Genomic DNA, 72,089 nt, shown 5'->3' on the forward strand with positions numbered 1-72,089 from the left:
ATTCGAAAATATAGACCTTTAGACCTTTATCTTAAAGATCCAGTATAATAGGATTAATATTCAATCATCTTGAAGATCGTTTCATCATTGACTGTAACCGAATGTGACGTGCTGTTTGAATGCTGAATGGAGAATGACTGACAGGCGCAGAGAGGGAAAAGTTTGTGTTCTTGAATTTAATTACTTAAATATTAATTTCTATATCACATAATAGCTTCAGAACACTAATAATACAGTACACAAAAAACTTTATGGTACTTTAGAAAGTTTTTGTGCCTTTGTGCCTAACATAGAATAGTATATGCACAATATAGAATTTGAATCAGCCTCGTCAAAGATGGCAGTGTCAGAGCCGATACCGATCCTGAGTATCTAATCAGCGCACTTCTTTTCAACAGTCAAATTGAAATTGAAATTGCTTGAAACTCAACAGATACATCACATTTATTAGCCAGTAGACATGTGCAGAGTTTCAGAAACGGGCATGGTGCAAGGACTAAATAGCACCACCTTTTGACAAAAGTGGGGTTGTTAGTTTTATCTACAGTTACAAAAATCGTTATATAAATTGTACTCCTCAAGCCGGACAACTTTCTATTACATAGTCATTAGCTCGGACCAAGAGGAAGTCAGATATTTTGGTTTGAATATGGTGAGCCTCTCTCTGAGCCTACGTCCCTGTATGGCAAGCCCTTTAAACATTTAAAAGCAAGGTTTGCCTATCCGGAATTAACATTGTAGATATCAACAACGTCTTTCTGTCTATTCGTAATTACATGTTGGATAGTTTGTATTATCATCTAAGATATCTGTCACATAATTGTAACTAGTCGAAATGACAGAGTATGGCAAGCCGTTTTAACATTTAATCATAAAAGGGCCAAAGCCTTCGGCACCGCCACCCGGGTGCCTTTAGGTAACTAAAGGAACCGGGGTTGCGGTGCCACCGGCTTGGGCCCGCCATCGCTGCTCGCAGCTATATTTATTATTTTGTAACCTTTTGGGCATTTTTGGGGCCCTTAACGTGCTCGAAAACTCTTGAAACTTTGCACATGGGTCAGAACCCGCGGCCATCAGAGCCGGGCTGAAGCTGGTACCCGGGCGTGGCAGGGCGGCTCGTCAGCGCCCCCTGGAACGGGGTCCGAACACTTGGTCCATAACTCAAACACGTTTTTATATAATAATATGAAACTCGGTGCACATGTTGATCTCATAGTTTCATCTATACCTCGCGCTTTTACTTTTTACCCCAGCCCAACAGGAAGTCGGCTATTGAGGTTTGTTTGTAAAACGCTCGCAATGGAATGTTAAATACTCCTCCTAGAGCTTTGATCCAAATTCGACAAAACTCGGTCAGCATGAAGTCAAGACATTGAGGATGAAAGTTTGCCAGGGGATTTTTGATATCTCGAATGGTTTGGCCGTGGCGAGGAAACGAAATCATGACGAGAAACGTGAACCAGGAAGTGTGTTATAACTTCAGCATACATTAACTGATCTTGATGAAACTTCAGCAGTGTGTTCGCTGTAAGAGGACGATCACATGGATGTGACTATTGTGAGTCAAAGTTATAGCGCCACCAACTGGCAGCAGGAAGTGTGTCACTTTCAAAATGCTTTGATATCACCCTTTTATTTTTACCCGATTTGCTTCAAACGTCATCTGTATAATGTAAACATACGGCAGATGTAGACCTGTGAATGGATTCTTGATATCTTTGAAACTGTTGCCGTGGCGACGCATCAAACGCTACCATTCTTTTAGGATGCTTTTGAGACCCTTAGCATGCTTGAAATTGCATGAAACTCGACAGACACATCACATTTATTAGCCAGTAGACACGTGCAAAGTTTCAGAAACGGGCGTGGTGAGGGCTCAGTAGCGCCACCTTTTGACAAAAGTGGGGTTGTTAGTTTTATCTACAGTTACAAAAATCGGTATGTATATTGTACTCCTCGAGCCGGACAACTTTCTAATTGACACTCATTAGCTAGGACCCACAGAAAGTCAGATATGTTTGTTTGAATGTGGTCTTGCTCAATCTGAGCCTACATCTGTCTTTGCCTGTCTGTGTATGTGTGTGTGTTTGTAGGGGGAGGGGTCTTAACCATTTCACTCCTGTGTGTATGGCCTACATAAAAAATAAATGCCTTAAGCCTGGTATTTTTTTAAATAAGTTTTTTATTTTTTATAAGTAAAGGCATATAACCAGTTTAATTGTAGTGCATTAATAGTTTTATATAATTAGTTTATTAATTAAATGAACTTGGTCCATAAACTTGATCTGAAAATTTGGTCCATAAATCAAACACATGTAATAATATGACTTGAGTGTTAATCACATCATGTTTTCAGTTTGAATATAAAATATATAAATTATGTAAAAAAAATAAAGTTGATCCAGCTGGAGCGCAGGCTGAGAATAGCGCTGTCATGACTGGATCACGAGATCATCAGTCATGCCCTCTCATACCTTACGCGCACACCACGCCCACTTACATCAGATCACATCAACATGTCAGCCGGAGGGATACCGAGGGTCGCTTTCGGATTCAAGAATTTCTTACAACAAGATGGCAAAAGAACAGCGCTTTGCAAGACATGCAACGTTAAGATCGCGGACAGTCAGATGACAACCTCCAATTTCGTCCGTCATTTGAAGAGCCTGCCCAGTAAGTGCTTGTCAATTTGTTAATGTTATCTGGTTAGCTCGTTCGTAGTTAGCTAGCTAATGTAAGTTAAAGGAGAACTCCGGCGCAAAATTACACATTGTTACCTAGTCAACCGTTATCTGAGATTTGTTTTCATGACTGCCGAATGTAAATAGTTTTATCTATAAAAACAGTTTAGCCTATAAGTGACGTCCGACATTCTGCATATTGTGTTATTTTGTTAAGCCCCACTAAAGGCATAAAAAACTGTAAAGCACAATCAAGTTTTCACACTATATTCCAAGACTTCTAAAGTCATTCAATAGTCATTCAATAATGTGTGGTAAAATTAATAGTTTAGTCTCTAGGTTATAGTTAACGGAAAGTCATCTCGCCTCAGTCATTCTCCATGCATCAGCATTTACACAGCGCGTCGCGTTCGGTTGCGACAGTAACACGACGACACTCTCTTCAAGATCAATGTTCCCAATATTATACTTTATTTGTAGATAAGGCATAAAGGTCTATGATTTGCATAAAATGACTATCTTGCTGGAGTGGAGTTTATTGCCCTTTAGAATACACTAAGTATTAGTGCTGCACGATTAATTATATCGCAGTCGTAATAGCGATCTCAAACCTATGCAATTATATAACGCAAAATGCTGCGATTTTATATGAAATAAACAAAGTAGGGCTATTAGCGCAGCATCTCTTCTTTTTTGTCATCCTTTGACTAGTGTTACAAGATCCCCCTCTTATTGGTTTAAATGCCTTTTCGCATTTTGCACGACAAGAAGTGAAAAGCTGCCTGTGAGTGCCCTAGATTAGAATAGATGATACTCGCAATGCGCATGCACTGACCGTGTGCCAGCCCAGAATAAACAGTTCTCTTTCGAGCTTGAACGAACAATAGCACACACAATTATGCCAAAATGTGGTTTTGTCTAGTATCTTCATAACATAAGAAAAGTCTGGATGAAAAGAGTTGTGCTATGAGGCGCGTGTGAGATCCGCATCTCGGCAACGGGTGCTCTTAAAGGGCCAGCAGCGAATAAAGCGTTCTTTCAGTAAAGTTAAAAGAACAAAGGGAAATTAGAAAATTACTCACTGATCTTGAGTAAAGAACTTTTGTAGCTTTAATAAGGATTATTATATATATAATTTATGATTCAGGCAGCGCAGACTGTTTGATAACTTTATTCAATTTCTGTACCTGTTAAGACAGGAAGGGCACAGGTAAATATGTTTTTTATTATGGGTTTATGTGGGGATTGTTTGAAGTTCACTTAATTTAAAAGCTGTTATATATTTTTTTTAAGCCTAATAATTTTTTAAAAAGTTGATGGCTTTCAATTGATGGAATCACTGTAATGTTGGTTTGGTTGATGGTTTATTGATCATTATAGGTGTTATCAATCATTTATTGTTGTTGTTGTTGTTTTTAGTTTGAGTTGAGAAATAAACATTAATCTGTGTGTGCATTTTACTTTAGAACCAAGCAAGTTGGACTCATGAAACCATTTTATTATATCGGAGTCGCAAATCGCAATTGCAATATTGGCTCAATAATGGCAATATGACATTTTCCCAAATCGTGCAGCCCTACTAAGCATAGATTATAGATACCATCCCTTCGCTATGTTCTTTTCAATGTGAAGCGTTGCGTGCTGTGACTTGGTGTTGCTTCAAGTGTATGGAATTAATATTGAGCCAATAAAAATGAACGTAACTTTTCAAGAAATCAACGAAAATATAAATTGAAACTGAAAAAAATATCTTTGAAACTGAAAAAGAATAACTCACTAGCAAATTTATTGACTTCGTTTTTAGCACACTGCATGTTTTGCTAACTATTTCTCATATTTCTTTCGCTGATCTGAACTTACAAATGCACTTCTAGAGTTTTCATTTACGCTTCTGACATTTTCGCTTACGCTTCTGAAGTTTTCATTCGCAATTCTGTCCCATACCTACCGTGTGGGCGGGCTTAACAGCGGTTTGCTCTCATTGGCTAGTGAGATTTGGATTGACAGATCCTTGAACCGGAAGGAGAGACTTCAGCGGCGCGAATTTTGGGATCTGCTGCAGACATTCTCTGGATCTGTGTCTAACAACAGTAGCAACACTGTGATATTAAAGCACATCATCGATCAATATTAATAAAACCGAGATGAGTAATAACCAGGAGCGGCACGGAGCGTCATCAACATCCTCAACTGCAGGGCATTCGAGGCAGCCCGAGGTAACGTTACGTTTAATATCAAATCCATAGACAAATCTAGAAACAAGTTTTTTCTGCTCTGTCCAAGTTATGTCTTTATGTCTAGTAGATCGATTTTGACGTGTTTATATTCGTATTATTCACATGTCTGCAGTGCAATTTTTGTAGTTTGAGTACTTTGATTGCTACCCCCAACATTTTTATTACCCCAACATATGTGATGCGTTCAAGGATGTTACATGATGTAATTTAAGCAAAGATCTCAGACTGATCTTTATTCTGCAGCAAGGCTCAAATGGTGGTGCAGCAGATGCTGCATCAGCTATTCAAAACATCATAGAGGTGCTCCACCAGTCGCTGGGTAAAACCAGCACAAGGCAGAGTCAGAATCAGGGGAATCAGAATCAGCGCTCAGGACAGTGCCAGACTGTGGACCAAGAGATGGCCAGGTTTCAGCTTGCAGTCATGATTGCAGTTGCAGATTGCAATGACAGTTACTATTTGCAATGCAATTTTGTTCACATGTAGCCTATGCATTTATCAGATACTTTTATCCAAAGCAACTTGCATAAGCCTACATAGAGTAGCATAAGCAATCTGTCACAGAATGTATGTATGTATGTATGTATGTATATATATATATATATATATATATATATATATATATATAGTTCTAAATACTTTGAGTTACTAACTTTTTTTATTTAATCATCTCTTGTAGGTCTTTCCCAGGATTTTTTAAGCGGGGGTCCAAAAGGCGTTTACCCAGCTGTAGTAAACCAGCTAAGTTTAGTAAAGCTTGGAAACCATTTGTGTTTTCAGTGTTTCTTTTAAATAAAAATGTAGAAATGACCCCTTCATCAGCGGAGGAGCTGCAACTCATGCAGGCTGGACTGGGGAAACGAAATCTCTCAATGGCTGATGATTTGACGCATTCAGAGGTTATGCATAAAATATTCATTCATAGCTGATGGATACAATAACTTTATTTGTAATAATAATTTGTTGTAATTATGGATTTTAGGTTTCCAGCTTGTTTTGTGATACCTATCCCAAAATGAAGTCAGCATCTGGAGGATGGCTTCTCTACAAGGCATCTGGTACTATTTGGACACCACTACAAGTTCTATTTGCAAGTTACAGAGATTCACAGAATCACACAATGCAACTAGTTTCATGTATATTTTATTTGTTTATGTACGTTTAAATAGGTTGGTATAGTCAATATTCATGTTTTCAGCAATTAAACATCAAAGTGAATACCTGAGAATGAACAGCAAAATAATTAAATAGTACAAAAATGCTGATCATGTCCATATAATGAAATACTTTTTTTTTGTTAAAAACAACACAAAAACACATTACTCCTCTCACGCTTTTGCTATTTGGTTAAAAACAAAATCTTATTTTGCATTTGACTATCAAAAAGTCTACGAGGGAGTAAATATGTGTTTTTAACCTCCAGTATCATCAAATGCCTTTATTATTGACTAATATCAGTGCATTACTAGTATGATTATCAGGGTAATTAATTTGATTAATTTCTTTTACAGTTTATTTTCTGTTTGTGAGGGTATATACATTTCTTTTTTCCATAAACCAGTTTGTAAGACTTTAAAAGGATGATATACAGTATATTGATGATGATGTTGTATAAAAGATTTACATAATAGAGTATATATATATATATATATATATATGAAGAGTTCAGATGCAAAAGCCTCTAAGTGCCATTTGAAAATTTCTTCTAGAATGATCATTTTTATCAAGCTTGTATATATAAGTTCAGTGATTTCACTTAAATGGCAATGAAGATTACCTATTAATTGTCATTTAAGTGAAATTACTGAACTTAAATATACAAATATACAAGTTTGATAAAAATCATCATTAAAGAAGAAAATTTCAAATGGCATTTAGAGGCTTTTGCATCTGAACTCTTCATATATATGTGTGTGTGTGTATGTATGTATGTATGTTTTTATTTTATTCAGGTGGACAGGGAAGGCGGCGTCTTAATCTTGTTCCCCCGGAGTCGGACGGATACAGTGGCAGTACCATCAGATGTGCAACTGGAGGGGGGAAAACCATGCTGTATATTGTACCTTTACAGGATGAGTTCGATCTTTCTCCTCTTCCCTCCGATGCACAGGAATTTTCGCTAATGCCAAAAGCAGAATGCAAGAAATGTTTTAAAATGATGCCACTTCAAATGCTTGCCCTGCATGTGAGGGAATGCGATACTCTGGAATATGAGACACTCTCAGATTCGGAACCAGAGGTAAAAACTTTGTGTTTTTTTAGGTTACCTTTTAAGTAACTTATGTAGGCTGTTAGGGCTGTTACGATTCCCTCATGTTACGACTCGATACATATCACAATACGATATTATTGCGATACTCCAAAACGTATGGTAAAAGATTAACAATAAATTAACAGTTGATTAAAATTCTAAATTTGGTATTACATTTTGAATGAATATCTTGGACTTGGTGCTAGAAACCCAATGAACAGGACAAAAGTGACAATGCTCCTGAAAATACAGAATTAAATTAAACGAATATGCTTGCACTCTTTCACTGATTAACTATCCACGATACAAATTGTTGTATTTTTGTTTTGCGATACATTGTGACACCCCTATTGCATATGGAAATGTTTTTTTACATATATATTTTTGTCTATAACCAGGTACCTGATTCACCTCGTGCCTTTGAGGAAAAGGTAATTTACTTCTGGCATGGGATGACATCCTTCTGAGTGCTTTTAGTATTTTACATAATCACTTGCTTTTTAGTCGACAGATGCAGAGTGTCCTGTGTGCATGAAAACGTTTCCTCTGATGGAATTGGAGATCCATGCAAGTGTTTGTGGTGACTTGGAAAGGTAATGCAATACACATAGCAGTTTAGAAACTGCAGTCTAATTTTATGGTGTGTGATGTATATTTTGACAGTTCTTGATAGATTAGACTTTAATAGAAAGTAGCTACATATAAATGCACTGAATTAAATATTTTTACTTCACATAAACAGTATTATATTTTCACAGTTGCTTTTTTTCCTAGTTCAGAGTCCCTTCAAACAAGGAGCCCTGATATAATGAAGCCACAAAATGAAGAGATGTCATGGTACTTTCATTTAAAAAAGTAACATTAATATTGTTAAGTAAAAATGTATAACTTCTGTATCATGCGGTCTAAACCATTCCATGCTGAATATTTAAAAGATTTAACAGTTAAATATAAAAACAATTTACAGTGAGGAGGATGTCCTACGATGGCTAGCTGCTCAAGTTGACGCCTCCAAGGAATTCAGCATCTGTGTGTCCAGAATGAACCTTGTGGAACGAGCTCTGTTACTTTGGAGGCGACAAAAGATCAGCTCTCCAGTCAATACTTTAAAGATTACTTTCTTAGGAGAGGCTGGAGTTGACACAGGTGCTCTACGAAAAGAATTCCTGACAGGTCAGAATTTTTATATTTTTTTACTTGGTAACATATCTTAAGCGCTACACCAAAAAACATTTGATTTCTTGTTGATTTGTTATGGTTAGATATCTATTTTTTTATATATAGAACTGATTGGTGGCATAGAGACCAGACTCTTTGAAGGAGAGGAGGGCAAAGGCAAAATGCCAAAATATTCATTGAATGATCTTGACAATGGCCTGTTTCGGTAAGTGTTTCTCCTCAAAGAAATAGGTCACCCAAAAATTAATGTTGTCATTTATTTGCACTCATGTCATTCCAAACTTAAGTGTGCCATTTTCTGTGGAAAACAAATAAGAAAATCTCAGCTGTTATTGTCCGGACAAATCAATGACATTTAAACTTTTCTGGATCTAAATAGGAAGCATTTGTTTTAGGCTGAACAATCCTTTCAAAAGCAAATGTAATTTAAACATGTAAATTTCAAATACTGGTACACACTAACTGGTAAATTGTAAAATTCTACTATACTGTGTTTCTTGTTTACTTGTCATTGCAACAGAGTTGCTGGGGAGGTCTTTGCCGTTAGCCTTGCACAGGGTGGCCCAGCTCCAAGATTTCTTCAGGACTGGTGTTATGATTTTCTGTTGAGTGGAACCCTTGAAAACGCTACCAAGGATAACGTTTACGATGCTGAGTTTTCACCACTGATTAAAATGGTATCTGAAAAACAAATTGTCTTAGGTTATTTCTATTGCCACGTAATTTTTTTTTTGAAGTGTAACACTTAGATTTTCCTTTACTTAAAGATCGAGGAGGCCTCAGACTTGTCATCTTACTGTGAACAGATTGTCAACTGTGGCTACACGGGGCCTATAAATGAGGACAACAAGGAGAATATAACAAGGTTTATCTCTGCAATATTTTTAAATGTGTTTATTTTATGTATCTTCCACAGAAAATACAATGGTTAAACATTAACACTGAAATTTTTGTTTTATTTCTTTGAAGAGCTATTGTAATGCATGCTGCTGCTCGGAGAACACTCATGCTTCAGCAGCTCCGTGAAGGTTTACAGCTTTACCGTTTAATTGACACTATGGAGAAGAACAGGGAAGTGTGCCGCAGCCTCTTTGTTATGCAAGGTGGTAATGATAAGGTAAAGTGATAGGATTTTCAAAACATTCTAGTTCTATTTTGCATAACTGGTTTAAGAGATGTTACAGCAGTAATCCTTAAATAATTTTTTCTTTGTATATTGTATGATGTTGTTTATATAATGATTGTCATTTTTGTTGTGTTTCAGGTGGACTCTCATTACATTGTATCCCATCTTGTTCCACAAATGAGTGAGAGTGGCACTCTAAAACATACCAAAGAGGTTCAAATACTGAATCACTTCCAGGATTTTCTGATGGAGCTTGAAGGTAAGTTTGTATTCATTTCAGGTGTTTCACATGCAGATATTTATTATATTTCTACAATGGTGAAACATTATTAGTAAAAATATGGCTGATAACTAATTGATCAGATCGTTACTTGTCTTCAGTGTCACATGACCCTTTAGAAATCATTAAAATATGCAGATTTGATGCTTAAAAAAATTTCAGATTATTGTTAGAAAAAGTTAACATTAACATAGCTTAACATTATTGTGGAAGTAGTTATTTTTTTCATGATTCTTTGAAGAATAGAACGTTAATTTATTTATGCATTTATTACATAGGACTCTTTTGTAACATTATAAATGTTTTCTTAATTCAATTTATTAAATCCTTAATGAATACAATTATTCATTTGTCTTTTTATAATCTTACCAAAAATGTTTTAATGGTATCATTGTTTCCACACAAATGCTGCAAAAACTGATTTCAACATTGATACGTTTTTGAGCATCATATTAGAGTGATTTCTGAAGGATCATATGACACCGAAGACTGAAGTAATGGTGCTGAACATTCCGCTTTGATCACATAAATAAATTACAAATGGTACAATTTATAAATGTTGTGATGATATAAATGGTTATTTAAAACATTGTATATTTTACTGCCCTAGATGGAGATGCTCAGGATGAGGCAGCACTCTCTGTCCCACAGGTGATGCAGTGGCTGACTGGTCAAGCGCATAGGCACCTGCTTCTGTCAGAGAGAGAGGCCTTTAAAATTACTGTTCAGTTTGACCACACTTGTATGCAACGACTGCCAAGCCACACACTTTGCTATCCAATCATCAGTGCATGCACCCAAACCATTACATTTCCCACTGCACATCTGTCAAATTGTGATGAATTTAAAGAAATAATGAAAACAGCTGTGCAACATGGAGGTTGCTTTTTTAGGGTGTAGAAAATTAACTGAAATGTCCACATAGAATTTCTCTCAATAGGTTTAATTTCATCTTTAAAATTCAGACAATGAGAGACAATGTTCAACGTGTTAATAACTTTACATGCTTCTGAATGGTTAAATGTTTTACAGCATTGTATAAAATTAATTAAATGTTTTAATGGCAATTAACAGATTTTTTTTTTTCAATTAAAATTCTGACAGAACTGCATCTGTACTTGAGTGTTTTACTTAAACATTTAAATGTTAAATAGAGCACAATCTTTGGATGATAGCAAGTGTCTGGATATAAAGCTCCCTGTCATTAATCAATCCATGCAGAACAGCAAGTTTTTGGTCAGAAAAAGGGCAATGGATCTCTGGCACCACCACACCATCCTCTAAGTCAGTATCAGGAGTTTCCTCTCGAAAAAGTTGCTCCACCACCTGGAAAAACAAACCATTGTTATGTAAAAATTATTTTGTTTGATAAACTGGTTAATTATCTTATCCCAAAGAAGCTATATCGAAGTAAATTAATAGTTCACCCAGGAGGAAAATCCTGACATTTATTTGCCTAAATGTATTTTAGGCCTTATTTATACCAGGCATTGAAATGAGTCACGATTGCAGGGGTTCTCGACTCTGGTCCTCGAGATCCACTTTTGTGCAGAGTTTAGCTCTAAACTTAATCAAATACACAAGGTTGTGGCTAAACTTTCGGAAAGTAGATCTCGAGGGCCAGAGTTGAGAGCCCTCTGGCTATGTCAAGATAATAGTGCCAAAATGGAAAAGCATTAATTATTCAGCTATCTGAAAAAATAAAAACATTTACATTACATTTCATGTAATTACATTTCATGTCAAGTCGCTTCATTAAATTAAGGTTAAACCACTGGAGTCACATGTAAGGACATGATTTCCGGGGCTTGAAAGTGGTAGTTACATGTAGAGTATCAATGGAGGGACAGTCATTAAAGGGTTATTCACCCAAAAATGAAAATTCTATCATCGTTTACTCACCCTCAAGTTGTTCCAAACCTCTATGTGTGTTTGGAACAACTTGAGGGTGAGTAAACGATGATAGAATTTTCATTTTTGGGTGAACTAACCCTTTAAAAAGATAATTTCTGTTCTAAAGATGGATGAAAGTTACGGGTTTGAAAGCGACATGAACATTTACATTTTCAATTGAAATACCTTTTAAGGTTGAGCAAATGAAAACAGAATTAGCATTTTTGGATGTGTAATCTTTTTAACTTTGCATAGATGCTTAAAGCATACCTCTATATCTGGCTCATCCACTGGTGTCTGTAACATTCCGATGTACCAAAGCTGTTCTGGTGAAAGATTTCCCTCTGTTCTGATCGGATGGTTGTTCCAGCTCCTCGTGAAGCCCTTTAGGTCCGATTTCAACCGTGGAAGAATTGCATAGTGCACACAAAAGAGGTGCAGCTCATCGGATAGATCAAGCACTCTCTCTTCTTCCATTGTATGCAGGACTTCATAATATTTACAAGAGATGGCTGACCAAACATCACACCACAGACGCTCAATTCTAAAATAAAAAGACACATAAGTATGTACAAATCATAGCTTACAAAAAAGTAAAGAAAATGCAAATATTTATCATATTGCTGCATTACAAAGTTCAGGTTTCAAAGATACGTCATGGTGTGACCTCTAAACTGAATTGAAAGAACACCAATTTTAAAGCTGCACATGCAGCAATTTGAGAAAATTCTTTCCATGTGATTACATTTTCAGTCTCCCACAACTGAATGTATATAAATAGAAGTCAATATAACAAACAGTGTACCACCCCTTTAATCAGGGGAGATTTAAAAAATAAATTTGCTCATTGTTAGTAAGTTTCAAAATTAGACTCGAGTGGTTTCTGCTGAGATTAAATTAGAGATGTTTGTTTGTGGCATCATGTGTAAGGCAAGTGACTGTGCCCCACAAGAAATAAAGAGCATGTGATACAACTCTTAATGATTTGATTTGTACCTTTGATTGTGCACGCTTTTTCCAGAAATGAAACTGCCTCGGCCCGTTCCTCGTACTGAAAACATGCAACGAGCGATGTCCACATTTTCAACTCCCTGGTCACCACGTACTCTGCAAAAGATTTAGACAACATACATGCATGCATGCATGCATGGTGTTATTGATTTACATTTTTTTTTTACAAGTTCCTGTAATTGTATACTTATTGTCAAACACATAGATGATTTTAGCCCAGATTATCACTTTCAGTTTTGTGGAGACTGCTGACAAAAGCCTGAAATCTGAAGCAGATCAGGGCCCGCTCATGTGAGCGACAATCACTAAGTGCAAATTATCAAAGAGGCGATCTGACAAAAGATTTGAAGAGGTCTCATTCACAAGTTCAAACACTGATAAATCATCATGACTAACATGTCATGTAGTAAAGATAATTTTTACCTCGACGGCCACCCATGTTTGTGGACACCCTCCAAAAAAAATGAGAAAGCAGTCGATGCTTTGTTGTTTGCAGCAGCATCAAGATACAGGATCTAAAATAAAAACGATTTTAATATTTTATAATAGAACATTTACTTTTGAGACCAATTTGTCGTGACAACTCTGGCAACTATTATAACCTTTTGAGTTTAAAAACAGACCATATGCAAAGTTTGTCAAACAGTACCTTCCTTGAGAATCCATCAATTCCACCAAATATCACAATGTTGAAACTAAACACAAATACAGACACAACTATGCTGTTTATTGTAAGTCATTTGTTTTGTGTACATATGGTACATGCATCACTGTGTGAAGACAGCAATATTTTTTGTAGGTTTGTGCATGCAAGTGAAATTTACAGTTCAAATACTCACGTGATTAGTTTATGGTTGGTATCCACATGAACTAGGGACAATGGAGCAGGAACAGAATAACTTCTACGAGCTACAAAACCAAGCTGGAGCATTCTGGCCAAAATTCCAGCTCCATCGACCCGTCGCATACTGGCCTTCAACCTGTGCCATTGTATGCGGTGCCCTCTAGCCAAAAGCTCCCCTTTTACTAGCCTGTAACCAGCATGGGGCATTCTTCTTTTTATTTCTCTCACCACACGATCAAGTTCACGATCAAGTTCATTAGCAGATCCCAAAATTCGCGCCGCTGAAGTCTCTCCTTCCGGTTCAAGGATCTGTCAATCCAAATCTCACTAGCCAATGAGAGCAAACCGCTGTTAAGCCCGCCCACACGGTAGGTATGGGACAGAATTGCGAATGAAAACTTCAGAAGCGTAAGCGAAAATGTCAGAAGCGTAAATGAAAACTCTAGAAGTGCATTTGTAAGTTCAGATCAGCGAAAGAAATATGAGAAATAGTTAGCAAAACATGCAGTGTGCTAAAAACGAAGTCAATAAATTTGCTAGTGAGTTATTCTTTTTCAGTTTCAAAGATATTTTTTTCAGTTTCAATTTATATTTTCGTTGATTTCTTGAAAAGTTACGTTCATTTTTATTGGCTCAATATTAATTCCATACAAGTGCATCATTCTGCACACGGGATGCGCATGATTGCTTATAATACTTTGGGGAGACAAGGGGGCGTGGCCTAAGGGAATATCACTCGTGATGTTAAGTGATGTTACCCCGCCATCGCTGATACAACCTTTAGCAGTCATGTTTTTGCTTATTGAGAGAGAGAGAAAGTGTGTGTGTGTGTGTGTGTGTGTGTGAGTGTGTGTGTGAGAGAGAGAGAGAGAGAGAGAGAGAGAGAGAGAGAGAGAGAGAGAGAGAGAGAGAGAGAGAGAGAGAGGAGAAATGTAACAAAGTTTAATATTGTTTGTAAACTGTGTTTGAGAGAGAGGAAGGTGTTCAGAGAGTCTGTATGTTAAGCTGTTATTTGTTTTATGGACTCAAGTTGAAAATGTAAAACATTTCAAACACACTGTTGGCAGAAGTGAAAAATAAATAATTTTATGAAGTTACAATTTTGTTTGATTCCATGATGTATTTTACTGAACATGAGTATTTACAATGCAAATTATTGTAATTTACTGGCAAATACTTATCTTGTCTTTTCATTTTATTAAGATCAGATTCTGCATGTAAAATTAAAATAATAAGGTGACTTGACTTGCACTTGACTTAACCTACTACAAGACTTGACTTGACTTGACATAGCCTGTGACTTGACTTGACTTGCCCCCCCCCCCCCCAAAAAAAAATACTTGGGACTTACTTGAGACTTGACGGTTAAGACTTGAGACTTACTTGAGACTTGCGTGACCTGCGCCCATCTCTGCTCTAAGTTTTAAGACAGTTCAAAATGAAGTTGGGAATTATGTGTTGTTTGAATAAATCTCCTAGGAGAAATACATCAAATTACAACGCATGTGTTTACCAATCACCACCATACTCGGTGTGCATGAAGTCAAGACATTGAGGATGCTCAATTCCGGACGGATTTTTGATATCTCGAACGGTTTGGCCGTGGCGAGGAAAATAATTTTATGACTAAAAAAGGACACATAAAATGTGTTAACTTTGCTCGTTTTACCTACAGTTACAAAACATGCCACGTATATTGTTCTTGTCAAGCTGATCAACTTTCTAATTAACAGTAAGAAGCTCAGACCAAAAGAAAGTCAGATATTGCAGTTTGGATGTGTATCTTGTCTCTATCAGTGTCTGTGTGGGGAAGAGGGAGGGGGGGGGGGGGTTGCTGGTGTCTGCGTTTATGTGTGTGTGTGTGTGGCTGACTGTAGATTTTTTCTGCAAGTCCTTATCTTTTTGCATAACAATTTTGTATTTTTTTAAATGACAAAATATGCATATAACCCTAATCTTTTAAATGTATAGTTTGCTTTAAATAAAAGTAAGATAAATTGGTAAACTACAAATTGGTAATTGAAGCTGAATGAATTTAAAATTAATGTGCTATATTTCAATACATTTGCTTTCCTTAATATTGTAAAACACTAACCTCATTTATATGTGTGTGTGTGTGTGTGTGTTTGTATGTATATATATTTTGCAAAGCCCTCACTGATGCAAGCTCTTCTGCACACTTCTCTTCTCTTCGTCGTGCAGAATAACCCTCTTTATATGTATATATATATATATATATATATATATATATATACATATATATATGAAGAGTTCAGATGCAAAAGCCTCTAAGTACCATTTGAAATTTTCTTCTAAAATGATCATTTTTATCAAGCTTGTATATTTAAGTTCAATAATTTCACTTAAATGGCAATGAAGATTACCTATTAATTGTCATTTAAGTGAAATTACTGAACTTAAATATACAAGCTTGATAAAAATGGTCATTTTAGAAGAAAATTTCAAATGGCATTTAGAGGCTTTTGCATCTGAACTCTTCATATATATATATATATATATATACTTAAAAAAGCGGGGGTTAAGTTTTTGCACGTCGTGCAGAATAACACTAAAGGCACCATATATATACTTAAAAGTGGGGTTGTTAGTTTTATCTACAGTTACAAAAATCGGTATGTACATTGTACTCCTCAAGCCGTACAACTTTCTATTACATAGTCATTAGCTCGGACCAAGAGGAAGTCAGATATTTTGGTCTGAATATGGTGAGCCTCTCTCTGAGCCTACGTCCCTGTATGGCAAGCCCTTTTAACATTTAAAAGCTAAGTTTGCCTGTCCGGAATTAACATTGTAGATATCAACAACGTCTTTCTGTCTAGTCGTTACACTTTGGATAGTTTGTATTATCATTTAAGATATCTGTAACATAATTGTGACTAGTCGAAATGACAGAGTATGGCAAGCCGTTTTAACATTTAATCATGAAAGGGCCAAAGCCTTCGGCACCGCCACCCGGGTGCATTTAGGTAACTAAAGGAACCGGGGTTGCGGTGCCTCCGGCTTGGGCCCGCCATCGCTGCTCGCAGCTATATTTATTATTATTAGGGCCCAAGCCCTGAAAGGGCGAAGGCCCTATTGTTTTCCTTGGGATTATTATTCTTCTTTAGTATTATTATTATTTTGCTACCTTTTGGGCACTTTTGGGGCCCTTAACGTGCTCGAAAACTCTTGAAACTTTGCACACGGGTCAGAACCCGCGGCCATCAGATCCGGGCTGAAGCTGGTACCTGGGCGTGGCAGGGGGGCTCGTCAGCGCCCCCTGGAACGGGGTCCGAACACTCGGTCCATAACTCAAACACGCTTGCATGTAATAATATGAAACTCGGTACACATGTTGATCTCATCGTTTCATCTATACCTCGCGCTCTTACTTTTTACCCCAGCCCAACAGGAAGTCGGCTATTGAGGTTTGTTTGTAAAACGCTCGCAATGGAATGTCAAATACTCCTCCTAGAGCTTTGATCCAAATTCGACGAAACTCGGTCAGCGTGAAGTCAAGACATTGAGGATGAAAGTTTGCGAGGGGATTTTTGATATCTCGAACGGTTTGTCCGTGGCGAGGAAACGAAATCATGGCGAGAAACGTGAAACAGGAAGTGTGTTATAACTTCAGCATACATTAACTGATCTTGATGAAACTTCAGCAGTGTGTTCGCTGTAAGAGGACGATCACATGGATGTGACTATTGTGAGTCAAAGTTATAGCGCCACCAACTGGCAGCAGGAAGTGTGTCACTTTCAAAATGCTTTGATATCACCCTTTTATTTTTACCCGATTTGCTTCAAACTTCATCTGTATAATGTAAACATACGGCAGATGTAGACCTGTGAATGAATTCTTGATATCTTTGAAACTGTTGCCGTGGCGACGCATCAAACTTTACCCTTCTTTTAGGATGCTTTTAGGATGCTTTTGAGACCCTTAGCATGCTTGAAAATGCATGAAACTCGACAGACACATCACATTTATTAGCCAGTAGACATGTGCAAAGTTTCAGAAACGGGCGTGGTGAGGGCTCAGTAGCGACACCTTTTGACAAAAGTGGGGTTGTTAGTTTTAACTAGAGTTACAAAAATTGGTATGTGTATTGTACTCCTCGAGCCGGACAACTTTCTAATTTACACTTATTAGCTAGGACCCACAGAAAGTCAGATATGTTTGTTTGAATGTGGTCTTGCTCAATCTGAGCCTACATCTCTGTCTTTGCCTGTCTGTGTGTGTGTGAGTGTGCAGGGGGAGGGGGCTTAACCATTTCACTGCTGTGTGTATGGCCTGCATAAAGAAAATACATTTCTCAAGCCTGTTATTTTTTTAAATAAGTTTTTATTTTTATTTTTTATAACTAAAGACATATAACTAGTTTAATTGTAGTGCATTGACAATAGTTTTATATAATTAGTTTATTAATCAGATTAACTTGGTCAATAAACTTGGTCTGAAAATTTGGTCCATAAATCAAACACACTTGCATGTAATAATATGAAACTTGGTACACATATAGATCTCATCGTTTCATATATAGCCTACTTCACACTCTTACTTTTTACCCCAGCCCAACAGGAAGACGGCTATTTAGGGTTGTGTTTAAAACACATGCAATGGAATTTAAAGTATTGCTCCTAGAGCACTGAACCAAATTCGACAAAACTCGATCAGCGTGAAGTCAAGACATTAAGGATGAAAAGGTGCCAAGGGATTTTTTATATCTCGAACGGTTTGGCCGTGGCGAGGAAACGAAATTATGGCGAGAAACATGAAACAGGATGTCTGTTATAACTTCAGCATACATTAACTGATCTTGATGAAACTTCAGCAGTGTTTTCGCTGTAAGAGACCGATCACATGGATGTGACTATTGTGAGTCAAAATTATAGCGCCACCAACTGGCAGCAGGAAGTGTGTCACTTTCAAAATGCTTTGAAACCACTCTCTTATTTTTAACCGATTTGCTTCAAACTTCATCTGTATAATGTAAATACACGGCAGATGTAGACCTGTGAATGAATTTTTGATATCTTTGATACTGTTGCCGTGGCAACGAATCAAACTTTAACATTCTTTTTTGATGCTTTTGGGACTCTTAGCATGCTTGAAATTGCTTGAAACTCAACAGATACATCACATTTATTAGCCAGTAGACATGTGCAACTATGGCAAAAGATTAAAGTAATGTCAAAAAAGTAAACACTAAAAGCCTCATATCTTCTAAAAATGTAATTATACATCATTTGTTTCTAAATTAAATTATACAAATATTATAACTTCCCCAATTTTTCCTTTTTTTCATTTAAGAATTATGTTTACGTTCAAAAACAGCCAGAATTGTTGTAAAATTCATAAAAAAATAATAATCTGAGTCATACGTAGTGCTATACTGCCCTCTTGTGTTCAATATCAGGTAGGCCTATTGTGTATATTCCCACCGGTTAATCAACGTGTGACTCCGCTGGGACTTGGGAGCTTTTAAATCGCTTACTTAAAACCGAAAGTCAAAATACGGATGTCCACACAAGACATTAATGGTGTGGAGTAGAGCGAGCATTTTAAATAAATTCCTATTAAGTAGGATTGAACTAAACAGAAAGAATGTTCACTCTGTTCTGCTGGTTCCTCGCTGGTGGATCATATGATTACTTTGTCATAATCTATGACAAAAATGCTATTATAAACCATATTAATAATAGATAATACACATTGCTCTTATTTTTGAAAAATACATTCATGAAAAACAAGATAACAAAAATCATAAAAAAATATAGCCATGGCTGCTATAAATGTTTGAAATGCATAGGACAGATGTTTAATGACGCAGCAACATATAATTGAAAGGCAATTAATAATCTGTCATTACGTCACTGCATTATGATATTACGGCTCCAATATGGTGCAGCACAAAGCACTTATGTGCATCCTGAGCGGAGAATGATGTGCTTGAAGCCACATGAAGTTACAGCGCATTGAGTCCGTATTGAAAAGTTCAAAGCACAAAGGAAATACATATTTATGAACAGTGTATTATACATTATCTATCTATGCAATAGTTTATTGAGCCTTTTCTTTTAAAGGTTTTAAATTTCAGTTACTGTGTGCGTGAAGAACAATTATAGTACTCTGACTCTAGTGTTGTGATCTAACCGACAGCGTCCGACACCCGGTAGAAAGTAACACGATTAAGTTACAGCAATAAAGTCCAGCAAGAAAAAGTTTCTTCATTCGAAAATATAGACCTTTAGACCTTTATCTTAAAGATCCAGTATAATAGGATTAACATTCAATCATCTTGAAGATCGTTTCATCATTGACTGTAACCGAATGTGACGTGCTGTTTGAATGCTGAATGGAGAATGACTGACAGGCGCAGAGAGGGAAAAGTTTGTGTTCTTGAATTTAATGACTTAAATATTAATTTCTATATCACATAATAGCTTCAGAACACTAATAATACAGTACACAAAAACTTTATGGTACTTTAGAAAGTTTTTGTGCCTTTGTGCCTAACATAGAATAGTATATATGCACAATATAGAATTTGAATCAGCCTCGTCAAAGATGGCAGTGTCAGAGCCGATACCGATCCTGAGTATCTAATCGGCGCACTTCTTTTCAACAGTCAAATTGAAATTGAAATTGAAATTGCTTGAAACTCAACAGATACATCACATTTATTAGCCAGTAGACATGTGCAAAGTTTCAGAAACGGGCATAGTGCAAGGACTAAATAGCGCCACCTTTTGACAAAAGTGGGGTTGTTAGTTTTATCTACAGTTACAAAAATCGCTATATACATTGTACTCCTCAAGCCGGACAACTTTCTAATACATAGTCATTAGCTCGGACCAAGAGGAAGTCAGATATTTTGGTTTGAATATGGTGAGCCTCTCTCTGAGCCTACGTCCCTGTATGGCAAGCTCTTTTAACATTTAAAAGCTAAGTTTGCCTGTCCGGAATTAACATTGTAGATATCAACAACGTCTTTCTGTCTAGGGTTGGGAATCGTGAGAAATTTTCCGGTTCCGGTTCCGATTCCGGTTCCGCCAAACGATTCCGGTTCCGGTTCCGGTTCCCATTCAATTAAAAATATTAGTAAGAGAAAAATCCACAATCCTTTTTGTGTTTATTTCTTATAGTACATGACAAATTAGTTTAACAGACTGGTAATGTAAACAAACTCAAAATATTATTAAGCAATCTTTGCAAAAAAAAAAAAAAAATTATATATAAAGGAAATTAAAAAATTCTGCATTCTCTATAATAATTTAGACCTCTCCTTTATTGTATCTCCAACAGTGAAGAATACCCTCTCAGAAGGAATAGTATATGCTTTAACACACATATGTGTGTAGAACAGATTATTTTTTAAAACGGTTTGAATGATTGATTCATAAGGACTTTACTTATTTCATTACTGGATAAATCGGCGCTCTAGCAGTTAATAAACAGAACTGCATGCGTCTTGCGGAAGAACATTGTTGCCGAAGCTACTTCTCTCTGTTTACGTCCATGACGAGTCACGCAGGCATTGGGCTACTCCGCAGCAGCTGCGATCTGCCGGCCAGTCTAAAGAAGTCCGAGTATTAACGCTTATTACAGGCTTTACGTAGTGATTCAAGATAAGACAAAAACACGGTTTGAAAAAAAAACATTATGATGCACTCGCTCATTGTATATATTTTGTAAATTCTGAACACAAAAATTTATACGGACTGCATCTGTTTTGACCACTACCGTCAATGTTTACTCAAACTATAATCTCACTAATTCTGTAACGGAAATCATTTGAATATGTGAAACAAATAAATATTGAGACTGTGTGATTGTAAAGCAGTTTCATATCGACAACTGCTCTCTCTCTCTCTCTCAGCGCAAACAGATTTGAATGTAGGCTAGAGAGTGACTCGGCGGTCGGCGCGCGCAGCGTGCGTGTGTCTGTGTGTAACAAATGCAGCGCGTGTGAGAGCAAATCGCAACTTCAGTGGTGAAGTTTTTGTCATTTAGGAATAAGACGGCGTCTTCTACTCCCAGCACTTCGCCCACATGATGATATCGCATCGGCATCAGAACCGTTTTCGGAACCGAAACTTAGGAATTTTGCACGGTTCCGGTATTTTTTCAAAAACACAACCGGTTCTGGAAAAGAACCGGTTCTCGGTTCCCAACCCTATTTCTGTCTATTCGTAATTACATTTTGGATAGTTTGTATTATCATTTAAGATATCTGTAACATAATTGTGACTAGTTGAAATGACAGAGTATGGCAAGCCGTTTTAACATTTAATCATAAAAGGGCCAAAGCCTTCGGCACCGCCACCCGGGTGCATTTAGGTAACTAAAGGAACCGGGGTTGCGGTGCCACCGGCTTGGGCCCGCCATCGCTGCTCGCAGCTATATTTATTAGGGCCCAAGCCCTGAAAGGGCGAAGGCCCTATTGTTTTCCTTAGGATTATTCTTTTCTATTATTATTATTATTATTAGGGCCCAAGCCCTGAAAGGGCGAAGGCCCTATTGTTTTCCTTAGGATTATTCTTTTCTATTATTATTATTATTATTATTATTTTTCTTACGACTATTCGGGCACTTTTGGGGCCCTTAACATGCTCGAAAACTCTTGAAACTTTGCACACGGGTCAGAACCCGCGGCCATCAGAGCCGGGCTGAAGATGGTACCCGGGCGTGGCAGGGGGGCTCGTCAGCGCCCCCTGGAATGGGGTCCGAACACTTGCTCCATAACTCAAACACGCTTGCATGTAATAATATGAAACTCGGTACGCATGTTGATCTCATCGTTTCATCTATACCTCGCACTTTTACTTTTTACCCCAGCCCAACAGGAAGTCGGCTATTGAGGTTTGTTTGTAAAACGCTCGCAATGGTATTTGAAATACTCCTCCTAGAGCTTTGATCCAAATTCGAAGATACTCGGTCAGCGTGAAGTCAAGACATTGAGGATGAAAGCTTGTGTGGGGATTTTTGATATCTCGAACGGTTTGGCCGTGGCGAGGAAACGAAATCATAGCGAGAAACGTGAAACAGGAAGTTTGTTTTAACTTCAGCATACATTAACTGATCTTGATGAAACTTCAGCAGTATGTTCGCTGTAAGAGGACGATCACATGGATGTGACTATTGTGAGTCAAAGTTATAGCGCCACCAACTGGCAGCAGGAAGTGTGTCACTTTCAAAATGCTTTGATATCACCCTTTTATTTTTACCCGATTTGCTTCAAACTTCATATGTATAATGTAAACATACGGCAGATGAAGACCTGTGAATGGATTCTTGATATCTTTGAAACTGTTGCCGTGGCGACGCATCAAACTTTACCCTTCTTTTAGGATGCTTTTAGGATGCTTTTGAGACCCTTAGCATGCTTCAAAATGCATGAAACTCGACAGACACATCACATTTATTAGCCAGTAGACATGTGCAAAGTTTCAGAAACGGGCGTGGTGAGGGCTCAGTAGCGCCACCTTTTGACAAAAGTGGGGTTGTTAGTTTTAACTACAGTTACAAAAATCGGTATGTATATTGTACTCCTCGAGCCGGACAACTTTCTAATTGACACTCATTAGCTAGGACCCACAGAAAGTCAGATATGTTTGTTTGAATGTGGTCTTGCTTAATCTGAGCCTACATCTCTGTCTTTGCCTGTCTGTGTATGTGTGTGTGTTTGTAGGGGGAGGGGTCTTAACCATTTCACTCCTGTGTGTATGGCCTGCATAAAAAATAAATGCCTTAAGCCTGGTATTTTTTTAAATAAGTTTTTTATTTTTTATAAGTAAAGGCATATAACCAGTTTAATTGTAGTGCATTAATAGTTTTATATAATTAGTTTATTAATTAAATTAACTTGGTCCAGAAACTTGATCTGAAAATTTGGTCCATAAATCAAACACACTTGCATGTAATAATATGACTTGAGTGTTAATCACATCATGTTTTCAGTTTGAATATAAAATATATAAATTATGTAAAAAAAATAAAGTTGATCCAGCTGGAGCGCAGGCTGAGAATAGCGCTGTCATGACTGGATCACGAGATCATCAGTCATGCCCTCTCATACCTTACGCGCACACCACGCCCACTTACATCAGATCACATGAACATGTCAGCCGGAGGGATAACGAGGGTCGTCGTCGCTTTTGGATTCAAGAATTTCTTACAACAAGATGGCAAAAGAACAGCGCTTTGCAAGACATGCAACGTTAAGATCGCGGACAGTCAGATGACAACCTCCAATTTCGTCCGTCATTTGAAGAGCCATTCTGCCCACTGTGCCCAGTAAGTGCTTGTCAATTTGTTAATGTTATTCTGCCCACTGTGCCCAGTAAGTGCTTGTCAATTTGTTAATGTTATCTGGTTAGCTCGTTCGTAGTTAGCTAGCTAATGTAAGTTAAAGGAGAACTCCGGCGCAAAATTACACATTGTTACCTAGTCAACGTTATCTGAGATTTGTTTTCATGACTGCCGAATGTAAATAGTTTTATCTATAAAAACAGTTTAGCCTATAAGTGACGTCCGACATTCTGCATATTGTGTTATTTTGTTAAGCCCCACTAAAGGCATAAAATTTGTAAAGCACAATCAAGTTTTCGAACTATATTCCAAGACTTCTAAAGTCATTCAATAGCTTAATGTGTGGTAAAATTAATATTTTAGTCTCTAAGTTAAAGTTAACGGAAAGTCATCTCGCCTCAGTCATTCTCCATGCATCAGCATTCACAAAGCGCGTCGCGTTCGGTTGCGACAGTAACACGACGACACTCTCTTAAAGATCAATGTTCCCAATATTATACTTTATTTGTAGATAAGGCATCTATGATTTGCATAAAATGACTATCTTGCTGGAGTGGAGTTTATTGCCCTTTAGAATACACTAAGCATTAGTGCTGCACGATTAATTATATCGCAGTTGTAATAGCGATCTCAAACCTATGCAATTATATAACGCAAAATGCCGCGATTTTATATGAAATAAACAAAGTAGGGCTATTAGCGCAGCATCTCTTCTTTTTTGTCATCCTTTGACTAGTGTTACAAGATCCCCCTCTTATTGGTTCAAATGCCTTTTCGCATTTTGCACGACAAGAAGTGAAAAGCTGCCTGTGAGTGCCCTAGATTAGAATAGATGATACTCGCATAATGCGCATGCACTGACCGTGTGCCAGCCCAGAATAAACAGTTCTCTTTCGAGCTTGAACGAACAATAGCACACACAATTATGCCAAAATGTGGTTTTGTCTAGTATCTTCATAACATAAGAAAAGTCTATGGATGAAAAGAGTTGTGTTGTGCTATGAGGCGCGTGTGAGATCCGCGTCTCGGCAACGGGTGCTCTTAAAGGGCCAGCAGCGAATAAAGCGTTCTTTCAGTAAAGTTAAAAGAACAAAGGGAAATTAGAAAATTACTCACTGATCTTGAGTAAAGAACTTTTGTAGCTTTAATAAGGATTATTATATATATAATTTATGATTCAGGCAGCGCAGACTGTTTGATAACTTTATTCAATTTCTGTACCTGTTAAGACAGGAAGGGCACAGGTAAATATGTTTTTTATTATGGGTTTATGTGGGGATTGTTTGAAGTTCACTTAATTTAAAAGCTGTTATATATTTTTTTAAGCCTAATAATTTTTTAAAAAGTTGATGGCTTTCAATTGATGGAATCACTGTAATGTTTGTTTGGTTGATGGTTTATTGATCATTATAGGTGTTATCAATCATTTATTGTTGTTGTTGTTGTTTTTAGTTTGAGTTGAGAAATAAACATTAATCTGTGTGTGCATTTTACTTTAGAACCAAGCAAGTTGGACTCATGAAACCATTTTATTATATCGGAGTCGCAAATCGCAATTGCAATATTGGCTCAATAATGGCAATATGACATTTTCCCAAATCGTGCAGCCCTACTAAGCATAGATTATAGATACCATCCCTTCGCTATGTTCTTTTCAATGTGAAGCGTTGCGTGCTGTGACTTGGTGTTGCTTCAAGTGCATCATTCTGCACACGGGATGCGCATGATTGCTTATAATACTTTGGGGAGACAAGGGGGCGTGGCCTAAGGGAATATCACTCGTGATGTTAAGTGATGTTACCCCGCCATCGCTGATACAACCTTTAGCAGTCATGTTTTTGCTTCTTGAGAGAGAGAGAAAGTGTGTGTGTGTGTGTGTGTGTGTGTGAGCAATGGCGGTTCTAGGCGGGGGCCTGGGGGGGCCAGTGCCCCTGCGACAACAAGATTGGACCCCCTTGTGGCCCCCTAAATGTGGAGTCAGTGTGAAATATTTTTTTATAGTGTGTCACGCATTGAGCATGACAGTCACTCGTTTCAGTCTTTTGTCTCACACTCCCGTCACACATTGTATTTCTCATGCGGACAAACTATTAATAATATATTTAATATACGCAATTTCTCTGGCCGCGCCGCTCTCACGTGAGAATCAAGCGCGTCTCGCCTGGAGTTCAGCAGTCGACCCTGCTACACATCAGCCAATCAAAAAAAGAGAAGTGCTACTTAATAGCCAATCAGAAAAGGGCACTATTGTATCTGGGTAAAATTTAACGCAACAACCAATGAAAAAAAGCATATCCTGGAATTGTTCATATGATTCTGTTACAACATCTTCCGAAAGTTTCTTCACCCGTCCCACAGATGAAACTAATCACTGGAGCTCCGAACATCACTTGGAGCACGGAGTAAGTCATGATCTCCTGTTTTAATGTTACAACAAATTCACAACTTGTTTGACAAAAACTATGACAACTTGACTGATGTAAGATGAATCTTTCCCGTAGCGTAAGCTAGCTTACGCAATGCTCGTTCCCTCATCTAGAGAGAACCGAGGTTACGTTAGGTAATCGATTCGTTTCCCATTTAATTAGTATCAGTCTGTAACTTAGACAACAGTTTTACAGCCTGTTCACTGACAACACCTGTTTAGAACAAGTAGTCTAGGCCTAGTCATCTTATTACACGAATCACGATGACTGACATATTGTCACATTATAAACATCTCTCTCTCCAAATAGGCTTAATAATTTTATTAGCACTAGATAAATTAAAGTGTAATGCATAGTCGATTTTAAAACATCTCTCTCTCCAAATAGGCTTAATAATTTTATTAGCACTAGATAAATTAAAGTGTATTGCATAGTCGATTTTATAGGTCACTTTTAAAATCATGTCATATTTTATAATTGTATCCTGGCCAAGGATGCATTAATTATTGCTTCTGTCTTTCAAAGATGTCAGGAAAAAAACAATTATAAAAAAGCTCATTCACCCTGAGAGGAAAGCCCCCTAAAAAGGCCAGTTTAGAGGATAATTTGCTGATCTTTTTGCAAAAAAAAAAAAAAATAACCCACAAAAATCGTAGATTAATTTGTAAAAATTATATATATATATATATATATATATATATATATATATACAGTATATATATACATACTGTATATTCAATGTAAAAAAATAAAATGGAAATTCAAATACAGACTGATATATGTAATGCAAATGTAAAAATATAATGGAAATGCAAATTGTTGGATAATTATAAACATGGTATTTTGCTTATTTATGCCTTCAGTGCAGTGCAGAAAATGATAAGGTCTAAATGTAACTGGCCCCTCTAACAGTACAACTGGCCCCAGCTTGGCCCCCCCAGTTGAAATGGTCTAGAACCGCCACTGTGTGCGAGAGAGGGAGAGAGAGAGAGAGAGAGAGAGAGAGAGAGAGGAGAAATGTAACAAAGTTTAATATTGTTTGTAAACTGTGTTTGAGAGAGAGGAAGGTGTTCAGAGAGTCTGTAGGATGTTAAGCTGTTATTTGTTTTATGGACTCAATGTTGAAAATTTAAAACATTTCAAACACACTGTTGGCAGAAGTGAAAAATAAATAATTTTATGAAGTTACAATTTTGTTTGATTCCATGGTGTATTTTACTGAACATGAGTATTTACAATGCAAATTATTGTAATTTACTGGCAAATACTTATCTTGTCTTTTCATTTTATTAAGATCAGATTCTGCATGTAAAATTAAAATAATAAGGTGACTTGACTTGCACTTGACTTAACCTACTACAAGACTTGACTTGACTTGACATAGCTTGTGACTTGACTTGACTTGCCCCCCCCCCCCCCCAAAAAAAATACTTGGGACTTACTTGAGACTTGACGGTTAAGACTTGAGACTTACTTGAGACTTGCGTGACCTGCGCCCATCTCTGCTCTAAGTTTTAAGACAGTTCAAATGGAAGTTGGGAATTATGGGTTGTTTGAATAAATCTCCTAGGAGAAATACATCAAATTACAACGCATGTGTTTACCAATCACCACCATACTCGGTGTGCATGAAGTCAAGACATTGAGGATGCTCAATTCCGGACGGATGTTTGATTTCTCGAACGGTTTGGCCGTGGCGAGGAAATGAATTTTATGACTGAAAAAGGACACATAAAATGTGTTATAACTTTGCTCGTTTTACCTACAGTTACAAAACTTGCCACGTATATTGTTCTTGTCAAGCCGATCAACTTTCTAATTAACAGTAAGAAGCTCAGACCAAAAGAAAGTCAGATATTGTAGTTTTGGATGTGTATCTTGTCTCTATCAGTGTCTGTGTGGGGAGGGGGGGGGGGTTTGCTGGTGTCTTTGTGTGTGTGCGTGTGCGTGTGTGGGGAGGGGAGGGCTGTTGTCTGTGTTTATATATGTGTGTGTGTGTGTGTGTGTGGTTGGCTGTGATTTTTCCTGCAAGTCCTTGTCTCTAAGTCCTTGTCTGTTAGCATAACAATTTTGTATTTTTTAAATGACAAAATATGCATATAACCCCCATCTTTTAAATGTATAGTTTTCTTTAAATAAAAGTAAGATTGTATTTGTAATTGAAGCTGAAAGAGTTTAAAATTCATGTGCTATATTTCAATGTATTTGTTTTCCTAAAAATTTTCAAACACTAACCTCATTCTCAGTCAAAGCGGGGGCTACATTTTTGCACGTCATGCAGAATAACCCTAAAGGCACCAAGGTGGCGGTGCCACCGGCTTTATATATATATATATAGCTGCGAGCAGCGATGAAGGGCCAAAGCTGGCGGTACCGCCACCCCAGTGCAGTTTGAAGCAACTCGGGGTTTGACAAAAGTGGGGTTTAGGTAACTAAAGGCACCGGGGTTGCGTTGCCACCGGCTTGGGCCCGCAATCGCTGCTCGCAGCTATATTTATTATTATTTTTCTTACGACTATTCGGGCACTTTTGGGGCCCTTAACATGCTCGAAAACTCTTGAAACTTTGCACACGGGTCAGAACCCGCGGCCATCAGAGCCGGGCTGAAGATGGTACCCGGGCGTGGCAGGGGGGCTCGTCAGCGCCCCCTGGAATGGGGTCCGAACACTTGGTCTATAACTCAAACACGCTTGCATGTAATAATATGAAACTCGGTACGCATGTTGATCTCATCGTTTCATCTATACCTCGCGCTCTTACTTTTTACCCCAGCCCAACAGGAAGTCGGCTGTTGAGGTTTGTTTGTAAAACGCTCGCAATGGTATTTGAAATACTCCTCCTAGAGCTTTGATCCAAATTCGACGATACTCGGTCAGCGTGAAGTCAAGACATTGAGGATGAAAGCTTGTGTGGGGATTTTTGATATCTCGAACGGTTTGGCCGTGGCGAGGAAACGAAATCATGGCGAGAAACGTGAAACAGGAAGTTTGTTATAACTTCAGCATACATTAACTGATCTTGATGAAACTTCAGCAGTATGTTCGCTGTAAGAGGACGATCACATGGATGTGACTATTGTGAGTCAAAGTTATAGCGCCACCAACTGGCAGCAGGAAGTGTGTCACTTTCAAAATGCTTTGATATCACCCTTTTATTTTTACCCGATTTGCTTCAAACTTCATATGTATAATGTAAACATACTGCAGATGTAGACCTGTGAATGGATTCTTGATATCTTTGAAACTGTTGCCATGGCGACGCATCAAACTTTACCCTTCTTTTAGGATGCTTTTAGGATGCTTTTGAGACCCTTAGCATGCTTCAAAATGCATGAAACTCGACAGACACATCACATTTATTAGCCAGTAGACATGTGCAAAGTTTCAGAAACGGGCGTGGTGAGGGCTCAGTAGCGCCACCTTTTGACAAAAGTGGGGTTGTTAGTTTTAACTAGAGTTACAAAAATTGGTATGTATATTGTAATCCTCGAGCCGGACAACTTTCTAATTTACACTTATTAGCTAGGACCCACAGAAACTCAGATATTTTTGTTTGAATATGGTCACTCTGAGCCTACATGTCTCTGTGTCTTTGGCTGTCTGTGTGTGTGTGTGTGTGAGTGTGCAGGGGGAGGGGGCTTAACCATTTCACTGCTGTGTGTATGACCTGCATAAAGAAAATACATTTCTCAAGCCTGGTATTTTTTAAATAAGTTTTTATTTTTATTTTTTATAAGTAAAGGCATATAACTAGTTTAATTGTAGTGCATTGACAATAGTTTTATATAATTAGTTTATTAATCAGATTAACTTGGTCAATAAACTTGGTCTGAAAATTTGGTCCATAACACACTTGCATGTAATAATATGAAACTCGGTAAACATATGGATCTCATCGGTTCATGTATACTTCACACTCTTACTTTTTAGCCCAGCCCAACAGGAAGTTGGCTATTTAGGGTTGTTTGTAAAATAAAAACATGCAATGGAATATTTTAAAGTACTTCTCTAGAGAATTCAAAGAAATGCCACAAAACTCGATCAGCGTGAAGTCAAGACATTGAGGATAAAAAATTGCCAGGGGATTTTTGATACCTCGAACGGTTTGGCCGTGGCGAGGAAACAAAATTATGGCGAGAAACATGAAACAGGATGTGTGTTATAATAACTTCAGCATACATTAACTGATCTTGATGAAACTTCAGCAGTGTTTTCGCTGTAAGAGACCGATCACATGGATGTGACTATTGTGAGTCAAAGTTATAGCGCCACCAACTGGCAGCAGGAAGTGTGTCACTTTCAAAATGCTTTGAAACCACTCTCTTATTTTTAACCGATTTGCTTCAAACTTCATCTGTATAATGTAAATACACTGCAGATGTAGACCTGTGAATGAATTTTTGATATCTTTGATACTGTTGCCGTGGCAACGAATCAAACTTTAACATTCTTTTTTGATGTTTTTGGGACTCTTAGCATGCTTGAAATTGCTTGAAACTCAACAGATACATCACATTTATTAGCCAATAGACATGTGCAACTATGGCAAAAGATTAAAGTAATGTCAAAAAAGTAAACACTAAAAGCCTCATATCTTCTAAAAATGTAATTATACATCATTTGTTTCTAAATTAAATTATACAAATATTATAACTTCCCCAATTTTTCCTTTTTTTCATTTAAGAATTGTGTTTACGTTCAAAAACAGCCAGAATTGTTGTAAAATTCATAAAAAAATAATAATCTGAGTCATACGTAGTGCTATACTGCCCTCTTGTGTTCAATATCAGGTAGGCCTATTGTGTATATTCCCACCGGTTAATCAACGTGTGACTCCGCTGGGACTTGGGAGCTTTTAAATCGCTTACTTAAAACCGAAAGTCAAAATACGGATGTCCGCACAAGACATTAATGGTGTGGAGTAGAGCGAGCATTTTAAATAAATTCCTATTAAGTAGGATTGAACTAAACAGAAAGAATGTTCACTCTGTTCTGCTGGTTCCTCGCTGGTGGATCATATGATTACTTTGTCATAATCTATGACAAAAATGCTATTATAAACCATATTAATAATAGATAATACACATTGCTCTTATTTTTGAAAAATACATTCATGAAAAACAAGATAACAAAAATCATAAAAAAATATGGCCATGGCTGCTATAAATGTTTGAAATGCATAGGACAGATGTTTAATGACGCAGCAACATATAATTGAAAGGCAATTAATAATCTGTCATTACGTCACTGCATTATGATATTACGGCTCCAATACGGTGCAGCACAAAGCACTTATGTGCATCCCGAGCGGAGAATGATGTGCTTGAAGCCACATGAAGTTACAGCGCAGTGAGTCCGTATTGAAAAGTTCAAAGCACAAAGGAAATACATATTTATGAACAGTGTATTATACATTATCTATCTATGCAATAGTTTATTGAGCCTTTTCTTTTAAAGGTTTTAAATTTCAGTTACTGTGTGCGTGAAGAACAATTATAGTGCTCTGACTCTAGTGTTGTGACCTAACCGACAGCGTCCGACACCCGGTAGAAAGTAACACGATTAAGTTACAGCAATAAAGTCCAGCAAGAAAAAGTTTCTTCATTCGAAAATATAGACCTTTAGACCTTTATCTTAAAGATCCAGTATAATAGGATTAACATTCAATCATCTTGAAGATCGTTTCATCATTGAATGTAACCGAATGTGACGTGCTGTTTGAATGCTGAATGGAGAATGACTGACAGGCGCAGAGAGGGAAAAGTTTGTGTTCTTGAATTTAATGACTTAAATATTCATTTCTATATCACATAATAGCTTCAGAACACTTATAATACAGTACACAAAAACTTTATGGTACTTTAGAAAGTTTTTGTGCCTTTGTGCCTAACATAGAATAGTATATGCACAATATAGAATTTGAACCAGCCTCGTCAAAGATGGCAGTGTCAGAGCCGATACCGATCCTGAGTATCTAATCGGCGCACTTCTTTTCAACAGTCAAATTGAAATTGAAATTGAAATTGCTTGAAACTCAACAGATACATCACATGTATTAGCCAGTAGACATGTGCAAAGTTTTAGAAACGGGCATTGTGCAAGGACTAAATAGCGCCACCTTTTGACAAAAGTGGGGTTGTTAGTTTTATCTACAGTTACAAAAATCGGTATATACATTGTACTCCTCAAGCCGGACAACTTTCTAATACATAGTCATTAGCTCGGACCAAGAGGAAGTCAGATATTTTGGTTTGAATATGGTGAGCCTCTCTCTGAGCCTACGTCCCTGTATGGCAAGCCCTTTTAACATTTAAAAGCTAAGTTTGCCTGTCCGGAATTAACATTGTAGATATCAACAACGTCTTTCTGTCTATTCGTAATTACATTTTGGATAGTTTGTATTATCATTTAAGACATCTGTAACATAATTGTGACTAGTCGAAATGACAGAGTATGGCAAGCCGTTTTAACATTTAATCATAAAAGGGCCAAAGCCTTCGGCACCGCTACCCGGGTGCCTTTAGGTAACTAAAGGAACCGGGGTTGCGGTGCCACCGGCTTGGGCCCGCCATCGCTGCTCGCAGCTATATTTATTATTAGGGCCCAAGCCCTGAAAGGGCGAAGGCCCTATTGTTTTCCTTAGGATTATTATTATTAGGGCCCAAGCCCTGAAAGGGCGAAGGCCCTATTGTTTTCCTAACGATTATTATTATTATTATTATTTATACGACTATTCGGGCACTTTTGGGGCCCTTAACATGCTCAAAAACTCTTGAAACTTTGCACACGGGTCAGAACCCGCGGCCATCAGGGCCGGGCTGAAGATGGTACCCGGGCGTGGCAGGGGGGCTAGACAGCGCCCCCTGGAACGGGGTCCGAACACTTGGTCCATAAATCAAACACGCTTGCATGTAATAATATGAAACTCGGTACACATGTTGATCTCATCGTTTCATCTATATCTCGTGCTTTTACTTTTTACCCCAGCCCAACAGGAAGTCGGCTATTTAGGGTTGTTCGTAAAACACTCGCAATGGAATTTTTAATACTCCTCCTAGAGCTTTGATCCAAATTCGACGAAACTCGGTCAGCGTGAAGTCAAGACATTGAGGATGAAAGTTTGCGAGGGGATTTTTGATATCTCGAACGGTTTGGCCGTGGCGAGGAAACAAAATAATGGCGAGAAACGTGAAACAGGAAGTGTATCATAACTTCAGCACACATCAACCGATCTTGATGAAACTTCAGCAGTGTGTTCGCTGTAAGAGGACGATCACATGGATGTGACTATTGTGAGTCAAAGTTATAGCGCCACCAACTGGCAGCAGGAAGTGTGTCACTTTCAAAATGCTTTGATATCACCCTTTCATTTTTACCCGATTTGCTTCAAACTTCATATGTATAATGTAAACATACGGCAGATGTAGACCTGTGAATGGATTCTTGATATCTTTGAAACTGTTGCCGTGGCGACGCATCAAACTTTACCCTTCTTTTAGGATGCTTTTAGGATACTTTTGAGACCCTTAGCATGCTTCAAAATGCATGAAACTCGACAGACACATCACATTTATTAGCCAGTAGACACGTGCAAAGTTTCAGAAACGGGCGTGGTGAGGGCTCAGTAGCGCCACCTTTTGACAAAAGTGGGGTTGTTAGTTTTATCTACAGTTACAAAAATCGGTATGTATATTGTACTCCTCGAGCCGGACAACTTTCTAATTGACACTCATTAGCTAGGACCCACAGAAAGTCAGATATGTTTGTTTGAATGTAGAGAAAATCTCAGAATTTTGCCAGTCTCTCAGTGTCCCTCTGTGTGAGTGAGAGGAGGGGCGCCTGTCAGGTTAATTTTAACCCTTTATTTGCTGTGTGCGACTTCTCTGGCATTTTCGGGGGCCTTAACATCCTCGAAAACTCTTGAAACTTTGCACACGGGTCAGAACCCATGGCAATCAGGGCCGGGCTGAAGCTGGTAACCGGGCGTGGCAGGGCGGCTCGACAGCGCCCCCTGGACTGGGATTCGAACATTTGTCCATAAATCAAACACACTTGCATGAATTAATATGAAACTCGGTACAATTATAGATCACATCAGGCCAAACAACTTTCGTGCTCTAAGTTTTATGACAGTTCAAATGGAAGTTATTTATGAATTATGAATTATGGGTTGTTTGAATAATTGTCCTAGGAGAAATACATCAAATTACAACGCATGTGTTTACCAATCACAACCAAACTCGGTGTGCATGAAGTCAAGACATTGAGGATGCTCAATTCCGGACGGATTTTTGATATCTCGAACGGTCTGGCCGTGGCGAGGAAATAAATTTTATGACTAAAAAAGGACACATAAAGTGTGTTATAACTTTGCTCATTTTACCTACACTTACAAAACTTGCCACGTATATTGTTCTCGTCAAGCCGATCAACTTTCCAATTTAAAGTCATTCGCTCTGAGCAACAGAAAGTCAGATATTGTAGTTTGAATGGATTTAATTCCCCTGCGATTCTCTCTCTCTCTCTCTCTCTCTCTCTCTCTCTCTCTCTCTCTCTCTCTCTCTGTGTGTGTGTGTGTGTGTGTGTGGGTGTGTGTCTGTGTGGGGAGGGGAGGGCTGTTGTCTGTGTTTATGTGTGTGTGTGTGGCTGGCTGCGATTTTTCCTACAAGTCCTTGTCTCTAAGTCCTTGTCTTTTTGCATAACAATTTTGCATAACAATATTTTTAAATGACAAAATAGGCATATAACCCCCATCTTTTAAATGTATAGTTTGCTTTAAATAAAAGTAAGATTGTATTTGTAATTGAAGTTGAATTAATTAAAAATGCATGTGCTATATTTCAATATATTTGTTTTCCTTAAGATTTTAAAACACTAACTTCATTCTTATCTGAATTACAAATATTTGTTTCTGTATAAAATAATACTCTGACTAAAAACACATTTGATGTTTTTTTTTTGTATTTTTATTTACATGTATTTGTGTGTGTGTGTGTGTGTGTGTGTGTGTGTGTGTGTGTGTGTGTGTGCGTGTGTGCGTGTGTGTGTGTGTGTGTGCGTGTGTGTGTGTGTGTGTATAAAGTGCAGGGTTTTTTTAGATGAAGTAGAATTTCTATAACTATGTGTTGAACTAATAAAATCACTCTTGTGTGTGTTAAACACAATCTACTTAATACAGACAACTTCATTATAAAGATAAATAACTAATCCAAAAAATATATGATTATAATCTATGACAACAAAAGCCATTACAAACTATATTAATGGAAAATACACATTGCTCTTTGTATTGTTGTAAAATATTCATGAAAAACAAGATAACAAAAATCAAAAAGATAAATTATTTTAGATATAGCCATGTTTTAAATGTATAGCAGAGATGTTAATTGAGGCAGCAACATACAAACTTTCTAGAACAACATGGACCTGGATAGCTGGTTTTTATGGAGGACAGTGAAGAGGAAGAGGGTGCAAATCAAACAGCTCATTCTCAGACTACACAGCAAACAGCTTAAGTTTTTAGTGCTTTGTTTGAGGTTTTTAGTGCTCTGTCCTATCTATTATCAACATATAATAGATGGAACAGAACAAGAAAGGCAATTAATAATCTGTCATTGCGTCACTGCATTATGATATGAAAGGCTCAGTACAGTGTGGCACAAACCGCTTATGCGCATCCCGAGTGGAGAATGATGCGCTTAAAGCCACATGGAGTTACAGCGCACAGCGCATCGAGTCTGCATTGATGCAAGCTCTACAATACACTTCTTTTTGATAGTCAAAGCGGGGGTTACGTTTTTACACGTCGTACAGAATAACCCTAAAGGCACCAAGGTGGCGGTGCCATCGGCTTTACATTAAATATAAATATAGCTGTGAGCAGCAATAAAGGGCCAAAGCCGGCGGTACCACCATCCCGGTGCCTTTGGGTAACTAAAGGCATCGGGGTTGCGGTGCCACCGGCTTGGGCCCGCAATCGCTGCTCGCAGCTATATTTATTATTATTATTATTATTAGGGCCCAAGCCCTGAAAGGGCGAAGGCCCTATTGTTTTCCTAAGGATTATTTATTATTAGGGCCCAAGCCCTGAAAGGGCGAAGGCCCTATTGTTTTCCTTAGGATTATTATTATTATTATTATTATTATTATTATTTATACGACTATTCGGGCACTTTTGGGGCCCTTAACATGCTCAAAAACTCTTGAAACTTAGCACACGGGTCAGAACCCGCGGCCATCAGGGCCGGGCTGAAGATGGTACCCGGGCGTGGCAGGGGGGCTAGACAGCGCCCCCTGGAACGGGGTCCGAAAACTTGGTCCATAAATCAAACACGCTTGCATGTAATAATATGAAACTCGGTGCACATATAGATCTCATCGTTCATATATACCTCATACTATTACTTTTTACCCCAGCCCAACAGGAAGTCGGTTATTTAGGGTTGTTCATAAAACACTCGCAATGGAATTTGAAGTACTACTCCTAGAGAATTCAAACTCACGGCACGAAACTCGGTCAGCATGAAGTCAAGGCATTGACGATGAAAGTTTGCGAGGGGATTTTTGATATCTCGAACGGTTTGGCCATGGCGAGGAAACGAAATTATGGCGAGAAACGTGAAACAGGAAGTGTGTTATAACTTCAGCATACATTAACTGATCTTGATGAAACTTCAGCAGTGTGTTCGCTGTAAGAGGACGATCACATGGATGTGACTATTGTGAGTCAGAGTTATAGCGCCACCAACTGGCAGCAGGAAGTGTGTCACTTTCAAAATGCTTTGAACTCACCCTTTTATTTTTACCCGATGTGCTTCAAACTTAATCTGTATAATGTAAATACATAGCAGATGAAGACCTGTGAATGGATTCTTGATATCTTTGATACTGTTGCCGTGGCAACGCATCAAACTTTAAAATTCTTTTTTTTTATGATTTTGAGACTCTTAGCGGCTTTTGGGGCCCTTAACGGGTTTGAAAACTCTTGAAACTTTGCACACAGGTCAGATCCCACAGCCATCAGAGCCGGGCTGAAGATGGTACCTGGGTGTGGCAGGGGGGCTAGACAGCGCCCCCTGGAACGGGGTCCGAACACTTGGTCCATAAATCAAACACGCTTGCATGTAATAATAAGAAACTCGGTACACATGTTGATCTCATCGTTTCATCTATACCTCACGCTCTTACTTTTTACCCCAGCCAAACAGGAAGTCGGCTATTGAGGTTTGTTTGTAAAACGCTCGCAATGGAATGTGCAATACTCCTCCTAGAGAATTCAAACACACGGCACGAAACTCGGTCAGCATGAAGTCAAGGCATTGAGGATGAAAGTTTGCGAGGGGATTTTTGATATCTCGAACGGTTTGGCCGTGGCGAGGAAACAAAATTATGGCGAGAAACGTGAAACAGGAAGTGTGTTATAACTTCAGCATACATTAACTGATCTTGATGAAACTTCAGCAGTGTGTTCACTGTAAGAGGCTGATTACATGGATGTGACTATTGTGAGTCAGAGTTATAGCGCCACCAACTGGCAGCAGGAAGTGTGTCACTTTCAAAATGCTTTGATATCACCCTCTTATTTTTAACCGATTTGCTTCAAACTTCATCTGTATAATGTAAAAATACAGCAGATGTAGACCTGTGAATGGATTTTTGATATCTTTGATACTGTTGCTGTGGCAACAAATCAAACTTTAACATTCTTTTTTGATACTTTTGGGACTCTTAGCATGCTTGAAATTGCTTGAAACAGATAGATACAGATAGCTCGACAGATACATCACATTTATTAGCCAGTAGGCATGTGCAACTTTGGCAAAAGATTAAAGTAATGTCAAAAAAGTAAACAGTAAACACTAAAAGCCTCATATCTTCTAAAAATGTAATTATACATCATTTGTTTCTAAATTAAATTATACAAATATTATAATTAAACCAGTTTTTCCCTTTTTTCATTTAAGAATTATGTTTACGTTCAAAAACAGCCAGAATGGTTTTAAAATTCAGAAGAAGAAAAAATAATCTGAGTCATACGTAGTGCTATACTGCCCTCTTGTGTTCAATATCAGGTAGGCCTATTGTGTATATTCCCACCGGTTAATCAACGTGTGACTCCGCTGGGACTCGGGAACTTTTAAATCGCTTACTTAAAACCGAAAGTCAAAATACAGATATCCGCACAAGACATTAATGTTGTGGAGTAGAGCAAGCATTTTAAATAAATTCCTATTAAGTAGGATTGAACTAAACAGAATGAACGTTCACTCTGTTCTGCTGGTTCCTCGCTGTTGGCGCGCACAGTTATGAATGCTTGTGCAGCCATGAGTTTTAGTTTAATTTTAAAATTAGCGCAATTTCGGGATTTGTATTATTTGAATTTATTTTTAAAAAACACAATGTTGAGTTTTATTGTAACACTGTTTAATCGCGCCCACGGTTATATTTTGTATATTATATATAATTATAATGTATTTCTGTATAAAATAATACTACAATAAAAAACACATTTGTGACCGACCTGATCCAGCAAAATTAGTCACAGTGACCCAAATTTAAAAATTGAGATTTTGATATTAATGGAAAGAGGACACTGTAAGCTTTCAAATGATACCTTGGTCATACCTTGAATGGTTGTAACGATATACAGATTTGAATTCTGGTCGTCTGCCCTTTTTTTTCCAATTGAAAACCTAAGAAAATCGCTTTTAAAGTTTTTTTGCCCGTTTTTTTTTTTTTTTTTTTTTGATATCTTTCAAAATCCATAGCATTTTAAGGGATAAACTATTTATTTTATATAGCTTAATTTGACCAAATAGATTAACATATATAAATGCAATTTAACGAGGCTGAAACTCAACTTATTTTTTAATTTTTTTGAAATAAATAATTAAAAAGTCACTTTTACAAAAATGTTCTAAAATCAGAAAGATTAAAGAGGAGTCAGAGAGAAATTCAGTTTTCATACGGATTAGCCCACATAAGCAGAGAGCAGTCTGTTTTCTTTCATTTTGAATGGTTGTGTTTAAAAGTAGACATTTCAATATATATGTCTGTGAGGATACCTTATACGCTGACTTTCGGTTCATGAGACAAGCTTCAGTTCACGTGCCGCGCGTCTCCGCGTTGTGATTAGGCCTAGCCTATTGTCTGCAATTTATTTCTTATTATTTAATCCTAGTAATTGGTTGATGAAACATTGATTTAAATTTAGATAATTATTTTAAAACGAAATTTACTTTAAATAAAGGCTTTGTGCTTGCATGTTTAAGCTATGTGAAAGTTTTAGTGCTGCTTCCAGAGAACGGTCACGTTCGGATTGTTTTTCCTCATAAATGCGAACACGGAAAATAAAATAAAGATTTTATGTTCTGGAGAGAGTCAACCCTTCTTCATCGGGTGAGTATTACTTTTGGTTTGTGCAGTGTGGTTCACATAGGCCAATTTATTAAAATATTTAATTATCTGGGAATTGGATCTCCTCCATAATGCTGAAATTGCCCAATTTTTAAAAAAAAAATAGTAATAATTTAAGTTTTGTGGTGTAAGTCTACGTATTTTATAATGTTAACTTCAAATAATACTAATAGTAATTTAAAGATGTTGTAGCTAGCATTGGGTCTGGACGTGAAGGATAACTTCGGGAGTTGAAGGGACGTGTCGGTGTCGTGATTCTGTCTTCTCACACCGCGACACAGGTTCGTGGATCTGAGTGTCGCGATCGTTACAGCCTTACATAGGCTATATTCTTCTTGCAGATAAATATACTCACGCAGTTTAGGTTAGAAGCCTCCAGTGAGTTCAACGTTTCAGGGGATACCCGGGAAATGCTCAGAGGTGACGAGGGGAGTTGAGAAGAGCAATGTTTATTTCAGCGAATTTAAAGCTTTGACAACTTTAATCGTTATTTAAATACCTTTACTCAATTATCTCGACTACGAAACCCTGTGAGATTATTTTTGAATGTCTGTTCTTTGAAATTAGCAAAAAAAACCTTTTTTTTTTTTTTTTTTTTGTTATTTCATGGTTTTTCCACATAATCGGCCCATATCTTAAAATGGAAGGTTGCAACTTCCGACTCATTTCGCCAGAGCGGGTCACATTTGATTTTTATTTTTTAAACAATGTAATGTGTAACCTAAAAATAAACAGATTATTTGATAAATGGTATATTTAAATCTGCATATTGTAGCCTAATATCTGCAGGGCAGCCTAGTCTTAATAAATGTATGCTTCATTTTTCATTAGTAAATTTGATCAATAAATTCAATAATTTAGAATAATAAGACACTATAGGGCTGTTACCCTAGGTAAGGCTGATCAAATTAAATCGGTTACACAATAATGTTACGAGATTGGTTTAACAGGAGTCAATTAAAAATCGCTGTAAAGAACGATACTTTTAAACATAACCCTAAATCACCATAAGGTGTCGCCAGATGACCGTCTTAATGAACGAGTCATGGATTCAAAATGCTGAATCATTCAGTAATGAGAAAACACATTGCTTTGAGATGCGCGATGGGTCGCTGTGATCTTTGTTTAACTATTTTCTCTGCTGAAACAGAAAAAAGTCAATATTGCATCTAAAAAGTCAATATTGCATATAAAATGTAAGTGACTTGACTTGTGTGTGTGACTATGTTTGTTGTAGTGATAAGAGTTGCACCCTTGTTAAAGTTTAAGGCCTTGTGTTTTTGGATATATATCTTTCTTTCTTCTTTTTTCTTTTTTTACAAAATATGCATATAACCCATATATTTTAGATTTATTATTTGCTTTAAATTAAATTAAGATTGTATTTTTGGTAATTGAACCTGAATGAATTTAAAAATGAATGTGCTATATTTCAGATCATATATTTGTTTTTCTTAAAATTTGAACTAACTTTATTCTCAGCTGAATTATAAATATTTTATTTCTGTATGAATTAAAAACACATTTGATTTTTCTTTTTTAATCAATGTAGAATGTGTAACTGAAATATAAACAGATTAGGGCTCTGTTCGAGGACAAGTAACTAAAACCAATGCGACATGATGAATGTTTGTTTCCCAAACCAACTCAGAGTAACAGCTTACTTTTCTTTCTTACTATATTCTTTCTTACTATAAACTGTGCTGTAGAGCTTGCATCAGTCAAAGCAGGGTTACATTTTGCATGTCGTGCACAATAAACCTAAAGGCACCAGGGTGGCGGTGCCACCGGCTTCATATATATATGTATATATACAGTATATATATATATATATATATATATATATATATAGCTGTGATCTGCGATGAAGGGCCAAAGCCAGTGGCATGGCCACCCTGGTGCTTTTAGGTAACTAAGGAACCGGGGTTGCGGTGCCACCGGCTTGGGCCCTTCATCGCTGCTCGCAGCTATATTTATTATTTTGTAACCTTTTGGGCATTTTTGGGGCCCTTAACGTGCTCGAAAACTCTTGAAACTTTGCACATGGGTCAGAACCCGCGGCCATCAGAGCCGGGCTGAAGCTGGTACCCGGGCGTGGCAGGGCGGCTCGTCAGCGCCCCCTGGAATGGGGTCCGAACACTTGGTCCATAACTCAAACACGTTTGTATATAATAATATGAAACTCGGTGCACGTGTTGATCTCATAGTTTCATCTATACCTCGCGCTTTTACTTTTTACCCCAGCCCAACAGGAAGTCGGCTATTGAGGTTTGTTTGTAAAACGCTCGCAATGGAATGTTAAATACTCCTCCTAGAGCTTTGATCCAAATTCGACAAAACTCGGTCAGCATGAAGTCAAGACATTGAGGATGAAAGTTTGCGAGGGGATTTTTGATATCTCGAACGGTTTGGCCGTGGCGAGGAAACGAAATCATGACGAGAAACGTGAACCAGGAAGTGTGTTATAACTTCAGCATACATTAACTGATCTTGATGAAACTTCAGCAGTGTGTTCGCTGTAAGAGGACGATCACATGGATGTGAATATTGTGAGTCAAAGTTATAGCGCCACCAACTGGCAGCAGGAAGTGTGTCACTTTCAAAATGCTTTGATATCACCCTTTTTCTTTTACCCGATTTGCTTCAAACGTCATCTGTATAATGTAAACATACAGCAGATGTAGACCTGTGAATGGATTCTTGATATCTTTGAAACTGTTGCCGTGGCGACGCATCAAACGTTACCATTCTTTTAGGATGCTTTTGAGACCCTTAGCATGCTTGAAATTGCATGAAACTCGACAGACACATCACATTTATTAGCCAGTAGACACGTGCAAAGTTTCAGAAACGGGCGTGGTGAGGGCTCAGTAGCGCCACCTTTTGACAAAAGTGGGGTTGTTAGTTTTATCTACAGTTACAAAAATCGGTATGTATATTGTACTCCTCGAGCCGGACAACTTTCTAATTGACACTCATTAGCTAGGACCCACAGAAAGTCAGATATGTTTGTTTGAATGTGGTCTTGCTCAATCTGAGCCTACATCTCTCTTTGCCTGTCTGTGTATGTATGTGTGTTTGTAGGGGGAGGGGTCTTAACCATTTCACTCCTGTGTGTATGGCCTGCATAAAAAATAAATGCCTTAAGCCTGGTATTTTTTTAAATAAGTTTTTTATTTTTTATAAGTAAAGGCATATAACCAGTTTAATTGTAGTGCATTAATAGTTTTATATAATTAGTTTATTAATTAAATTAACTTGGTCCATAAACTTGATCTGAAAATTTGGTCCATAAATCAAACACACTTGCATGTAATAATATGACTTGAGTGTTAATCACATCATGTTTTCAGTTTGAATATAAAATATATAAATTATGTAAAAAAAAATAAAGTTGATCCAGCTGGAGCGCAGGCTGAGAATAGCGCTGTCATGACTGGATCAGAGATCATCAGTCATGCCCTCTCATACCTTACGCACACCACGCCCACTTACATCAGATCACATCAACATGTCAGCCGGAGGGATACCGAGGGTCGCTTTCGGATTTAAGAATTTCTTACAACAAGATGGCAAAAGAACAGCGCTTTGCAAGACATGCAACGTTAAGATCGCGGACAGTCAGATGACAACCTCCAATTTCGTCTGTCATTTGAAGAGCCATTCTGCCCGTAAGTGCTTGTCAATTTGTTAATGTTATCTGGTTAGCTCGTTCGTAGTTAGCTAGCTAATGTAAGTTAAAGGAGAACTCCGGCGCAAAATTACACATTGTTACCTAGTCAACCGTTATCTGAGATTTGTTTTCATGACTGCCGAATGTAAATAGTTTTATCTATAAAAACAGTTTAGCCTATAAGTGACGTCCGACATTCTGCATATTGTGTTATTTTGTTAAGCCCCACTAAAGGCATAAAAACCTGTAAAGCACAATCAAGTTTTCACACTATATTCCAAGACTTCTAAAGTCATTCAATAGCTTAATGTGTGGTAAAATTAATATTTTAGTCTCTAAGTTAAAGTTAACGGAAAGTCATCTCGCCTCAGTCATTCTCCATGCATCAGCATTAGCGCGTCGCGTTCGGTTGCGACAGTAACACGACGACACTCTCTTCGAGATCAATGTTCCCAATATTATACTTTATTTGTAGATAAGGCATAAAGGTCTATGATTTGCATAAAATGACTATCTTGCTGGAGTGGAGTTTATTGCCCTTTAGAATACACTAAGCATTAGTGCTGCACGATTAATTATATCGCAGTCGTAATAGCGATCTCAAACCTATGCAATTATATAACGCAAAATGCCGCGATTTTATATGAAATAAACAAAGTAGGGCTATTAGCGCAGCATCTCTTCTTTTTTGTCATCCTTTGACTAGTGTTACAAGATCCCCCTCTTATTGGTTCAAATGCCTTTTCGCATTTTGCACGACAAGAAGTGAAAAGCTGCCTGTGAGTGCCCTAGATTAGAATAGATGAGACTCGCATAATGCGCATGCACTGACCGTGTGCCAGCCCAGAATAAACAGTTCTCTTTCGAGCTTGAACAAACAATAGCACACACAATTATGCCAAAATGTGGTTTTGTCTAGTATCTTCATAACATAAGAAAAGTCTATGGATTAAAGGGTTGTGCTATGAGGCGCGTGTGAGATCCGCATCTCGGCAACGGGTGCTCTTAAAGGGCCAGCAGCGAATAAAGCGTTCTTTCAGTAAAGTTAAAAGAACAAAGGGAAATTAGAAAATTACTCACTGATCTTGAGTACAGAACTTTTGTAGCTTTAATAAGGATTATTATATATATATAATTTATGATTCAGGCAGCGCAGACTGTTTGATAACTTTATTCAATTTCTGTACCTGTTAAGACAGGAAGGGCACAGGTAAATATGTTTTTTATTATGGGTTTATGTGGGGATTGTTTGAAGTTCACTTAATTTAAAAGCTGTTATATATTTTTTTTAAGCCTAATAATTTTTTAAAAAGTTGATGGCTTTCAATTGATGGAATCACTGTAATGTTGGTTTGGTTGATGGTTTATTGATCATTATAGGTGTTATCAATCATTTATTGTTGTTGTTGTTGTTTTTAGTTTGAGTTGAGAAATAAACATTAATCTGTGTGTGCATTTTACTTTAGAACCAAGCAAGTTGGACTCATGAAACCATTTTATTATATCGGAGTCGCAAATCGCAATTGCAATATTGGCTCAATAATGGCAATATGACATTTTCCCAAATCGTGCAGCCCTACTAAGCATAGATTATAGATACCATCCCTTCGCTATGTTCTTTTCAATGTGAAGCGTTGCGTGCTGTGACTTGGTGTTGCTTCAAGTGCATCATTCTGCACACGGGATGCGCATGATTGCTTATAATACTTTGGGGAGACAAGGGGGCGTGGCCTAAGGGAATATCACTCGTGATGTTAAGTGATGTTACCCCGCCATCGCTGATACAACCTTTAGCAGTCATGTTTTTGCTTATTGAGAGAGAGAGAAAGTGTGTGTGTGTGTGTGTGAGCAGTGGCGGTTCTAGGCGGGGGCCTGGGGGGGCCAGTGCCCCTGCGACAACAAGCTTGGACCCCCTTGTGGCCCCCCTAAATGTGGAGTCAGTGTGAAATATTTTTTTTATAGTGTGTCACGCATTGAGCATGACAGTCACTCGTTTCAGTCTTTTGTCTCACACTCCCGTCACACATTGTATTTCTCATGCGGAAAAACTATTAATAATATATTTAATATACGCAATTTCTCTGGCCGCGCCGCTCTCACGTGAGAATCAAGCGCGTCTCGCCTGGAGTTCAGCAGTCGACCCTGCTACGCATCAGCCAATCAAAAAAAGAGAAGTGCTACTTAATAGCCAATCAGAAAAGGGCACTATTGTATCTGGGTAAAATTTAATGCAACAACCAATGAAAAAAAGCATATCCTGGAATTGTTCATATGATTCTGTTACAACATCTTCCGAAAGTTTCTTCACCCGTCCCACAGATGAAACTAATCACTGGAGCTCCGAACATCACTTGGAGCACGGAGTAAGTCATGATCTCCTGTTTTAATGTTACAACAAATTCACAACTTGTTTGACAAAAACTATGACAACTTGACTGATGTAAGATGAATCTTTCCCGTAGCGTAAGCTAGCTTACGCAATGCTCGTTCCCTCATCTAGAGAGAACCGAGGTTACGTTAGGTAATCGATTCGTTTCCCATTTAATTAGTATCAGTCTGTAACTTAGACAACAGTTTTACAGCCTGTTCACTGACAACACCTGCTCAGAACAAGTAGTCTAGGCCTAGTCATCTTATTACACGAATCACGATGACTGACATATTGTCACATTATAAACATCTCTCTCTCCAAATAGGCTTAATAATTTTATTAGCACTAGATAAATTAAAGTGTAATGCATAGTCGATTTTAAAACATCTCTCTCTCCAAATAGGCTTAATAATTTTATTAGCACTAGATAAATTAAAGTGTATTGCATAGTCGATATTATAGGTCACTTTTAAAATCATGTCATATTTTATAATTATATCCTGGCCAAGGATGCATTAATTATTGCTTCTGTCTTTCAAAGATGTCAGGAAAAAAACAATTATAAAAAAGCTCATTCACCCTGAGAGGAAAGCCCCCTAAAAAGGCCAGTTTAGAGGATAATTTGCTGATCTTTTTGCAAAAAAAAAAAAAAAAAAAACCCACAAAAATCGTAGATTAATTTGTAAAAAATTATATATATATATATATATATATATATATATACATACTGTATATTCAATGTAAAAAAATAAAATGGAAATTCAAATACAGACTGATATATGTAATGCAAATGTAAAAATATAATGGAAATGCAAATTGTTGGATAATTATAAACATGGTATTTTGCTTATTTATGCCTTCAGTGCAGTGCAGAAAATGATAAGGTCTAAATGTAACTGGCCCCTCTAACAGTACAACTGGCCCCAGCTTGGCCCCCCCAGTTGAAATGGTCTAGAACCGCCACTGTGTGTTTGTGAGAGAGAGAGAGAGAGAGAGAGAGAGAGAGGAGAAATGTAACAAAGTTTAATATTGTTTGTAAACTGTGTTTGAGAGAGAGGAAGGTGTTCAGAGAGTCTGTAGAATGTTAAGCTGTTATTTGTTTTATGGACTCAATGTTGAAAATTTAAAACATTTCAAACACACTGTTGGCAGAAGTGAAAAATAAATAATTTTATGAAGTTACAATTTTGTTTGATTCCATGGTGTATTTTACTGAACATGAGTATTTACAATGCAAATTATTGTAATTTACTGGCAAATACTTATCTTGTCTTTTCATTTTATTAAGATCAGATTCTGCATGTAAAATTAAAATAATAAGGTGACTTGACTTGCACTTGACTTAACCTACTACAAGACTTGACTTGACTTGACATAGCCTGTGACTTGACTTGACTTGCCCCCCCCCCCCCAAAAAAAAATACTTGGGACTTACTTGAGACTTGACGGTTAAGACTTGAGACTTACTTGAGACTTGCGTGACCTGCGCCCATCTCTGCTCTAAGTTTTAAGACAGTTCAAATGGAAGTTGGGAATTATGTGTTGTTTGAATAAATCTCCTAGGAGAAATACATCAAATTACAACGCATGTGTTTACCAATCACCACCATACTCGGTGTGCATGAAGTCAAGACATTGAGGATGCTCAATTCCGGACGGATTTTTGATATCTCGAACGGTTTGGCCGTGGCGAGGAAAATAATTTTATGACTAAAAAAGGACACATAAAATGTGTTAACTTTGCTCGTTTTACCTACAGTTACAAAACATGCCACGTATATTGTTCTTGTCAAGCCGATCAACTTTCTAATTAACAGTAAGAAGCTCAGACCAAAAGAAAGTCAGATATTGCAGTTTGGATGTGTATCTTGTCTCTATCAGTGTCTGTATGGGGAAGAGGGAGGGGGGGGGGGGGGTTGCTGGTGTCTGCGTTTATGTGTGTGTGTGTGTGTGTGTGTGGCTGACTGTAGATTTTTTCTGCAAGTCCTTATCTTTTTGCATAACAATTTTGTATTTTTTTAAATGACAAAATATGCATATAACCCTAATCTTTTAAATGTATAGTTTGCTTTAAATAAAAGTAAGATAAATTGGTAAACTACAAATTGGTAATTGAAGCTGAATGAATTTAAAATTAATGTGCTATATTTCAATACATTTGCTTTCCTTAATATTGTAAAACACTAACCTCATTTATATGTGTGTGTGTGTGTGTTTGTATGTATATATATTTTGCAAAGCCCTCACTGATGCAAGCTCTTCTGCACACTTCTCTTCGACAGTCAATGCGGAGGTTAAGTTTTTGCACGTCGTGCAGAATAACCCTCTTTATATATATATATATATATATATATATATATATATATATATATATATATATATACTTAAAAAAGCGGGGGTTAAGTTTTTGCACGTCGTGCAGAATAACACTAAAGGCACCATATATATACTTAAAAGTGGGGTTGTTAGTTTTATCTACAGTTACAAAAATCGGTATATACATTGTACTCCTCAAGCCGTACAACTTTCTAATACATAGTCATTAGCTCGGACCAAGAGGAAGTCAGATATTTTGGTCTGAATATGGTGAGCCTCTCTCTGAGCCTACGTCCCTGTATGGCAAGCCCTTTTAACATTTAAAAGCTAAGTTTGCCTGTCCGGAATTAACATTGTAGATATCAACAAAGTCTTTCTGTCTAGTCGTTACACTTTGGATAGTTTGTATTATCATTTAAGATATCTGTAACATAATTGTGACTAGTCGAAATGACAGAGTATGGCAAGCCGTTTTAACATTTAACCATGAAAGGGCCAAAGCCTTCGGCACCGCCACCCGGGTGCCTTTAGGTAACTAAAGGAACCGGGGTTGCGGTGCCTCCGGCTTGGGCCCGCCATCGCTGCTCGCAGCTATATTTAGGGCCCAAGCCCTGAAAGGGCGAAGGCCCTATTGTTTTCCTTAGGATTATTATTATTATTATTATTATTATTATTTATACGACTATTCGGGCACTTTTGGGGCCCTTAACATGCTCAAAAACTCTTGAAACTTTGCACACGGGTCAGAACCCGCGGCCATCAGGGCCGGGCTGAAGATGGTACCCGGGCGTGGCAGGGGGGCTAGACAGCGCCCCCTGGAACGGGGTCCGAAAACTTGGTCCATAACTCAAACACGCTTGTATGTAATAATATGAAACTCGGTACACATGTTGATCTCATCGTTCATATATACCTCATACTATTACTTTTTACCCCAGCCCAACAGGAAGTCGGTTATTTAGGGTTGTTCATAAAACACTCGCAATGGAATTTGCAATACTCCTCCTAGAGAATTCGAACACACGGCACGAAACTCGGTCAGCATGAAGTCAAGGCATTGAGGATGAAAGTTTGCGAGGGGATTTTTGATATCTCGAACGGTTTGGCCGTGGCGAGGAAACGAAATCATGGCGAGAAACATGAAACAGGAAGTGTGTTATAACTTCAGCATACATTAACTGATCTTGATGAAACTTCAGCAGTGTGTTCGCTGTAAGAGGACAATCACATGGATGTGACTATTGTGAGTCAAAGTTATAGCGCCACCAACTGGCAGCAGGAAGTGTGTCACTTTCAAAATGCTTTGATATCACCCTTTTATTTTTACCCGATTTGCTTCAAACTTCATCTGTATAATGTAAACATACGGCAGATGTAGACCTGTGAATGGATTCTTGATATCTTTGAAACTGTTGCCGTGGCGACGCATCAAACTTTACTCTTCTTTTAGGATGCTTTTAGGATGCTTTTGAGACCCTTAGCATGCTTCAAAATGCATGAAACTCGACAGACACATCACATTTATTAGCCAGTAGACATGTGCAAAGTTTCAGAAACGGGCGTGGTGAGGGCTCAGTAGCGCCACCTTTTGACAAAAGTGGGGTTGTTAGTTTTAACTAGAGTTACAAAAATTGGTATGTATATTGTACTCCTCGAGCCGGACAACTTTCTAATTTACACTTATTAGCTAGGACCCACAGAAACTCAGATATTTTTGTTTGAATATGGTCACTCTGAGCCTACATGTCTCTTTGTCTTTGGCTGTCTGTGTGTGTGTGTGAGTGTGCAGGGGGAGGGGGCTTAACCATTTCACTGCTGTGTGTATGACCTGCATAAAGAAAATACATTTCTCAAGCCTGGTATTTTTTAAATAAGTTTTTATTTTTATTTTTTATAAGTAAAGGCATATAACTAGTTTAATTGTAGTGCATTGACAATAGTTTTATATAATTAGTTTATTAATCAGATTAACTTGGTCAATAAACTTGGTCTGAAAATTTGGTCCATAAATCAAACACACTTGCATGTAATAATATGAAACTTGGTACACATATAGATCTCATCGTTTCATATATAGCCTACTTCACACTCTTACTTTTTACCCCAGCCCAACAGGAAGACGGCTATTTAGGGTTGTGTTTAAAACACATGCAATGGAATTTCAAGTATTGCTCCTAGAGCACTGAACCAAATTCGACAAAACTCGATCAGCGTGAAGTCAAGACATTAAGGATGAAAAGGTGCCAAGGGATTTTTTATATCTCGAACAGTTTGGCCGTGGCGAGGAAACGAAATTATGGCGAGAAACATGAAACAGGATGTGTGTTATAACTTCAGCATACATTAACTGATCTTGATGAAACTTCAGCAGTGTTTTCGCTGTAAGAGACCGATCACATGGATGTGACTATTGTGAGTCAAAGTTATAGCGCCACCAACTGGCAGCAGGAAGTGTGTCACTTTCAAAATGCTTTGAAACCACTCTCTTATTTTTAACCGATTTGCTTCAAACTTCATCTGTATAATGTAAATACACGGCAGATGTAGACCTGTGAAAGAATTTTTGATATCTTTGATACTGTTGCCGTGGCAACGAATCAAACTTTAACATTCTTTTTTGATGCTTTTGGGACTCTTAGCATGCTTGAAATTGCTTGAAACTCAACAGATACATCACATTTATTAGCCAGTAGACATGTGCAACTATGGCAAAAGATTAAAGTAATGTCAAAAAAGTAAACACTAAAAGCCTCATATCTTCTAAAAATGTAATTATACATCATTTGTTTCTAAATTAAATTATACAAATATTATAACTTCCCCAATTTTTCCTTTTTTTCATTTAAGAATTATGTTTACGTTCAAAAACAGCCAGAATTGTTGTAAAATTCATAAAAAAATAATAATCTGAGTCATACGTAGTGCTATACTGCCCTCTTGTGTTCAATATCAGGTAGGCCTATTGTGTATATTCCCACCGGTTAATCAACGTGTGACTCTGCTGGGACTTGGGAGCTTTTAAATCGCTTACTTAAAACCGAAAGTCAAAATACAGATGTCCGCACAAGACATTAATGGTGTGGAGTAGAGCGAGCATTTTAAATAAATTCCTATTAAGTAGGATTGAACTAAACAGAAAGAATGTTCACTCTGTTCTGCTGGTTCCTCGCTGGTGGATCATATGATTACTTTGTCATAATCTATGACAAAAATGCTATTATAAACCATATTAATAATAGATAATACACATTGCTCTTATTTTTGAAAAATACATTCATGAAAAACAAGATAACAAAAATCATAAAAACATATAGCCATGGCTGCTATAAATGTTTGAAATGCATAGGACAGATGTTTAATGACGCAGCAACATATAATTGAAAGGCAATTAATAATCTGTCATTACGTCACTGCATTATGATATTACGGCTCCAATACGGTGCAGCACAAAGCACTTATGTGCATCCCGAGCGGAGAATGATGTGCTTGAAGCCACATGAAGTTACAGCGCAGTGAGTCCATATTGAAAAGTTCAAAGCACAAAGGAAATACATATTTATGAACAGTGTATTATACATTATCTATCTATGCAATAGTTTATTGAGCCTTTTCTTTTAAAGGTTTTAAATTTCAGTTACTGTGTGCGTGAAGAACAATTATAGTGCTCTGACTCTAGTGTTGTGATCTAACCGACAGCGTCCGACACCCGGTAGAAAGTAACACGATTAAGTTACAGCAATAAAGTCCAGCAAGAAAAAGTTTCTTCATTCGAAAATATAGACCTTTAGACCTTTATCTTAAAGATCCAGTATAATAGGATTAACATTCAATCATCTTGAAGATCGTTTCATCATTGACTGTAACCGAATGTGACGTGCTGTTTGAATGCTGAATGGAGAATGACTGACAGGCGCAGAGAGGGAAAAGTTTGTGTTCTTGAATTTAATGACTTAAATATTAATTTCTATATCACATAATAGCTTCAGAACACTAATAATACAGTACACAAAAACTTTATGGTACTTTAGAAAGTTTTTGTGCCTTTGTGCCTAACATAGAATAGTATATATGCACAATATAGAATTTGAATCAGCCTCGTCAAAGATGGCAGTGTCAGAGCCGATACCGATCCTGAGAATCTAATCGGCGCACTTCTTTTCAACAGTCAAATTGAAATTGAAATTGAAATTGCTTGAAACTCAACAGATACATTACATTTATTAGCCAGTAGACATGTGCAAAGTTTCAGAAACGGGCATAGTGCAAGGATTAAATAGCGCCACCTTTTGACAAAAGTGGGGTTGTTAGTTTTATCTACAGTTACAAAAATCGCTATATACATTGTACTCCTCAAGCCGGACAACTTTCTAATACATAGTCATTAGCTCGGACCAAGAGGAAGTCAGATATTTTGGTTTGAATATGGTGAGCCTCTCTCTGAGCCTACGTCCCTGTATGGCAAGCCCTTTTAACATTTAAAAGCTAAGTTTGCCTGTCCGGAATTAACATTGTAGATATCATCAACGTCTTTCTGTCTATTCGTAATTACATTTTGGATAGTTTGTATTATCATTTAAGATATCTGTAACATAACTGTGACTAGTCGAAATGACAGAGTATGGCAAGCCGTTTTAACATTTAATCATGAAAGGGCCAAAGCCTTCGGCACCGCCACCTGGGTGCCTTTAGGTAACTAAAGGAACCGGGGTTGCGGTGCCACCGGCTTGGGCCCGCCATCGCTGCTCGCAGCTATATTTATTATTATTATTTATACGACTATTCGGGCACTTTTGGGGCCCTTAACATGCTCAAAAACTCTTGAAACTTTGCACACGGGTCAGAACCCGCGGCCATCAGGGCCGGGCTGAAGATGGTACCCGGGCGTGGCAGGGGGACTAGACAGCGCCCCCTGGAACGGGGTCCGAAAACTTGGTCCATAACTCAAACACGCTTGTATGTAATAATATGAAACTCGGTACACATGTTGTTCTCATCGTTCATATATACCTCATACTATTACTTTTTACCCCAGCCCAACAGGAAGTCGGTTATTTAGGGTTGTTCATAAAACACTCGCAATGGAATTTGAAGTACTACTCCTAGAGAATTCAAACACACGGCACGAAACTCGGTCAGCATGAAGTCAAGGCATTGACAATGAAAGTTTGCGAGGGGATTTTTGATATCTCGAACGGTTTGGCCATGGCGAGGAAACGAAATTATGGCGAGAAACGTGAAACAGGAAGTGTGTTATAACTTTAGCATACATTAACTGATCTTGATGAAACTTCAGCAGTGTGTTCGCTGTAAGAGGACGATCACATGGATGTGACTATTGTGAGTCAAAGTTATAGCGCCACCAACTGGTAGCAGGAAGTGTGTCACTTTCAAAATGCTTTGAACTCACCCTTTTATTTTTACCCGATGTGCTTCAAACTTAATCTGTATAATGTAAATACATAGCAGATGAAGACCTGTGAATGGATTCTTGATATCTTTGATACTGTTGCCGTGGCAACGCATCAAACTTTAAAATTCTTTTTTTTTATGATTTTGAGACTCTTAGCGGCTTTTGGGGCCTTAACGGGTTTGAAAACTCTTGAAACTTTGCACACAGGTCAGATCTCACAGCCATCAGAGCCGGGCTGAAGATGGTACCTGGGTGTGGCAGGGGGGCTAGACAGCGCCCCCTGGAACGGGGTCCGAACACTTGGTCCATAAATCAAACACGCTTGCATGTAATAATATGAAACTCGGTACACATGTTGATCTCATCGTTTCATCTATACCTCACGCTCTTACTTTTTACCCCAGCCAAACAGGAAGTCAGCTATTGAGGTTTGTTTGTAAAACGCTCGCAATGGAATGTGCAATACTCCTCCTAGAGAATTCAAACACACGGCACGAAACTCGGTCAGCATGAAGTCAAGGCATTGAGGATGAAAGTTTGCGAGGGGATTTTTAATATCTCGAACGGTTTGGCCGTGGCAAGGAAACAAAATTATGGCGAGAAACGTGAAACAGGTAGTGTGTTATAACTTCAGCATACATTAACTGATCTTGATGAAACTTCAGCAGTGTGTTCACTGTAAGAGGCTGATTACATGGATGTGACTATTGTGAGTCAAAGTTATAGCGCCACCAACTGGCAGCAGGAAGTGTGTTACTTTCAAAATGCTTTGATATCACCCTCTTATTTTTAACCGATTTGCTTCAAACTTCATCTGTATAATGTAAAAATACAGCAGATGTAGACCTGTGAATGGATTCTTGATATCTTTGATACTGTTGCTGTGGCAACAAATCAAACTTTAACATTCTTTTTTGATACTTTTGGGACTCTTAGCATGCTTGAAATTGCTTGAAACAGATAGATACAGATAGCTCGACAGATACATCACATTTATTAGCCAGTAGGCATGTGCAACTTTGGCAAAAGATTAAAGTAATGTCAAAAAAGTAAACAGTAAACACTAAAAGCCTCATATCTTCTAAAAATGTAATTATACATCATTTGTTTCTAAATTAAATTATACAAATATTATAATTAAACCAGTTTTTCCCTTTTTTCATTTAAGAATTATGTTTACGTTCAAAAACAGCCATAATGGTTGTAAAATTCAGAAGAAGAAAAAATAATCTGAGTCATACGTAGTGCTATACTGCCCTCTTGTGTTCAATATCAGTTAGGCCTATTGTGTATATTCCCACCGGTTAATCAACGTGTGACTCCGCTGGGACTCGGGAACTTTTAAATCGCTTACTTAAAACCGAAAGTCAAAATACAGATATCCGCACAAGACATTAATGTTGTGGAGTAGAGCAAGCATTTTAAATAAATTCCTATTAAGTAGGATTGAACTAAACAGAATGAACGTTCACTCTGTTCTGCTGGTTCCTCGCTGTTGGCGCGCACAGTTATGAATGCTTGTGCAGCCATGAGTTTTAGTTTAATTTTAAAATTAGCGCAATTTCGGGATTTGTATTATTTGAATTTATTTTTAAAAAACACAATGTTGAGTTTTATTGTAACACTGTTTAATCGCGCCCACGGTTATATTTTGTATATTATATATAATTATAATGTATTTCTGTATAAAATAATACTACAATAAAAAACACATTTGTGACCGACCTGATCCAGCAAAATTAGTCACAGTGACCCAAATTTAAAAATTGAGATTTTGATATTAATGGAAAGAGGACACTGTAAGCTTTCAAATGATACCTTGGTCATACCTTGAATGGTTGTAAAGATATACAGATTTGAATTCTGGTCGTCTGCCCTTTTTTTCCAATTGAAAACCTAAGAAAATCGCTTTTAAAGTTTTTATGCCCGTTTTTTTTTTTTTTTTTTTTGATATCTTTCAAAATCCATAGCATTTTAAGGGATAAACTATTTATTTTATATAGCTTAATTTGACCAAATAGATTAACATATATAAATGCAATTTAACTAGGCTGAAACTCAACTTATTTTTAATTTTTTTGAAATAAATAATTAAAAAGTCACTTTTACAAAAATGTTCTAAAATCAGAAAGATTGAAGAGGAGTCAGAGAGAAATTCAGTTTTCATACGGATTAGCCCACATAAGCAGAGAGCAGTCTGTTTTCTTTCATTTTGAATGGTTGTGTTTAAAAGTAGACATTTCAATATATGTCTGTGAGGATACCTTATACGCTGACTTTCGGTTCATGAGACAAGCTTCAGTTCACGTGCCGCGCGTCTCCGCGTCGTGATTAGGCCTAGCCTATTGTCTGCAATTTATTTCTTATTATTAAATCCTAGTAATTGGTTGATGAAACATTGATTTAAATTAAGATAATTATTTTAAAACGAAATTTACTTTAAAGAAAGGCTTTGTGCTTGCATGTTTAAGCTATGTGAAAGTTTTAGTGCTGCTTCCAGAGAACGGTCACGTTCGGATTGTTTTTCCTCATAAATGCGAACACGGAAAATAAAATAAAGATTTTATGTTCTGGAGAGAGTCAACCCTTCTTCATCCGGTGAGTATTACTTTTGGTTTGTGCAGTGTGGTTCACATAGGCCAATTTATTAAAATATTTAATTATCTGGGAATTGGATCTCCTCCATAATGCTGAAATTGCCCAATTTTAAAAAATTTAGTAATAATTTAAGTTTTGTGGTGTAAGTCTACGTATTTTATAATGTTAACTTCAAATAATACTAATAGTAATTTAAAGATGTTGTAGCTAGCATTGGGTCTGGACGTGAAGGATAACTTCGGGAGTTGAAGGGACGTGTCGGTGTCGTGATTCTGTCTTCTCACACCGCGACACAGGTTCGTGGATCTGAGTGTCGCGATCGTTACAGCCTTACATAGGCTATATTCTTCTTGCAGATAAATATACTCACGCAGTTTAGGTTAGAAGCCTCCAGTGAGTTCAACGTTTCAGGGGATACCCGGGAAATGCTCAGAGGTGACGAGGGGAGTTGAGAAGAGCAATGTTCATTTCAGCGAATTTAAAGCTTTGACAACTTTAATCGTTATTTAAATACCTTTACTCAATTATCTCGACTACGAAACCCTGTGAGATTATTTTTGAATGTCTGTTCTTTGAAATTAGCAAAAAAAAAAAAAAAATATATATATATATATTTTTTTTTTGTTATTTCATGGTTTTTCCACATAATCGGCCCATATCTTAAAATGGAAGGTTGCAACTTCCGACTCATTTCGCCAGAGCGGGTCACATTTGATTTTTATTTTTTAAACAATGTAATGTGTAACCTAAAAATAAACAGATTATTTGATAAATGGTATATTTAAATCTGCATATTGTAGCCTAATATCTGCAGGGCAGCCTAGTCTTAATAAATGTATGCTTAATTTTTCATTAGTAAATTTGATCAATAAATTCAATAATTTAGAATAATAAGACACTATAGGGCTGTTACCCTAGGTAAGGCTGATCAAATTAAATCGGTTACACAATAATGTTACGAGATTGGTTTAACAGGAGTCAATTAAAAATCGCTGTAAAGAACGATACTTTTAAACATAACCCTAAATCACCATAAGGTTTCGCCAGATGACCGTCTTAATGAAGGAGTCATGGATTCAAAATGCTGAATCATTCAGTAATGAGAAAACACATTGCTTTGAGATGCGCGATGGGTCGCTGTGATCTTTGTTAAACTATTTTCTCTGCTGAAAGTCAATATTGCATCTAAAAAGTCAATATTGCATCTAAAATGTAAGTGACTTGACTTGTGTGTGTGACTATGTTTGTTGTAGTGATAAGAGTTGCACCCTTGTTAAAGTTTAAGGCCTTGTGTTTTTGGATATATATCTTTCTTTCTTTTTTTTTTCTTTTTTTACAAAATATGCATATAACCCATATATTTTAGATTTATTATTTGCTTTAAATTAAATTAAGTTTGTATTTTTGGTAATTGAACCTGAATGAATTTAAAAATGAATGTGCTATATTTCAGATCATATATTTGTTTTTCTTAAAATTTGAACTAACTTTATTCTCAGCTGAATTATAAATATTTTATTTCTGTATGAATTAAAAACACATTTGATTTTTCTTTTTTAATCAATGTAGAATGTGTAACTGAAATATAAACAGATTAGGGCTCTGTTCGAGGACAAGTAACTAAAACCAATGCGACATGATGAATGTTTGTTTCCCAAACCATCTCAGAGTAACAGCTTACTTTTCTTTCTTACTATATTCTTTCTTACTATAAACTGTGCTGTAGAGCTTGCATCAGTCAAAGCAGGGTTACGTTTTGCATGTCGTGCACAATAAACCTAAAGGCACCAGGGTGGCGGTGCCACCGGCTTCATATATATATGTATATATACAGTATATATATATATATATAGCTGTGATCCGCGATGAAGGGCCAAAGCCAGTGGCATGGCCACCCTGGTGATTTTAGGTAACTAAGGAACCGGGGTTGCGGTGCCACCGGCTTGGGCCCTTCATCGCTGCTCGCAGCTATATTTATTATTATTATTTATACGACTATTCGGGCACTTTTGGGGCCCTTAACATGCTCAAAAACTCTTGAAACTTAGCACACGGGTCAGAATCCGCGGCCATCAGGGCCGGGCTGAAGATGGTACCCGGGCGTGGCAGGGGGGCTAGACAGCGCCCCCTGGAACGGGGTCCGAAAACTTGGTCCATAAATCAAACACGCTTGCATGTAATAATATGAAACTCGGTGCACATATAGATCTCATCGTTCATATATACCTCATACTATTACTTTTTACCCCAGCCCAACAGGAAGTCGGTTATTTAGGGTTGTTCATAAAACACTCGCAATGGAATTTGAAGTACTACTCCTAGAGAATTCAAACACACGGCACGAAACTCGGTCAGCATAAAGTCAAGGCATTGACGATGAAAGTTTGCGAGGGGATTTTTGATATCTCGAACGGTTTGGCCATGGCGAGGAAACGAAATTATGGCGAGAAACGTGAAACAGGAAGTGTGTTATAACTTCAGCATACATTAACTGATCTTGATGAAACTTCAGCAGTATGTTCGCTGTAAGAGGACGATCACATGGATGTGACTATTGTGAGTCAAAGTTATAGCGCCACCAACTGGTAGCAGGAAGTGTGTCACTTTCAAAATGCTTTGAACTCACCCTTTTCTTTTTACCCGATGTGCTTCAAACTTAATCTGTATAATGTAAATACATAGCAGATGAAGACCTGTGAATGGATTCTTGATATCTTTGATACTGTTGCCGTGGCAAAGCATCAAACTTTAAAATTCTTTTTTTTATGATTTTGAGACTCTTAGCGGCTTTTGGGGCCCTTAACGGGTTTGAAAACTCTTGAAACTTTGCACACAGGTCAGATCCCACAGCCATCAGAGCCGGGCTGAAGATGGTACCTGGGTGTGGCAGGGGGGCTAGACAGCGCCCCCTGGAACGGGGTCCGAACACTTGGTCCATAAATCAAACACGCTTGCGTGTAATAATATGAAACTCGGTACACATGTTGATCTCATCGTTTCATCTATACCTCACGCTCTTACTTTTTACCCCAGCCAAACAGGAAGTCGGCTATTGAGGTTTGTTTGTAAAACGCTCGCAATGGAATGTGCAATACTCCTCCTAGAGAATTCAAACACACAGCACGAAACTCGGTCAGCATGAAGTCAAGGCATTGAGGATGAAAGTTTGCGAGGGGATTTTTGATATCTTGAACGGTTTGGCCGTGGCGAGGAAATAAAATTATGGCGAGAAACGTGAAACAGGAAGTGTGTTATAACTTCAGCATACATTAACTGATCTTGATAAAACTTCAGCAGTGTGTTCGCTGTAAGAGGACGATCACATGGATGTGACTATTGTGAGTCAAAGTTATAGCGCCACCAACTGGCAGCAGGAAGTGTGTCACTTTCAAAATGCTTTGAAATCACCCTTTTATTTTTACCCGATTTGCTTCAAACTTCATCTGTATAATGTAAAAATACAGCAGATGTAGACCTGTGGATGGATTCTTGATATCTTTGATACTGTTGCTGTGGCAACAAATCAAACTTTAACATTCTTTTTTGATACTTTTGGGACTATGCTTGAAATTGCTTGAAACAGATAGATACAGATAGCTCGACAGATAAATCACATTTATTAGCCAGTAGGCATGTGCAACTTTGGCAAAAGATTAAAGTAATGTCAAAAAAGTAAACAGTAAACACTAAAAGCCTCATATCTTCTAAAAATGTAATTATACATAATTTGTTTCTAAATTAAATTATACAAATATTATAATTAAACCAGTTTTTCCCCTTTTTTCATTTAAGAATTATGTTTACGTTCAAAAACAGCCAGAATGGTTTTAAAATTCAGAAGAAGAAAAAATAATCTGAGTCATACGTAGTGCTATACTGCCCTCTTGTGTTCAATATCAGTTAGGCCTATTGTGTATATTCCCACCGGTTAATCAACGTGTGACTCCGCTGGGACTCGGGAACTTTTAAATCGCTTACTTAAAACCGAAAGTCAAAATACAGATATCCGCACAAGACATTAATGTTGTGGAGTAGAGCAAGCATTTTAAATAAATTCCTAGTAGTAGGATTGTAGGATTGAACTAAACAGAATGAACGTTCACTCTGTTCTGCTGGTTCCTCGCTGTTGGCGCGCACAGTTATGAATGCTTGTGCAGCCATGAGTTTTAGTTTAATTTCAAAATTAGCGCAATTTCGGGATTTGTATTATTTGAATTTATTTTTAAAAAACACAATGTTGAGTTTTATTGTAACACTGTTTAATCGCGCCCACGGTTATATTTTGTATATTATATATAATTATAATGTATTATCTGTATAAAATAATACTACAATAAAAAACAAATTTGTGACCGACCTGATCCAGCAAAATTAGTCACAGTGACCCAAATTTAAAAATTGAGATTTTGATATTAATGGTAAGAGGACACTGTAAGCTTTCAAATGATACCTTGGTCATACCTTGAATGGTTGTAAAGATATACAGATTTGAATTCTGGTCGTGTGCCCTTTTTTTCCAATTGAAAACCTAAGAAAATCGCTTTTAAAGTTTTTTTGCCCGTTTTTTTTTTTTTTTTTTGATATCTTTCAAAATCCATAGCATTTTAAGGGATAAACTATTTATTTTATATAGCTTAATTTGACCAAATAGATTAACATATATAAATGCAATTTAACGAGGCTGAAACTCAACTTATTTTTAATTTTTTTGAAATAAATAATTAAAAAGTCACTTTTACAAAAATGTTCTAAAATCAGAAAGATTAAAGAGGAGTCAGAGAGAAATTCAGTTTTCATACGGATTAGCCCACATAAGCAGAGAGCAGTCTGTTTTCTTTCATTTTGAATGGTTGTGTTTAAAAGTAGACATTTCAATATATATGTCTGTGAGGATACCTTATACGCTGACTTTCGGTTCATGAGACAAGCTTCAGTTCACGTGCCGCGCGTCTCCGCGTCGTGATTAGGCCTAGCCTATTGTCTGCAATTTATTTCTTATTATTAAATCCTAGTAATTGGTTGATGAAACATTGATTTAAATTAAGATAATTATTTTAAAACGAAATTTACTTTAAAGAAAGGCTTTGTGCTTGCATGTTTAAGCTATGTGAAAGTTTTAGTGCTGCTTCCAGAGAACGGTCACGTTCGGATTGTTTTTCCTCAATGCGAACACGGAAAATAAAATAAAGATTTTATGTTCTGGAGAGAGTCAACCCTTCTTCATCCGGTGAGTATTACTTTTGGTTTGTGCAGTGTGGTTCACATAGGCCAATTTATTAAAATATTTAATTATCTGGGAATTGGATCTCCTCCATAATGCTGAAATTGCCCAATTTTAAAAAATTTAGTAATAATTTAAGTTTTGTGGTGTAAGTCTACGTATTTTATAATGTTAACTTCTAATAATACTAATAGTAATTTAAAGATGTTGTAGCTAGCATTGGGTCTGGATGTGAAGGATAACTTCGGGAGTTGAAGGGACGTGTCGGTGTTGTGATTCTGTCTTCTCACACCGCGACACAGGTTCGTGGATCTGAGTGTCGCGATCGTTACAGCCTTACATAGGCTATATTCTTCTTGCAGATAAATATACTCACGCAGTTTAGGTTAGAAGCCTCCAGTGAGTTCAACGTTTCAGGGGATACCCGGGAAATGCTCAGAGGTGACGAGGGGAGTTGAGAAGAGCAATGTTTATTTCAGCGAATTTAAAGCTTTGACAACTTTAATCGTTATTTAAATACCTTTACTCAATTATCTCGACTACGAAACCCTGTGAGATTATTTTTGAATGTCTGTTCTTTGAAATTAGCAAAAAATATATATATATATATATATATTTTTTGTTATTTCATGGTTTTTCCACATAATCGGCCCATATCTTAAAATGGAAGGTTGCAACTTCCGACTCATTTCGCCAGAGCGGGTCACATTTGATTTTTATTTTTTAAACAATGTAATGTGTAACCTAAAAATAAACAGATTATTTGATAAATGGTATATTTAAATCTGCATATTGTAGCCTAATATCTGCAGGGCAGCCTAGTCTTAATAAATGTATGCTTCATTTTTCATTAGTAAATTTGATCAATAAATTCAATAATTTAGAATAATAAGACACTATAGGGCTTTTACCCTAGGTAAGGCTGATCAAATTAAATCGGTTACACAATAATGTTACGAGATTGGTTTAACAGGAGTCAATTAAAAATCGCTGTAAAGAACGATAATTTTAAACATAACCCTAAATCACCATAAGGTGTCGCCAGATGACCGTCTTAATGAACGAGTCATGGATTCAAAATGCTGAATCATTCAGTAATGAGAAAACACATTGCTTTGAGATGCGCGATGGGTCGCTGTGATCTTTGTTTAACTATTTTCTCTGCTGAAACAGAAAAAAGTCAATATTGCATCTAAAAAGTCAATATTGCATCTAAAATGTAAGTGACTTGACTTGTGTGTGTGACTATGTTTGTTGTAGTGATAAGAGTTGCACCCTTGTTAAAGTTTAAGGCCTTGTGTTTTTGGATATATATCTTTCTTTCTTTTTTTTTCATTTTTTTACAAAATATGCATATAACCCATATATTTTAGATTTATTATTTGCTTTAAATTAAATTAAGATTGTATTTTTGGTAATTGAACCTGAATGAATTTAAAAATGAATGTGCTATATTTCAGATCATATATTTGTTTTTCTTCAAATTTGAACTAACTTTATTCTCAGCTGAATTATAAATATTTTATTTCTGTATGAATTAAAAACACATTTGATTTTTCTTTTTTAATCAATGTAGAATGTGTAACTGAAATATAAACAGATTAGGGCTCTGTTCGAGGACAAGTAACTAAAACCAATGCGACATGATGAATGTTTGTTTCCCAAACCATCTCAGAGTAACAGCTTACTTTTCTTTCTTACTATATTCTTTCTTACTATAAACTGTGCTGTAGAGCTTGCATCAGTCAAAGCAGGGTTACATTTTGCATGTCGTGCACAATAAACCTAAAGGCACCAGGGTGGCGGTGCCACCGGCTTCATATATATATGTATATATACAGTATATATATATATATATATATATATAGCTGTGATCCGCGATGAAGGGCCAAAGCCAGTGGCATGGCCACCCTGGTGCTTTTAGGTAACTAAGGAACCGGGGTTGCGGTGCCACCGGCTTGGGCCCTTCATCGCTGCTCGCAGCTATATTTCTTTATTATTTTTCTGCTACCTTTTGGGCATTTTTGGGGCCCTTAACATGCTCGAAAACTCTTGAAACTTTGCACACGGGTCAGAACCCGCGGCCATCAGGGCCGGGCTGAAGATGGTACCCGGGCGTGGCAGGGCGGCTCGTCAGCGCCCCCTGGAATGGGTCCGAACACTTGGTCCATAACTCAAACACGCTTGTATGTAATAATATGAAACTCGGTACACATGTTGATCTCATCGTTTCATCTATACCTCGCGCTCTTACTTTTTACCCCAGCCCAACAGGAAGTCGGCTATTGAGGTTTGTTTGTAAAACGCTCGCAATGGAATGTTAAATACTCCTCCTAGAGCTTTGATCCAAATTCGACGAAACTCGGTCAGCGTGAAGTCAAGACATTGAGGATGAAAGTTTGCGAGGGGATTTTTGATATCTCGAACGGTTTGGCCGTGGCGAGGAAACGAAATCATGGCGAGAAACGTGAAACAGGAAGTGTGTTATAACTTCAGCATACATCAACCGATCTTGATGAAACTTCAGCAGTGTGTTCGCTGTAAGAGGACGATCACATGGATGTGACTATTGTGAGTCAAAGTTATAGCGCCACCAACTGGCAGCAGGAAGTATGTCACTTTCAAAATGCTTTGATATCACCCTTTAATTTTTACCCGATTTGCTTCAAACTTCATCTGTATAATGTAAACATACGGCAGATGTAGACCTGTGAATGGATTCTTGATATCTTTGAAACTGTTGCCGTGGCAACGCATCAAACTTTACCATTCTTTTAGGATGCTTTTGAGACTCTTAGCATGCTTTAAATTGCATGAAACTCGACAGACACATCACATTTATTAGCCAGTAGACATGTGCAAAGTTTCAGAAACAGGCGTGGTGAGGGCTCAGTAGCGCCACCTTTTGACAAAAGTGGGGTTGTTAGTTTTATCTACAGTTACAAAAATCGGTATGTATATTGTACTCCTCGAGCCGGACAACTTTCTAATTGACACTCATTAGCTAGGACCCACAGAAAGTCAGATATGTTTGTTTGAATGTAGAGAAAATCTCAGAATTTTGCCAGTCTCTCAGTGTCCCTCTGTGTGAGTGAGAGGAGGGGCGCCTGTCAGGTTAATTTTAACCCTTTATTTGCTGTGTGCGACTTCTCTGGCATTTTCGGGGGCCTTAACATCCTCGAAAACTCTTGAAACTTTGCACACGGGTCAGAACCCATGGCAATCAGGGCCGGGCTGAAGCTGGTAACCGGGCGTGGCAGGGCGGCTCGACAGCGCCCCCTGGACTGGGATTCGAACATTTGTCCATAAATCAAACACACTTGCATGAATTAATATGAAACTCGGTACAATTATAGATCACATCAGGCCAAACAACTTTCGTGCTCTAAGTTTTATGACAGTTCAAATGGAAGTTATTTATGAATTATGAATTATGGGTTGTTTGAATAATTGTCCTAGGAGAAATACATCAAATTACAACGCATGTGTTTACCAATCACAACCAAACTCGGTGTGCGTGAAGTCAAGACATTGAGGATGCTCAATTCCGGACGGATTTTTGATATCTCGAACGGTCTGGCCGTGGCGAGGAAATGAATTTTATGACTAAAAAAGGACACATAAAGTGTGTTATAACTTTGCTCATTTTACCTACAGTTACAAAACTTGCCACGTATATTGTTCTCGTCAAGCCGATCAACTTTCCAATTTAAAGTCATTCGCTCTGAGCAACAGAAAGTCAGATATTGTAGTTTGAATGGATTTAATTCCCCTGCGATTCTCTCTCTCTCTCTCTCTCTCTCTGTGTGTGTGTGTGTGTGTGTGTGTGTGTGGGTGTGTGTGTCTGTGTGGGGAGGGGAGGGCTGTTGTCTGTGTTTATGTGTGTGTATGTGTGTGGCTGGCTGCGATTTTTCCTACAAGTCCTTGTCTCTAAGTCCTTGTCTTTTTGCATAACAATTTTGCATAACAATATTTTTAAATGACAAAATAGGCATATAACCCCCATCTTTTAAATGTATAGTTTGCTTTAAATAAAAGTAATATTGTATTTGTAATTGAAGTTGAATTAATTAAAAATTCATGTGCTATATTTCAATATATTTGTTTTCCTTAAGATTTTAAAACACTAACTTCATTCTTATCTGAATTACAAATATTTGTTTCTGTATAAAATAATACTCTGACTAAAAACACATTTGATGTTTTTTTTTGTATTTTTATTTACATGTATTTGTGTGTGTGTGTGTGTGTGTGCGTGTGTGTGTGTGTGTGTGTGTATAAAGTGCAGGTTTTTTTTTAGATGAAGTAGAATTTCTATAACTATGTGTTGAACTAATAAAATCACTCTTGTGTGTGTTAAACACAATCTACTTAATACAGACAACTTCATTATAAAGATAAATAACTAATCCAAAAAATATATGATTATAATCTATGACAACAAAAGCCATTACAAACTATATTAATGGAAAATACACATTGCTCTTTGTATTGTTGTAAAATATTCATGAAAAACAAGATAACAAAAATCAAAAAGATAAATTATTTTAGATATAGCCATGTTTTAAATGTATAGCAGAGATGTTAATTGAGGCAGCAACATACAAACTTTCTAGAACAACATGGACCTGAATAGCTGGTTTTTACGGAGGACAGTGAAGAGGAAGAGGGTGCAAATCAAACAGCTCATTCTCAGACTACACAGCAAACAGCTTAAGTTTTTAGTGATTTGTTTGAGGTTTTTAGTGCTCTGTCCTATCAATTATCAACATATAATAGATAGAACAGAACAAGAAAGGCAATTAATAATCTGTCATTGCGTCACTGCATTATGATATGAAAGGCTCAGTACAGTGTGGCACAAAACGCTTATGCGCATCCCGAGTGGAGAATGATGCGCTTAAAGCCACATGGAGTTACAGCGCACAGCGCATCGAGTCCGCATTGATGCAAGCTCTAAAATACACTTCTTTTCGACAGTCAAAGCGGGGGTTACGTTTTTGCACGTCGTACAGAATAACCCTAAAGACACCAAGGTGGCGGTGCCACCAGCTTTATATATATATATATATATATATATATAATGTATAATATATATAATGTATTAATATAGCTGTGAGCTGCGATAAAGGGCCAAAGCGGGCGGTACCACCATCCCGGTGCCTTTGCGTAACTAAAGGCATCGGGGTTGCGGTGCCACCGGCTTGGGCCCGCAATCGCTGCTCGCAGCTATATTTAGGGCCCAAGCCCTGAAAGGGCGAAGGCCCTATTGTTTTCCTAACGATTATTAGGGCCCAAGCCCTGAAAGGGCGAAGGCCCTATTGTTTTCCTTAGGATTATTATTATTATTAGGGCCCAAGCCCTGAAAGGGCGAAGGCCCTATTGTTTTCCTTAGGATTATTCTTTTCTATTATTAGGGCCCAAGCCCTGAAAGGGCGAAGGCCCTATTGTTTTCCTTAGGATTATTCTTTTCTATTATTATTAGGGCCCAAGCCCTGAAAGGGCGAAGGCCCTATTGTTTTCCTTCCGATTATTTTTTTTTTTTCTTTTATTTTTCTAACGACTATTCGGGCACTTTTGGGGCCCTTAACATGCTCGAAAACTCTTGAAACTTTGCACACTGGTCAGAACCCGCGGCCATCAGGGCCGGGCTGAAGCTGGTACCCGGGCGTGGCAGGGGGGCTCGACAGCGCCCCCTGGAACGGGGTCCGAACACTTGGTCCATAAATCAAACACGCTTGCATGTAATAATATGAAACTCGGTACACATGTTGATCTCATCGTTTCATCTATACCTCGCGCTTTTACTTTTTACCCCAGCCCAACAGGAAGTCGGCTATTTAGGGTTGTTCGTAAAACACTCGCAATGGAATTTTTAATACTCCTCCTAGAGCTTTGATCCAAATTCGACGAAAACTCGGTCAGCGTGAAGTCAAGACATTGAGGATGAAAGTTTGCGAGGGGATTTTTGATATCTCGAACGGTTTGGCCGTGGCGAGGAAACAAAATTATGGCGAGAAACGTGAAACAGGAAGTGTATCATAACTTCAGCACACATCAACCGATCTTGATGAAACTTCAGCAGTGTGTTCGCTGTAAGAGGACGATCACATGGATGTGACTATTGTGAGTCAAAGTTATAGCGCCACCAACTGGCAGCAGGAAGTGTGTCATTTTCAAAATGCTTTGAAATCACCCTCTAATTTTAACTCGATTTGCTTCAAACTTCATCTGTATAATGCAAATACATGGCAGATGAAGACCTGTAAATGGATTCTTGATATCTTTGAAACTGTTGCCGTGGCAACGCATCAAACTTTACCATTCTTTTAGGATGCTTTTGAGACTCTTAGCATGCTTCAAATTGCATGAAACTCGACAGACACATCACATTTATTAGCCATTAGACATGTGCAACGTTTCAGAAACGGGTGTGGTGAGGGCTCAGTAGCGCCACCTTTTGACAAAAGTGGGGTTGTTAGTTTTATCTACAGTTACAAAAATCAGTATGTATATTGTACTCCTCGAGCCGGACAACTTTCTAATTGACACTCATTAGCTAGGACCCACAGAAAGTCAGATATGTTTGTTTGAATGTAGAGAAAATCTCAGAATTTTGCCAGTCTCTCAGTGTCTCTCTGTGTGAGTGAGAGGAGGGGCGCCTGTCAGGTTAATTTTAACCCTTTATTTGCTGTGTGCAACTTCTCTGGCATTTTCGGGGGCCTTAACATCCTCTAAAACTCTTGAAACTTTGCACACGGGTCAGAACCCATGGCCATCAGGGCCGGGCTGAAGCTGGTAACCGGGCGTGGCAGGGCGGCTCGACAGCGCCCCCTGGACTGGGATTCGAAAATTTGTCCATAAATCAAACACACTTGCATGAATTAATATGAAACTCGGTACAATTAAAGATCACATCAGGCCAAACAACTTTCGTGCTCTAAGTTTTAAGAAGGAAGTTGGGAATTATGGGTTGTTTGAATAATTCTCCTAGGAGAAATACATCAAATTACAACACATGTGTTTACCAATCACAACCAAACTCGGTGTGCATGAAGTCAAGACATTGAGGATGCTCAATTCCGGACGGATTTTTGATATCTCGAACGGTCTGGCCGTGACGAGGAAATGAATTTTATGACTAAAAAAGGACACATAAAGTGTGTTATAACTTTGCTCATTTTACCTACAGTTACAAAACTTTCCACGTATATTGTTCTCGTCAAGTCGATCAACTTTCCAATTTAAAGTCATTCGCTCTGAGCAACAGAAAGTCAGATATTGTAGTTTGAATGGATTTATTTCCCCTGCGATTCACTCTCTCTCTCTCTCTCTCTCTCTCTCTCTCTCTCTCTCTGTGTGGGTGTGTGTGTCTGTGTGGGGAGGGGAGGGCTGTTGTCTGTGTTTGTGTGTGTGTGTGTGCATGTGTGTGTGTGTGGGGGGGAGGGGAGGGCTGTTGTCTGTGTTTATGTATGTTTGAACCACACAGTGTGGCTGGCTGCGATTTTTCCTATAAGTCCTTGTCTCTAAGTCCTTGTCTTTTTGCATAACAATTTAGTATTTTTTTAAATGACAAAATAGGCATATAACCCCCATCTTTTAAATGTATAGTTTGCTTTAAATAAAAGTAAGATTGTATTTGTAATTGAAGCTGAATGAATTTAAAATTCTTGTGCTATATTTCAATATATTTGTTTTCCTTAAGATTTTAAAACACTAACTTCATTCTTTTCTGAATTACAAATATTTGTTTCTGTATAAAAAATACTCTGACTAAAAACACATTTGATGTTTCTTTTTCTATTTTTATTTACATGTATTTATGTATGTGTGTGTGTGTGTGTGTGTGTGTGTGTGTGTGTGTGTGTATAAAGTGCAGGTTTTTTTTAGATAAAGTAGAATTTCTATAACTATGTGTTGAACTGATAAATCACTGTGTGTTAAACACAATCTACTTAATACAGACAACTTCATTATAAAGATAAATAACAAATCCAAAAAAATATATGATTATAATCTATGACAAAAAAAGCCATTACAAACTATATTAGTGGTAAATACACATTGCTCTTTGTATTGTTGTAAAATACATTCATGAAAAACAAGATAACAAAAATCAAAAAGATAAATTATTTTAGATAATTATTTTAAATGTATAGCAGAGATGTTAAATGAGGCAGCAACATACAAACTTTCTAGAACAACATGGACCTGAATAGCTGGTTTTTATGGAGGACAGTGAAGAGGAAGAGGGTGCAAATCAAACAGCTCATTCTCAGACTACACAGCAAATAGCTTAAGTTTTTAGTGCTTTGTTTGAGGTTTTTAGTGCTCTGTCCTATCTTTTATCAACACATAATAGATAGAACAGAACAAGAAAGGCAATTAATAATCTGTCATTGCATTATGATATCAAAGGCTCAGTACAGTGTGGCACAAAACGCTTATGCGCATCCCGAGTGGAGAATGATGCGCTTAAAGCCACATGGAGTTACAGCGCATCGAGTCCGCATTGATGCAAGCTCTACAATACACTTCTTTTCGACAGTCAAAGTGGGGGTTACGTTTTTGCACGTCATACAGAATAACCCTAAAGGCACCAAGGTGGCGGTGCCACCGGCTTTATATTAAATATAAATATAGCTGTGAGCAGCGATAAAGGGCCAAAGCCGGCGGTACCACCATCCCGGTGCCTTTGGGTAACTAAAGGCACCGGGGTTGCGGTGCCACCGGCTTGGGCCCGCAATCGCTGCTCGCAGCTATATTTATTATTATTATTATTTTTCTTACGACTATTCGGGCATTTTTGGGGCCCTTAACATGCTCGAAAACTCTTGAAACTTTGCACACGGGTCAGAACCCGCGGCCATCAGAGCCGGGCTGAAGATGGTACCCGGGCGTGGCAGGGGGGCTCGTCAGCGCCCCCTGGAATGGGGTCCGAACACTTGGTCCATAACTCAAACACGCTTGCATGTAATAATATGAAACTCGGTACGCATGTTGATCTCATCGTTTCATCTATACCTCGCGCTTTTACTTTTTACCCCAGCCCAACAGGAAGTCGGCTATTGAGGTTGGTTTGTAAAACGCTCGCAATGGTATTTGAAATACTCCTCCTAGAGCTTTGATCCAAATTTGACAATACTCGGTCAGCGTGAAGTCAAGACATTGAGGATGAAAGCTTGTGTGGGGATTTTTGATATCTCGAACGGTTTGGCCGTGGCGAGGAAACGAAATCATAGCGAGAAACGTGAAACAGGAAGTTTGTTATAACTTCAGCATACATTAACTGATCTTGATGAAACTTCAGCAGTATGTTCGCTGTAAGAGGACGATCACATGGATGTGACTATTGTGAGTCAAAGTTATAGCGCCACCAACTGGCAGCAGGAAGTGTGTCACTTTCAAAATGCTTTGATATCACCCTTTTATTTTTACCCGATTTGCTTCAAACTTCATATGTATAATGTAAGCATACGGCAGATGTAGACCTGTGAATGGATTCTTGATATCTTTGAAACTGTTGCTGTGGCGACGCATCAAACTTTACCCTTCTTTTAGGATGCTTTTAGGATGCTTTTGAGACCCTTAGCATGCTTCAAAATGCATGAAACTCGACAGACACATCACATTTATTAGCCAGTAGACACGTGCAAAGTTTCAGAAACGGGCGTGGTGAGGGCTCAGTAGCGCCACCTTTTGACAAAAGTGGGGTTGTTAGTTTTATCTACAGTTACAAAAATCGGTATGTATATTGTACTCCTCGAGCCGGACAACTTTCTAATTGACACTCATTAGCTAGGACCCACAGAAAGTCAGATATGTTTGTTTGAATGTGGTCTTGCTCAATCTGAGCCTACATCTCTGTCTTTGGCTGTCTGTGTGTGTGTGTGTGTGTGTGTGTGTGTTTGTAGGGGGAGGGGTCTTAACCATTTCACTCCTGTGTGTATGGCCTGCATAAAAAATAAATGCCTTAAGCCTGGTATTTTTTTAAATAAGTTTTTTATTTTTTATAAGTAAAGGCATATAACCAGTTTAATTGTAGTGCATTAATAGTTTTATATAATTAGTTTATTAATTAAATTAACTTGGTCCATAAACTTGATCTGAAAATTTGGTCCATAAATCAAACACACTTGCATGTAATAATATGACTTGAGTGTTAATCACATCATGTTTTCAGTTTGAATATAAAATATATAAATTATGTAAAAAAAAATAAAGTTGATCCAGCTGGAGCGCAGGCTGAGAATAGCGCTGTCATGACTGGATCACGAGATCATCAGTCATGCCCTCTCATACCTTACGCGCACACCACGCCCACTTACATCAGATCACATCAACATGTCAGCCGGAGGGATAACGAGGGTCGTCGTCGCTTTTGGATTCAAGAATTTCTTACAACAAGATGGCAAAAGAACAGCGCTTTGCAAGACATGCAACGTTAAGATCGCGGACAGTCAGATGACAACCTCCAATTTCGTCCGTCATTTGAAGAGCCATTCTGCCCACTGTGCCCAGTAAGTGCTTGTCAATTTGTTAATGTTCTCTGGTTAGCTCGTTCGTAGTTAGCTAGCTAATGTAAGTTAAAGGAGAACTCTCCGGCGCAAAATTACACATTGTTACCTCAACCGTTATCTGAGATTTGTTTTCATGACTGCCGAATGTAAATAGTTTTATCTATAAAAACAGTTTAGCCTATAAGTGACGTCCGACATTCTGCATATTGTGTTATTTTGTTAAGCCCCACTAAAGGCATAAAAACTGTAAAGCACAATCAAGTTTTCACACTATATTCCAAGACTTCTAAAGTCATTCAATAGCTTAATGTGTGGTAAAATT

General features: G+C 37.6%; 2 protein-coding genes across 2 annotated transcripts; one reads left to right on the top strand and one right to left on the bottom strand.

The window, feature by feature from the left end:
* The first annotated feature begins 5,601 nt into the window (after positions 1-5,601).
* On the top strand, positions 5,602-10,676 carry LOC120485799 (uncharacterized). The gene is made up of 13 exons (XM_039681581.2): positions 5,602-5,817; positions 5,901-5,976; positions 6,871-7,157; positions 7,568-7,600; positions 7,674-7,762; positions 7,944-8,006; positions 8,137-8,342; positions 8,454-8,553; positions 8,869-9,025; positions 9,116-9,213; positions 9,318-9,465; positions 9,613-9,733; positions 10,365-10,676. Exons 1-13 carry the CDS (start codon positions 5,725-5,727, stop codon positions 10,652-10,654), a joined length of 1,761 nt encoding a protein of 586 aa, XP_039537515.2. The 5' UTR covers positions 5,602-5,724; the 3' UTR covers positions 10,655-10,676.
* A 165-nt stretch (positions 10,677-10,841) lies between these two features.
* Positions 10,842-13,739, bottom strand: LOC120485801 (uncharacterized). Its single transcript, XM_089125748.1, has 6 exons — positions 13,498-13,739; positions 13,308-13,353; positions 13,082-13,173; positions 12,644-12,754; positions 11,918-12,191; positions 10,842-11,080 (listed from the first exon to the last, which is right to left on the bottom strand). Exons 1-6 carry the CDS (start codon positions 13,707-13,709, stop codon positions 10,901-10,903), a joined length of 915 nt encoding a protein of 304 aa, XP_088981874.1. The 5' UTR covers positions 13,710-13,739; the 3' UTR covers positions 10,842-10,900.
* Between the last annotated feature and the right edge of the window lie 58,350 nt (positions 13,740-72,089).

This window comes from Pimephales promelas, chromosome 22 (assembly GCF_988280905.1).
Source record: "Pimephales promelas chromosome 22, fPimPro1.hap1.1, whole genome shotgun sequence".
In the NCBI taxonomy this organism is placed as follows: domain Eukaryota; kingdom Metazoa; phylum Chordata; class Actinopteri; order Cypriniformes; family Leuciscidae; genus Pimephales; species Pimephales promelas.

Excerpts from the sequence above, each read along its gene's own strand:
- LOC120485799 (XM_039681581.2), top strand. The coding sequence starts at position 5,725 with ATGACCCCTTCATCAGCGGAGGAGCTGCAACTCATGCAGGCTGGACTG. Across the intron at positions 7,763-7,943 it reads GTTTGTGGTGACTTGGAAAG|TTCAGAGTCCCTTCAAACAA; the intron begins GTAATGCAATAC and ends TTTTTTTCCTAG. Across the intron at positions 8,007-8,136 it reads CAAAATGAAGAGATGTCATG|TGAGGAGGATGTCCTACGAT; the intron begins GTACTTTCATTT and ends AACAATTTACAG.
- LOC120485801 (XM_089125748.1), bottom strand. The coding sequence starts at position 13,709 with ATGCCCCATGCTGGTTACAGGCTAGTAAAAGGGGAGCTTTTGGCTAGA. Across the intron at positions 13,174-13,307 it reads TTGATGGATTCTCAAGGAAG|ATCCTGTATCTTGATGCTGC; the intron begins GTACTGTTTGAC and ends TTTTTATTTTAG. Across the intron at positions 11,081-11,917 it reads TGGATGAGCCAGATATAGAG|GTGGTGGAGCAACTTTTTCG; the intron begins GTATGCTTTAAG and ends TTGTTTTTCCAG.